This window comes from Alosa pseudoharengus, unplaced genomic scaffold (genome assembly GCF_046254945.1).
Source record: "Alosa pseudoharengus isolate Yale_2024_CS ecotype anadromous, Long Island Sound unplaced genomic scaffold, YU_APseudo_1.1 YU_APseudo_1.1_scf_6, whole genome shotgun sequence".
Lineage (NCBI taxonomy): Eukaryota > Metazoa > Chordata > Actinopteri > Clupeiformes > Clupeidae > Alosa > Alosa pseudoharengus.
The window spans coordinates 38,427,960-38,500,048 of NW_027468848.1; the positions used below are offsets into that span (position 1 = coordinate 38,427,960).

Here is a 72,089-nt window from a genome sequence, read left to right on the forward strand (position 1 = left end):
TTCCGGTAAATGTCTCAAAAGACTGTAAAAGCAACTATGTGATAATGTCTGAGAAGATTATTTTCTGTTTCTAAATTAGCTATTTGAAACTGATAAAAGAAAAAAAGAAATACAGATAATAGCCTACTCTGTTTTAATGATCACTAATTATGGCAGACAATGAAGAAATCATTGGGCGCTGCTTGGATATATCAGAAATGTAACAGCAATGGGTTTATGTAGGTAGCAGACTTTCAGAGAGATGTGTTAACATGAAATTACACATTTAAAGTTACACCCAGGGTGTTTCTTGACTCTGCCAAATATTTCATCACCTTGCTTATCACCTGGTATGGTTCCCTCCCCTTACCTCCAAACAGCCATCCAACATCCGTCTTTCAATGCACTCACCCATCAGATATGGTCATAATGCTCGCCGCTCTTTGGCTATAGGCCTACTTGTCAGACACGTCTTAATTGGCTTTAGCTTTGTGTTTCTTTGCCCTGTCAAGTCGACACAGACTCAGTGGCCAGCCAATCCATTCAGTGTTCAGCTAACCGCGGATGTGTTTGACTACTGTGGGGTGTCTCTGTCTCCCATTTGTAATGTTTCGATGGCTGAAGACAATGAGATGGGAGCAGGGTCAGCACATTTAGTGAGCGAGAAAACCAATACTGCCGACAGTGTGAACGAGAGGCTAATGGGAAACTAATGAAAAGGCACTGTAGTGCTCTGTTAATGTCCGTTTTACTGAGCCCTGAGGCTAATTGGCAAAGATTTTAAATATACATCAAAATAATGATTGAATTTTATAACGTTTTATGATCTGAAAAAACATTAAACTAGAATGCTTTTTCTACTGGCTTGGCATCAATCATAAAACAGTATAAACAAACTGAGTTGTCCACAAAGCGTGAAAATTGTCTGAGAGGAAATAGCAAACAGTGCTGGACCCTTGTTAGAGTCAACCCAAGGATCTGTCTTAGGCTTACCAAAAACTTGTAAGTGATTTCTGAAATATGACTCCCCTATGCAAAGACTGTAAGACAACTCTTGTAGGACACCAGCTGCTTTTCCATTCAATTACCCAACACCACTTTGAAGTTTCATCCCTCCCTTAATCAGTTTTACATCTTCCTGGGAGGCACTGGCACTCACATGTATCACCTAGGCCTATAGCATTAAAGCTGCAACCTGCTCAGGATTCTCAGCTGGGGGCGCAGTGGAATGGACACCCAGGAAAAAGGTCTCGCTCCATGTTTACATTGTTGTCTGTGTTTATCTCCTTGTGCCAGGCTTAGGTTTGCTGCAAACATGGCTGACCTCAGATTTTACTCAAGTGGACCATGCAGGCAGACAGACTCAGAGCTCAGAGATCGCCTGGTATTTCTGAATCACACAGTGAAATTAGTCTAGTCTTGTCTTGGTTGAAACCAGACTCTTTTCTTATACTGATCAGCAAATGAATGGTGAGGTGCTTCTTATGCCCCCTGGGCAATAGCCGCGGCCAGAAGCATTATGTTTTCAGCTTGTCCATCTGGTTGCACATCCATCCTTTGGTCCCTCTGTCCATCCTCTCTTTCCCAGTGTTGTGGACATGATATATTAAGACCACCTTGAGACCACCTTTTCTTCACATTTGGCACAAACGTTTACTTGGACTTTGTTTGATATCTTTAAATAGAGATTATAGTTCACTGTTTTAGCATTTAGTTTTTTAGCAAATGTCCAGTTTTAGCATTTCAATTTCAGTATTTGGTATGTGGAGGTATAAAACTGTTGGGAAGGCTAATAGGACTGGCTTAGAAGCAGACAAGCAGTATATGCCTTCGATGTGTTGACATCAACTCATCGACAGTAAAAAGACAGAGATGTGTGGCATGAAAAGGAAAGATCATCATCTGTCTCAACTGGATGGCTCCCCGTGTTGAAAGGGCAATTATTACCTTCAAATGCTCTCAATTTGGGCTATGAAAGGGAAGGTCAGTGAAACATATGAATAAATAACACACAACACATCTGGCTTCATCCATGGCGGAAGCGGAGACACAACAATCACGGTATGAATAATTCAATAAATGGAACCAAGCAGAGCCTGCAGGCAGCATTGCTCTCGATTGCTTGGCAGCCAGATAGGGGTGATAATGCCCTCATCTGTTTTTTTTTCTTTCTTTTTTGCATATATGTAATTGTTCAATTTCAACATGGAAATACTGACATTTAAACTGTAATTATATGACAAGAAGGTTTTCTTTTCCAAGTCGTCGGTTTTTCATAGTCTTATCGCTCTTAAGCATGCTTTTATGGTTTCATTTTTCTTAGCATAGAAATCTCAAGAACAATTTCCTCCCAGACACAAACTTGGTTTATCCACCAGAGCTGTGCATCAGTGGCAGGGGAAAAACACATCATGATGCCATCATCACATTATTCCCATCTGCATCAGCTTATTTGCTTCTCTGCATTACATCAAAATAGTCAGGGGGCCAAAACTGATATTAAAACTCTGTCGGACACTTTTTGGTACAAGCATACAACCTATCCAGTATTAATATTTAACCCCTTAACATGTGTTCTAGCCAGGTTGTCAGCTTAGAAAATGTTTTTTTGTCCATTTTAACACCATATTCTTATAAGTGGTAAAAGCGGATTTTCCCCCCCAAAGTGCTTTCATTTTCTTCCATGTTACCTACTGTAATTTTGGGCAAATGTGCAATATAATCCAATTTATGTGCAAGCATGATCATTAGGGTGGTTGTCAAGCTGATTTTTTTTTTGTGTGTGTATGACTTTAAGCAATTTCAGGCCAATTTGTTGGTTTCCTGCTCAACATGACATACCAACACTAAATGTTGAATATCTCCACAACCACAAGGACCATATACATAGAAATGGTATCACAACACTCATGGGCTGTCTGCAGAAGTGTCAGAATGAACATGTATTGTACAGTGTAAGAGAACAGAACTAGAACAATAAAAAAACAATCTTCACCTAAAGAGAACCAGTTTTCAAAGTGAATATCAGCTTGGAAACATGACATAGTATCCCAAAACCTCTATCAATCAGTACCCCTATCTATGGGAATGCCAAGTTTAAGTCAAGCCAAGTTTAAAGCTTGTAGGGAGAGACAGTGCAATGCTGCACAAGTTGTAATTCTTTAATGTCAAGGCAGCAATGTAGAACTGTAGATGGTAGTCTATGGTGCTATTTGACTTCATTAATGTACCAGGTTGTAACACAAATTATATTTAATTGACATATCACTATAGTTATTAATTCCATCCTAACATAACTGCTCTCTCACTTCTTTAGGGTAAGGGGTTAGTAACTAGTTAGTAGTAATAACTAGTCTTGCTGATCCTAGCACTTACCACCTGACTAGAACTGACTCTCGATTGTTTAAAAAACAGCACTCACTGATGCACTTATTCTTATTGTACTAGAGCTTTTTAAAATGGTCCTATAAGTGTTGAGAGAATTGCTTTATAAAGCTTAAACTGTTAACCATGTTGTTAGTTGCTTTGGTTAAAAATGCGTCAGCCAAATGTAATGTAATGTAATAACTAATAGTTGTATGGCAAAGGTATGTTTTTCCCCTTCCCAGCAGTGACACTTAGGAAGGCAGCCAACAGAAGGCACCCAGGGACCATGTCCATGTGCTCAATCTGAGTCCTAGTCAGGGACACAAAAGTAGAGTTTATCGTTTGGAGAATGAATACATTCCCGATACAAAACATGCATGCATCCAAGGGCATAATATAAATCTAATCTACAAAACAAGAAAAACAATATCATGCCAAATAATCTGAAACAATGTAGTTGCATGTAATGTGGCAAAACTCAATAATAATGATGCGAGTACCTGAGTATTCTTGCACCGAGCTGCACAGGCACATCCACATGCCCCACTACAAAATATTCCACTTTTTTGACATTGCCTGGTACTGCACTGACTTCCACTTTCCTTGCATCCACATATCGTCAGCTCCAAGCATCTGGCCTGTACAGGTTCTTTGGTTAAAAGCTGGGGGACAAGCATTCCATCCTTCATGTGCCAATCACAACTGGTTGGTAAGGGCAACTGTGGATGGGTCACTGGTGACTGTTTCCACTGAGTTGGTGGTAAAGTATCCACATTGGCTTTCACTTTCAAAAACAGGGCACAGCGAACATCATGGATTGAAGTGCTGTTTGTTTTTGGATCATACCGTTTGCAGACAAACTGTTCTGCTGAGGATAGAATAGCTGGACTTGGTACTTTATCCTCACCAAAGTTGTGGAGAAGATGAGGGCACTGCTGGAACACTTTCCACGCCATCCTTTTTCATATTCCAGTGACCTGACTGGTAGTGTCACATCCAGTGATGGCATGAAATGCCAACAGACCATCCAGAATCTCATTTGACATTTTAATATCATGCACTTTAATGTAGCGTGGTTTCTTGGCAGTTCCTGCTTTCATCCAAATTTCTGGGCTCAGCAGGTTGCAAACACAAGCTGCAACAACAGTACATCTGTGTCATTGCACTGAATGATGAGCCTCTCATACCCTTTGGTTGTGGCATCATGAGGTTGTGCCTTCATCTTCTCCACAACTTTGGCTATTCTATAAGTATAAGTATATGTACTCTTTTGATCCCGTGGGGGAAATTTGGTCTCTGCATTTATCCCAATCCGTGAATTAGTGAAACATACTCAGCACACAGTGAACACACAGTGAGGTGAAGCACACACTAATCCCGGCGCAGTGAGCTGCCTGCAACAACAGCGGTGCTCAGGGAGCAGTGAAGGTTTAGGTGCCTTGCTCAAGGGCACTTCGGCCATGCCTACTGGTCGACAAACTACAAACTATGATCCAAAAACGACCAGCACTTCAATCCATGATGTTCACTGTGCCCTGTTTTGGAAAGTGAAAGCCAATTTGGATACTTTACCACCAACTCAGGATGCCTTGTCTCTGCACCTAATGAGGGCCCACTATCAAACAAAGGTTTGGAAACAGTCACAAGTGACCCATCCACAGTTGCCCTTACCAACCAGTTGTGGTTGGCACATGAAGGATGGAATGCTTGTCCCCCAGCTTTTAACCAAAGAACCTGTACAGGCCAGGTGCTTGGAGCTGATGATATGTGGATGCAAGGAAAGTGGAAGTCAGTGCAGTACCAGGCAATGTCAAAAAAGTGGAATATTTTGTAGTGGGGCATGTGGATGTGCCTGTGCAGCTCGGTGCAAGAATACTCAGGTACTCACATCATTATTGTTGAGTTTTGCCACATTATATTCAACTATATAGCCTGACGAGCCAGACCCACATTAAAATGTAGGGTCTGGGTACTCACCATTCGCAGTGCTCAGTCCGAGGGGCGGGATAATTGGTTGTCTTTTAAATTCCCTCTGCGCTAGAACGCGTCCCATGCGTTTTCCCACCAGCGGAGCTAGTTGGCTAGTTCAAACTTTTGCCAACTTAAAAAAAGCTTAACTCGTGTCAAGCTGTTTGCCAACAGCAAGATCCATCTTCTAGCCACTAGGGTGCGTCTAGATTTCTAGGCTAGCAACTATATTGTTTCAGATTATTTGGCATGATATTGTTTTTCCTGTTTTGTAGATTAGATTTATATTATGCCCTTGGATGCATGCATGCATGTTTTCTATTGGGAAGGTATTCATTATCAAAACAGTAAACTCTTCTTTTGTGTCCCTGACCAGGACTCAGACTGAGCACATGGACATGGTCCCTGGGTGCCTTCTGTTGGCTGCCTACCTGAGAGTCACTGCTTGGATGGGGAAAAACATACCTTTGCCATACGACTATTATATAGTTATTACTACTAACTAGTTACTTACCCCTAACCCTAAAGAAGTGAGAGAGCAGTAATGTTAGGATGGAATTAATAACTATAGTGATATGTTAATTAAATATAATTTGTGTTACAACCTGGTACATTAATGAAGTAAAATAGCACCATAGACCACCATCTACAGTTCTACATTTCCGCCTTGACATTAAAGAATTATAACTTGTGCAGTATTGCACTGTCTCTCCCTACAAGCTTTAAACTTGGCTTGACTCATTCCCATAGATCTATAGGGGTACTGATTGATAGAGGTTTTGGGATACTATGTTATGTTTCCAAGCTGATATTCACTTTGAAAACTGGTTCTCTTTAGGCGGAGATTGTTTTTTCATGTTCTAGTTCTGTTATCTCTTACACTGTACAATAAATGTCATGAGTGTTAGCTTTCATTTGATACCTTTTTTATGTATATGGTCCTTGTGGTTGTGGAGATATTCAACATTTATTGCTGGCATGTCGTGTTGAGCAGGAAACCAAAAAATTGGCCTGAAATTGCTTGTACAAGTCACACAAAAAAAAATTAGCTTGACAACCACCCTAATATCTTACCTATGGGTGTCTTCTACCTAAAAAAATAGGGTGACAGCTTGTACCAAAACATGTCCGCAAAAGTCTTAACGGAAGCCCTTTTCAGAATTGGCCCCCTGACTAAAAGAAAACAGTCTTTTTCATGTGGCTGATCAGAAAAGGGGTTTAAAGTAGCCTACAAGTGCATTAATCCGACCATTTCTATAGATTTCATGTCAAACTTCTGAACAAATGGTCTTGATCCTTTGCTTTGCTTTGGGTACAGTGTCAGGGTTTAATTTAGCATTTAAAAGCATACAACCTGAGTAGCCTACCCTTGAACACATCTTTCAGTCGAATTATACAAAAAGATGAGGTGACTTTTTTAACCTCCTGGATTGATAAGCAGAGAATGCTGGAAGGACACTGAAGCCTCTGCATGTCCCTGGTGGGACAGAATATTTCCTGGAAGATTTGTCATACCCTTCTCCATGTCAGCTCATCTTTTATTTAGGTGCTGATGGAGTTCTGCTGTATTTTCCAGGGAGAAGCCGTAGGGTACAATGCCATGATATAGTCCAACGAGAACGACACAGGAGATTTTTCTTGCAGATTAAAAAAAAAAACCAGACAGGGACTGACAGCAATGCCACTATATTAAATTACCCGAAGCATAGCGAAAGTCATAATATTTCTGGTTATTGTTTTTAATACTGTCTGCAAAATGTTGGTCATTCAATAATATAGGCTAGCCTACTCTCAACCGCAGACTGAATCCAGCTTGAATAGGCCTACTTGAGTAGAACATTTTTTTTACATTGTTAATGAAATACATGAAAAACAAAGGACCCACGTGGTGAGATCTGTAGGATTGTGACAAATTCAATCTCTGCTTTCTCGTCCGAGTGATTCGCCGGCTGTTATTTGCAATCTGGTGCTGATGCCTCACCGGCGCTGCCTGCAGCCCGAGAGCAATGGAAGGAAACGTGGCTGCAGATCGATCGATACAGCGAGCGGAGCAGTCGCCGCCGCTGCCACCACCACCACCGGCACTACAGCCACCACCACTCCCTCATCTGTGAGGGCCGGAGCATTAGTGTAGTAGCGCTCGGCAGGCACGCGCCACTCTCTCTGTTTTCAGCTCCTCCGCACCGCGACAGGGCCACTGAATCAATTTGCAGCGTCCTCGTAGGCTCTTCGTGCCCTAAATCAGTTTGCGACACACACCCGTCCTTGGCTCACGAGATTGGACAGGCTCATCATTCAGATCCTGGGCAGGGGTGTGTGTGTGTGTGTCAAAAGTGATCCGGAAGGATAGACACTCTTTAAATCTGGAGTAAATACAATCAGTGAGCATATGCAAGTGCACAGCCAAACCTAATGCTTCACTGCAGATTAAGTCTACTAAATTCACTGTCCTGTTTATTAAACCTTCCACAGACTGCTGTTTTACAAATTTAAAGGTTAATACATAGTTGTTGTTAGAGTCATTCTTATTGCAGGGCAAATTTCCAGCCTTTCACAATATTTCTTCTTTAACTATTTGTACTTTAGACGTGACTTTGTTTACTGAATGCAATTTTCCTGGCCCTAAACACACATGAACAAAAAAACCATGTGAAGTTTCCCTAATCTGTTAAACATTTTCCCTGTTGTGATTCCCAGGGAATGATTGTCCTTATTGTTTTGTATTTATTGTTATCAAAAGTGATATATTGACCCTTTAACAGAGCTATGGCCTGATCAGAGAGGGATCATGATAATACACCAATCAAAGGCCTGATGTCACTGTAAGATAGGTTAACATATCCTCTTGGAAGAGAACAGAAGACAATGGGAGAGAAAGAGAGCAGAGACTAAGTCTGCCCCATCTCTTAAAGTGTAAGAAGCATCGGGGAAGGTTCAGGCGAATACACACTGAAGCCTCTGGTCGGTCTCGTGGCTCCAGGGCGATAATAGAATCCGTCTCCCTTCCTCGCATTCTCTATGGCTCGTGACAGACTGAATGTCATCAGTTTGTCTCGTTCAACCTCAGTGGACCCGGCTGTGTAACCCCACCCGCATAACATACATACACACACACACACACACACACACACACACACACACACACACACACATACACACACACACACATACACACACACACACACACCCACACACACACCCACACACACACACACACATTTTCTACTGCCTTCTGTGTTTCTATCAATGTTTCAAGTCTGTTTATTTTATGATGGCGGAAGAGGAGAGCATTTAGACTCATTTGATAATTAGACTTTAGACTCAAACAAGTAACTAAAGTTGAAGCATCATGTGATTTAATTTGAATTAATTGCATCATTGTTTTTATTACTCTAGTGAAATAAAACGTGTTTGCACTCCATCTAATGTTTAGTCACAAATGGTGTGAACTGTATGTGAACTTTGGTTTGTTTGTGCAGTGGAGTTCTACATTCAGAGAGAGTAAATGGTGGCTAAATGAAGGTATAGAGGGCAGTTCCTCACCTGTCGTTGGTTGTCTTTGCCTCAGATCTGACCAAGGACCAATGTGACCCATCGTAAACCTCCAAACTTCAATACCCACTCAATCTTTAAATCTTGGCATCCACTTCCATCTCATACTTAAAAGACCTGACACACACACACATGCACACACACACACACACACACACACACTCATGCTCCCCCACATCTCCTATATGGATCTCCTATATGATCCTATATGTGACCCATCTCAAGTCTTTGGCTTGCTGCCATGGATACATCATTTCCTCTTCCATTACCTTTACATTAAGATTGTGAACAAAATAAGGTTGCCATGACAATGACATCAATGCATAATGACGTTCCAATGAGCTCTTTCCCCCCCCTCCAATGTTTCTATAGTTTTTGTCTCACAGTCATGGTAGTCATATCCTTTCAGAAATGCAGGTCCTTGCAAATCTACCTTGAAGTCTTCCTACGCATGTACGCATGTAGCTTCTCTGTATTTTGACCATATCCATGCATGCTCAAATGCTCTCCCCCTTCTCTCTTTCCATCTACGATGAAAACAGAGCAAGTCAGAGGGGGCATGATGAGAATGAGTTAACTTTACTTGTCTATCTACCTTTTCTGTTCAATGTGTCATTTTCAGTAAAGAACTGTATTTGTTTCCATTACGTGCTATTACAACTGGCCCCCTTTTCACTTTAGCCTCCACAAGCTGATGTCTGGCAACAGATGATGCATGAAGACTGGCTCGCTTTCAAAAACAATTTCCCAAGACAAGCGGGGGTATAGCTATTAGACGTAGGAACATGTGGCATGCGTTATTAATGTGTTTTTGAAAAGTGCTAAATGTTATGGATGATGGCTGTTATTAGTTGTGTCATGATGCAGACATCTGCCACTGTCATAACAAATGATTTGACTTGTAGCAAAGTGTGTGTCCTAGCTTCCGCTGACATGTCTATTTGTGGAATATGCTTCCAACAATGTGTATTTATAGGGGGAACCGCATTGCTAAGCACTGAATTACTGAAAGATAGAAGAAGGCGGAAGTGGCAAAAGAACATTTAAATTGGATTTCAGTTTACATTCAAAACAGTTGCAATTATATTTCATGGAATGGACATACAACAGTCTTACAGCAGACACTAGTTGATGTCCATTTGATACACTTTCATCATAACATGTGAGCTGTGTCTTTCCTTTGGTTAGAGGCATTATAAGCCTTTGATGTTCAACAAATGGAGGTTGGTGGAGAGATGCAGAATACATTTAAATACAAGCTATAGCTACCGCATAGCCGTATATGGTATGACCACCGCATGGTGTTGCCACCTGCTACCAAAGAACCTAAAGCACATTTGCCATGTCCTCTCCATGCCCTACTGCTGCAACTCTTTGTAAACTGCAAGCCATGCTTCCCAAGTCCTCTTCACCCCTAATCCATGCATGTATATGCATACATGTATTGTGAAATCAAGTGGCTCTGAGCACATGAGCCTCCCGACCTCCCTACCCCCCCCCCCCCCCGAATACTGAAAACAATCCAAAGTATTATGGGATATATGTGCTAGCGCTAGCGGTGGTCATAATTAGGATCAATCAGATCTCTTTCATCTTAATTCTGCCTATTTGCAAAGCCTTTTTGAAGCCAATCATCTGTCTGTCTGACAGCCCATCTATCTATTTATCTATCTATCTATCTATCTATCTATATATCTATCTATCTATGTATCTATCTATCTAGGCTATATCTTACCTGTCAACACTCCCGTTTTTCCCGGGTTTCTCCCGTATTTTAAGGTCATCTCCCAGCACCCTACCGTTTTGTATATTTCTCCCGGAAAACTCCCGTAATTTCCATGGCCATCAAACTTCATTTTAAAATCATTGATCCATTCAGGTTGCCAGCTTGTGTATGAAATACACCATACACATACACGATCACTTAGTTTCAATTTTAACCGTTTTGTCATAGGCTAAAACCTGGCAACCCAAAACCCAAATAAGGAAGCGGGTGCCGACTGCGCAGCCTGAGTCTCGTCGTAAGCAAGCGGGCTAGTTGAATGGCCTACTCCAGAACTAGCTGTTGTGAAATTGTTGGGAATTTAATTGATTAACACATCACATAAACTGTTATTGAGTGTTGTTGATACACTTAACTTGTGCCCTCGGAACCAAATCTGACAGCAAGCAGCTTTGGAGTTTTGGAAGTAGGCTGCAGGCAGGCAGCTGGTGGATACATAACTGGCATGCGTAAGGTAATGGTAGGGTATAAGCAACGACCGAAATGCAATGTTGAAACACTTGTATGAAACGTATTAAATATGCAAACACATATCCGGTATAAATACTGACCCCCCCCCCACCCCCCCGGCCCCCGAAAAAAAATCTCCCGTTTTTGGAAAGCTAAATGTTGACAGGTATGATCTATCTATCTATCTATCTATCTATCTAGCTATCTATCTATGTATCTATCTATCTATCTATTTGTCTGTCTGTCTGTCTATTTATCGCTTCTCTTTCAGCATTACAGTATTGATATTAATATTTCAGGTAAGGATTCCAGATAGCTGGATGGTAAGAATGTAAGTGTAATGTTTCGCAACAAGCTGCTGCAGGTTTGTTTATCTTGTAATGTTAAATATGGATAGAAATTAATGTTGCATCTCATTCGGTTTCTTCATTTATCCCAACTGACTCACTGTGGGTACTGTTGAGATATTGTGCCCTTTTCTTAAGGCTCATGTTGACTGTATTTGTTTACAAGCCTTCACTCTGAGCATGATTAAAGGTAAAGAGATGACAAAACAACTCTTGTGATTTGATTTTCCATGCAGAAAGATGAAAGAGGACTTTTTGTCTCCTCAAATTTGAGAGATGCCTTTTATCTCATGTGCTGGATTTCAAAAAAAGAGGAGAGCAAAGATGAGAACCAACCAACTGACAACAGAACAAAACGACAATATAAGCAACAGTGGAGTTTTGTCTTAAAGGAACACGCCAATGTCAGTAGTAATATTATGTTCTTACCTTAACTTTCACGAGTTGAGTCATACCTCTCCTGTGTCGGTGTGTGGCGCAATAGCACTTGGGTGTACTTTGACCTAGCGTAGTAATATTAATTAACACCTAATTGTAGATCCTATCCACCACAGAGTCCAGAGCCCTGCTGGCATTAGTTTGAGCTGACTTAGCAAAGTAGCAGGTAGTGGTAAAGTAGATTGTGAACAATCATGGTTATAACATGCATTGTGAAGGGTTGTGATAACAAGCAGAAGTATTATAGTGATTTCATGTTTCATAGAATTCCGCTTTGCTGCAAACAGCGGAAAGCATGGCTGGGATCTACAGTTAGGTGTTAATTAATATTACTACGCTAGGTTGAAGTACTCCCAAGTGCTATTGCGCCACACATTCTGTTTATTCGCTTGGAAAATCGCCACGTTTCATGTTGTGTGACCTTACACATTTTTATCAACTACTCGTGCAACTGTATTTCAGTAGGGAAAACGTGGATGTTTTTGATTACTGCTATCTTCCTCCCTCTATGGCTACGTCTGAGCCCGCTAGCATAGCAACATTCTAACACATTCGCGCCACGCACCAGAGCGTTTGGGTGCACATACCGACACGGGAGAGGTATGACTCAACTTGTGAAAGTTAAGGTAAGAACATATATTACTACTGATTTTGGGTGGCGTGTTCCTTTAACTCTTTCCCGACAGGGCCAAAACAGGCCAAAAATGACTCCTTTGATATTTCATTCTGCTGTGGGTGACCTAAGCATATCTCAAAGAAACCATCCATTTTCTCTTGAAGCCAGATAGTTAGGCTACACAAATATATGTTTGACATGACAATTATGTATTATTTATATATACTAATTAGCATAAATTAGCATACCATTTGCATATTTCGGGCACATTTTTTGAGTTTGTGAAGCTCCTCAGCTTCAACACAGCATGTTATAAAAAAAGTGAAATAGCAGAAAGTTGCATTTACCTGTTGGCTAAATAAATACCAAGTTTGGTAGCAATTGGGTGAAAGGAACTCTAAATAACTAATTTTGAAATTATGTATACAGACGAGCCTAAATAACCATTATATAGTTTTATTATCAATTAGTTGCAATATCACATTTGTATCAAAAAAAATAACTTACAATTTCATCTCATACATATTATTTTGGTTAATAATCATGTTTTTTTTTTTGTCAATGTGTAATAATCATCAACAGTTTAGACTGTTAAAACAGATGAACAGTTAAAATGACCCAACAGAGTCAGTGTTGCTGAAAATGACCCAACAGATTCAGATACCTCCCACACGGAGTTACACTACAGATTTGGCCCCTACCCTCTCACACCACACAGTTTCATATCACTAGACAACATGGGCATATGTACTTTTAAAAACAGCTGAACAGTATGTCATTACTACCACTGAACCTCGGTCGATTGTCATTACTCGCCATGTTGAAATATCGCGATTGGCGCTTGACAACCAATCACAAAATATAAAATCTAACCAATAGCAAAAATACAACACATATCCAAGGAAAACCTATTTATTTGATTGGCTTAGACACTCATTGACATACAAAGACGTTTTCACGGGGTTTCAGTGAAGAAAAATGATACTTTTATTAATTTCCGTCATCAGTACGTACGTACTGATTTCTCTATGGGCTGTCGGGAAAGAGTTAAGAGCACTTTTGCTAAATGCTTACATGCTTCAAGAATGTAATTAGAACAAGAAGCATGATGTGAACCTTCATCAGGATTAGTGCATAGCTTTTGTGATTGCAATATGCAATATAAAAGGTCAAACCGTGCCATAACTACAACTTCCGGATAAAATAATGTGAGAAGAAGCAAAAGGAAGCACATAAATCCAAAACACAGAAAAATAATAAATGGACCAAGCGGAGAGCAGATTGTCCTGGCAGTGAGTGATTCTGATTCCAGTGCCGTCCAACCCTGCCCAGCCACATAGGCTGGAATGACTTTGCTATCTGTGTTCAGACGCTGAGCAGCTTCTGGATCAGCATGGCATCGAGAGACGCCTTGGCACGGGTCAGTCTGACTGAGATGTTCAAAGTCCATTTGCACATTGTGCTGCTCCTGCCACGAGGCTGCCAGGCCTGATAAAAGCGCTTATGTGTGGCATAGGGGAGGCTTATGGGCTTGCTGCTGTTTGGACAGCGCAAAAGCTACAAAACCTCATCCATGGGGAATTACTGCTAATATGATAATATAATATAATCTCTCTCTCTCTCTCTCTCTCTCTTTTGGCCACCCCTTCGCTTTCTGTAAACAGCATAAATATTGTTATTCCACACCTGCTGTTAAGTAATCCCTTACTACAACATTTGGTGAGCAAATGCCAGACTTTTTGTTTGCACTCATTATTTTATTGTGACCTGTTTTTTTTTGTTTTTTTTTATTTAATTTATGTGGCTAATAATCTATGTAGAATGACAGGGTTCCCAGCCTCGGGGAATGGAGAGAGCACAGCGTATTGATTTGAACAGATCGGATCACTCTTGAATTCTGTCTCTCTCCTGGGACTCAGAACAGAAGAAGTGAGGATGTAATAAAGTGGCATCTTCAGGAGACTATGGGTTCACATCATTAATGCAAGTGATTAATGCAAGTGATTAATGCAATTTACTCCATAGAACTGTGTTTTTGCATACTTCTGATATAGCAAGTTGAGAGTACTTTAAACATATCCTATCAGCCACCACAAAAAGCAACAGAAACAATGCCCAAATCACCCACAAAAATCAATCAACACTCACACACCAACTTATACTTTGGTATTTTTGGGTAACTATTATTAGTTTGGACGTATAGTTGGGAACGTGTCCTGCACTGAGGAGGAATGCTGAGATGCAAAGATTTGCTTTCGTATTTGCAGTGGAGACTACTGTGAGGACATAACACGGTGATAATGGACTTCTTTTGTTTTTCCTGTCTCTCTTTTCGTCACAAATTATTCGCTCCGTCCTACAGAGCAGCCGACGCTGAAGCGGATGCCGGGCCGCATATGGGCCAGACCTGGCCCTGCTCAGTTCCAGATTCTGTTGCTATGCACTGTGTGTGTCATGAACCATCCCCGCTCTTCAGTTCTTGGCTCTGTTTCTTGGCCGTTTTTAAGAAGAAACTTACAAAAATTGCAAATAGCTCTTGTGCTTGTTAGAAACGCTGTTCCATTATCTTGATGTGCATTGGTGCAGGGGGCATCAATGCTGGGATTTGAGAGTATAACGTTTGCTGTTCCTTAATGGCATGAAACACACACACACACACACATTCACACACACATCACAGACACACACACACATCACAGACACACAGACGTACACACACACACACACTAAATAAAATGTCCTCTTCTTTTCCTCCCAGCTTGGTGGAAGTTGCGTATGCGATGGTGTTGACCTTTCCTTTGCCCTCGGGGTCAGGCCTAAAGAATACATTTTTTCAAAGTCTTCTCCTTGCTCGCCCCCACATGAAAGGAAGGGTCAGGCCAGTCTTTCTCCATGTAACCTCCCCAAACAATAGCATTTCTGGCAGAGAGGATCTGTTAATGGACAGAGGTGGACATGAAATTAAAGAATAAGCGAGAGGTCAGAGCTGGGTGTATATTTATTTATTAACATCTGCATTCAGTCATTCATAGAGCTATTTATTTATTATTCTCGTTCTTGTCAAGGCGTGGTGTGAGATAGGCACTAGCTGTGCACAATTTATCCCCATCTTATCTACTTAATACTGCTGCATACATCCATATATAACTAACTTGCATCCATTAACCTAGACCGTTTCAGTCAGGAGTACAAAAGTTGCAAAAAGATGATCACTCTGAGTTGCTTTACACGCAGACCATCTCATATGACATTCAAATGTAATTTAATGTCCTGATCGTATTATCTTATTATTATTAGTGATTTATTTGTATGATGGTGATTCTGGTCCCAGATGACTGATGGTTTGCCTCTACTCATTCCCACACAGTTGAGGGTGGAGCTCATTTGGGTTTTTAAAATGCAAGATGTTTGGGGCAAATGCCTGTACTCAGCTGTACAAAAAAGGTCTGTGTGAAGTTGCCAAAGGTTATGGTTATGGTTATGGATTTAGCAGACGCCTTTGTCCAAAGCGACACATAAATACAAAGCAACATTTGTTCAAACACCAAAGGTGTTGAAAGCATAACATTACTGTAATTTATACATGTGCAATGATAATTATTATAATAATGACACAACACCATGCAGACACACACACACATAAATATAGTCTTAAATAATTTTCATTAAAGAAAAAAATATCTAGTTAGCATATCTCTTGCCTCAGGCAGGGATGTGTCATTTCAATTAGCAAGTAGTGTCTGCTGAAAAAGTCTGCAACATTTTCAGGAACAGACTGCCAGAGCATTGCTTGCAAGTACAAAACACCCACACCGTCAAAAAAACAAAACAAAATGGTGTTGTGTTACTGTAATGCGCTTTGAAGATGATAGCGGCTGGAATTAGGGGAAGAAAGAGAAATCACGCTTCAGTCACCGCTTGAAATCTTAACTGAGACCACTGAAAGGAGGCTGATCACTGTGGATGTGGCTTGGGGAGCAATCAAGCGGAACACCATGTATTCTCAATTGTTTTGGGCAACATGGAGATGATCGTAATAACAGCACTTTTATGGAAATAGAAATGGAGGGAGAATACTTTATCAATGGCTGATTTTGGGATCTGTTTGTCCTGTTGGCTTTGTAGAGGCTATCTCTGAGTCTACCTGAAATATCTGTGGGTTCCTATGTGCATTTTTAAGCTTTGCAAGCACATATTCACATTTACATTTATTAATTTAGCTGACTTGTATCCAAAGTGACCTGCAATTGAGAAAGCTACATTTAAACTACGGAAGACTAGTAAATAAACAGTAAGTGCTACATTTGATAAGATAATAATAGCAGAGGATTTGAGTTGAAACAAACTACAAGATACATTTAAGAGATGTAGTAATTGAAAGAAGAAAAAGATTGGGGTTGTAAGAGGTGTCTGGAGATGAGGTACTCTCAGAAGAGATTGGTCTTCAATAGATCCTTGAAGCTATTGGGGGGCTCTGGTAGTAATGGCTCGTTTCACCATCGGGGATCCACAAAAGACTTCTGTATTGCATTCTGTGTGTATATGGATTGCTGTGCCAGATGGCACTCCTTGGAAGAATGTGTGGTCTTTGCGGGGTAACATAAGTGTAAATACAAACAAAACATGCATCATGTAGTAACATACTCTAATTCAGTGTGCATGGCAGCAGACCACATGCAAAATATTTGACCTACCAATCAACTAGATACAGCTATGGAAAAAAAATAAAAGAACACTGGAAATGTTTATGATATCATCCTACAGTTGCTCAGTGACAGTCAAGTTGACAGTCATATTCAAATTTGCAGTGGTCTCTTCATTTTGAATATGACCATTAACTCAGCAACTGTAGGATGACATCAGAAAAAAGCTGCTGTACTTTGGCTTTAAACCATCAATAGCTTCATTGAGGCATATTTTCATTCTAATGGGCAGTTTCTGCTTGGTGCATGCTTCAGAGTAATCAGATCACTGCTACATTCTTGTGTTGTGTGTCTGTGCAGTGTGTGTGTGGAAAACATTCATGCTTTTACCCATTCATATTTAATTTTCTGTCATTCTCAGCCCTGTCTTACACTTGTGTTTCAAATATTAAGGGCAGAAAGCCTGACAAATATCCATCCCAAAATAAGTATACTTTCTCAAATGCTTTGCGTTTTGACAAACTGTGGCTTTGCTTTTTTACATGACAGGCCATTTGGAAATTAATTAGTAGACTGGAGAAATAGAGCTTAGAGATCCAAGTGATTATTTTCCTTTCCAATAAGATTCACCAGATCAAACATCAAAAGTGTTTACTTTGATGGAAATAATAATTTTTCAAGAGAAAATATGTGCAGCGTTTTGGCCGTCATGTTCCACTCGAGCTTTGCTTTAGACGAGAATTGCAGTCGGCCTCAGAAATGGGAAGTTTGAAAAGTTGATAGAGATAATGGATTTTTGAAAGGCCAAGGCGACAGCAAGGCTCAGGGAGGCTTTGATGGCTTTAAATGTCTGTACTGAGGTTAATGCCTTTCTTTTACCTGTGCTTTATTCTTCTTCTGAAGAGATGATCGTTTTTAAGTAAGACAGATGGAGTGCACAAGACACAGCTTTTTAAAAAAATCATTCCAAACACTTTTTCAGACACACTTACCGTACACATCATACAAATATCACATACAACACATATGATGTATGTTATGCACACACTACACATGTTTATTTATTCTTGTGTGTAGGTTTGCTGTTCAGTCCTGTGCTGCCATTGCCTGAGGTGAAGACATCAAAGTGTAAGAAAATTAATGCTTATTCTCCTAATGGAGGGATGCATCACATACTGTTTCACAGACAGCTAAGCATTGTTTGTTTTGTATGTTTTTCCCCCCATATATTCCGCTTACAGTTGAGTTATTCTTAACTACTTTGGTCAAAATAATCTTTTGGGGTCATAGGGCGCATAGTGAGGTACTCCAGGCTCAATGCCTGATACTTGCAGCCCAGTAGTCCACAACACATTACAAAACCACAGTTGGTAAGGAACGTGACTTTTTTTGTGACAGAGCCGAGTGAGAAGTGCCCAAGTCAGTGCTGACTGAGAGGATTCATGTGAGGGAGACATTGCCACTGGGCTTTGTCAGTGTTAGAAGGGTAATTGGGATCTTAACTTAATAAACTCACTAAGGGGGTACTTAACAGACTAGAACATTCCTAGGAGGAAGGGACACAACTATGGCTGGATAAAGCCAGTCTGGCCATGTTAAAGCTATGTAGTCCTCAGATTACTGACCAGCTTCCTGGTCCGAGGAAGCAGCAAGCTAGCAGGCAGAGACTGAGCAGCGTGGCCTATGGAGGGTTATGTGATGGATGGCTTTCAGCAGGAGGAAATGTATCAAAGATGAAATGGTCGCCACGATAAATGATTCAAGTCTGTTAATAATTCAGGAAATCTGTGGAGAACAAAACCACCACCGAAAAGTTCCAGGAAAAGTTATCTGTGTGTGGCAGTCAAGGACAAGTGGAGAGAAGTTCTTTAAATCTTTACATCTTAAGTTTCTCGCCAGGTTATGAAAGAGTTATTTGAGTTATAGTAGTTAATTTACTTATTTGGGAGTTTTTATGTCCAATTTTATGTCCATTTAAAGGCGCTTAAAAAAAAAAAAATGGCATCGCATTCAAAAATTATCATTAATAATACTCTTATTCTTATCATTTACTGTAATGCATTTTCAGCAATGTTTTCTTTTATGGTGAATTCATAAAAGCCATGGAGTGATTACCTACAACTGATAACGTGAGTTAATGGATTCCTGCAAACCAGAAGAATGTTTTCTTTTAGCTTGCTTCTTAGAAGAAGTAAGGACATTATGCAACTTCCAAATCACATACAATAGAAGGAGAACAGGGTGTTTGCAGTCAATAAAAGATTCGGAAAGAGAGAGAGAGAGAGAGAGAGAGAGAGAGTGTGTGTGTGTGTGTGTGTGTGTGTATGTGTGTGTATGTGTGTGTGCGTGTGTGTGTGTGTGTGTGTGTGCATGCGGGCGGGGGCAGAGTTTGTTTACCAGATTAATGGAAGATAAAAAATGGATGGCTCCTTGCTAACTGGATAAGTATATGTGTGCTGTATATATTACATTTATCACTGTTCCATATATACTGTGAAAGTACATCACGGAAGCAAACAATGGCAGAGCAAGAAGTTGCCTTTAGTTCAGTCCAGACACAGCCTCCTTGAAATAATTGACATTTTCATTTCATTTCATTTCAATTTCTATTATTATTCATTTATATTTTGTCACATCAAACATGATGGACCCATATTTTACATATTCTGTATGTGACATCTCTTAAATTTTAGTTTTTTCTTAATTGTCACAAGTGGTTCAACTACAGTATGCCCAAGGCCTGGACACTATGAAAGTACATAGGTAACAGTGGCAAGGGAAAACATCCTTCCAAAAGACAGAAGCCCTAAACAGAACCTATGCATCTCTAAAATGAGGAACCATCTATAGAGAGAAAGAAGAAAAGTTGAACAGAAACGACAGCTCAGAGATATGGAAGACCCAGTAAGTGACAGACACAATGATAAAGAGGGAAAGTTTATATTCAGAGGATGTGCCATACCTTTGCCCTATACCATACATGGGCAACATACGGCCCGCGGGCCACATCCCTGACCGGCCCGCGTAAGGTCTGTGAAAAAACAATAGTCAAGAGCCTAGCATAGAGATAATGCACGCAAATCAATATCGTTGCTTTTATTTTGAAAGCGACTGCTATTTGTACGCCCATAAATTTGTGCGTGGATGCATACGACGACGTAAACACCCCCACTGATGTGCTGGTGAATAGAATTTATGCTTCTGCGTCGACACAATGCAGTTGCCTTTACGTCGGCGTAAACCTTTCAACGTTTTGTGTCTCTTGTGTCTGCGTCGCTCACCACCGCAAAGGTTGTTAGAATGTCGAACTCCTACTGCTGCTCGTTGGCGATACGAAGTGTTAATTTCAAAACGTTACTGGCAGAGACAGTTTACAATCGGATAACCCCGTCATTGTAACCAAAATATGTCTGAGTTTATTTGCAAAGCTTATGTTAGCGAACTAGTATGATGCTACTACCCACAGGTTGCTTGAAGCAGCCGGCTCAACACACAGGGCGAGTTGACCAATCACAGTTTTGTACATAAAGTTAAAGCAAAAACATAGCCTACATTTTCAAAATAGTTTTCTTTGTGCATGTTGATTAACTAATGACAGCCTACTATTGTCTGCTCCACATTTTCAGTCTAATTCTGCAAAGAGTTAATTTAATGATGGCAATGATTTAATGATGAAATATTGCTGAGTGTTGATGAAATGGGAAATGGTGGCACAGGGTTATGGTTGTACTGACTCCTTCACATTTTCATAACCTAGCCTAATTATATAGATATTGTAGTACTTTTTTATATCAGTCTTTGAAAACTGAAAAAAAAAATGTCAATGTCAAAACATCATTTTCGAGAATGAGGATTAAATAGCCTACTGGACATATATTAAATATTGCTGTTTTGTCTCCCTAACATTTTCATCTGTTCTTACGAGTAGTAAACAAAACCATATGATTTACTTAATGTTATACAAGAACATAATAGAATTTAACAGAATTGAGTTCAGACTTAAGTTCGGTATTTTGGGTCCGGCCCTCCTCAACAGTCCTAGTTCGTCATGTGGCCCCTTGGGGAAATTAGTTGCCCACCCCTGCCCTATACGCTCAGCCTCTTTCTCTGCGACTCTCATCAAATCAGATAAATTACTGTAATTATCCGCTCTGACATCAGCAGATTCTCAAGGCGGCTATTATACCACTCAATAGAATACACTATTAAGTGAACAATTACATACTCTGTATCTGTATGCACATAGTGGATGGGGGATGTAACATGTTAGCCAGTGGTATGTACCGTTCAAATATCATCACCTTCCAGGTCCATTTGTTTGTCATAATGATTCTCAGTTTGGTCATTATTAGGCTGGAGTACAGTAGATGTATAAAATGCAGGCAATACGGATCTGGGGAAAAATAAGAGATCACTGCACATTTTTCTGATGTCATCCTATGGTTGCTGAGTGACATTCAAATGAGTTGACAGTCATATTGAAAATTAAGAGACCATTGCAAATTTGAATATGACCGTCAACTCATTTGAATGTCACTCAGCAACTGTAGGATGACATTAGAAAAATGTGCAGTGTTTTTTCCCAGAGCTGTATATTGATTTAATTGTCCACAATTAGCTAATATATTTAATTGATTTGTTCTTTCATTCCTTCTTTCTCTGCCCTTTCAACCTTTGAAGTGTTTGAAGTTTGTGACATTTAAACAATATTACAGGCAGTTGCTACAAAACAAAGGGTGGTGCAGGATTAAATGCAGTCGCACTGAGCCATCCACAAAAGGGACGCGCACTTTAGTGAAAACCACACAGGCTTCTGTGGCAGGCTTCTACGATGGAAAATCAATATCTTAAGGGTTAGTGTTTCCATTACATCGTCTCAGCTGACAATCCCTTGCTGATAAACCTTGGGAAACCCAGAACACAGTGTTGAGCATCATACATTCTACATTCATATAACTGAATGGATAATCCCTGTGTGTTCTGCACAGACGAGAGTTTAACTGATGCTCTGATACAGAGGTATTATGTTTTCCCCCCGACTATTTTGACTTAAAGGTGCAGTCCTTGATTCTAATCCCATACATTTTTCACCAACAAACAACAATGTTCATTCAAATAGGCTATAATGGTTCATACTCAATTATGGGAATAATTCAGAATGAATGACCCACTTTATTAAAACAAGATTTTATCTGAAAACTACATGTATATAAGGGCAGTTCCTTTAAACTGCACATGGCTGCCAAGTAGACTATGAACTCCCTGACGTGTGGATCAGAAGACAGTGATATTGTACTGCAGTGCTGTCTCTTGTCTCTGTGTTAGTAAAGTGAGCGAAGCTCTGCTGATTCACGCCACATCTTATCCGTCCATGTCAATCTGGAATCGGCGTGCTGTGAGCGCTGCTTCCTGCTTCTTCTGAGGAGACGAAATATGCTGACAGTGCCGAGGTGAAAAAAAGACAAAGGGGAAGAGGAGAAGGAGGACGAGGAGGAGAAGGAGAGGTACAGTTACTGTACATGAAAGTGAAGAGTTCTGTTGGTGCTTGCTGGACCAGAGAATGCCCTTACAATGCTCTCAGGGCAGTACATTTACCCTCACTTCTTTCTTTTCTTTGTTGCTGTCATTTCCCCCCCCCCTCTCTCTGTCTCTTTCTTTCTGTCTCTCTCTCTGTCTCTCCACGTTTACCACAGTGGTTGGTTGCTCAACAATGCTTTTGAGGAATGCAGTCCAGCATCAGCTCTCAGAGGTTGTAGCTGACGGGAGGAAGTGGTGGAACTTAAAGGTGCAAAGCTCAGGTATGGGAGTGACGAAAAAGAGAGAAAAATGTCAGGTATTCAAGAGAGAGATAATCCAAACACACAACATGTTTGGCAGATTTAAATCAATAGAGATCAATAGAAATCAATATCCCTTACTATGTAAGGGATAATGGACGACATGGGGGTCTGTTCACAGAAGTTAATGCAGGTTGTAAAACGGCCCCGGCGCGAATCGGAAATTAAACAACTAATTTCTCAACTTGCAGAACAAACTGCCGTTACTAGTTCTAAATGGATGGTTGCTACGGCCAAAGGCCAGTCGTTAGTTCTATCTCTCCCGTTGTCAAGCGGGCGTATCCCAAGATTCTGATGAACTTTAGCTTTGAAACATCGCTATTTTACTTAGCCTGCTGTCATCCATCTAGCTAAAAGCCACCTCCGTCATATGCTACACTGTTGCCATGTTCTAAACGTTCGGCGAATTAATATACAAGTGTGATACAGCCAACAAAATGGATCTACTTCATAGGTGTGCAAATAACATACGGTTAATGGTCGTTCTAAATTACGTAGGACAATGGGAAATTCAACCAAGCAGTGTAATAAACATACATAGACCAGGTAGGCAAACAAATCATAAGGAACAGGCTTAGACATGAGTTAAGGTACATGTGGGGGTTCAAAAGCACAATCAGGAACAAGAAAAGCAGGCAAAAAACCCCATAAACGCTGGAAAATGAGAGCACAGAGAAAATAGGCCAATCTGGCAGAGAACAAACAGGAGTATATGCACAGAACAGGAAGTAAATACTCAGAACAATAGACCAAAGAGACAGACAATATGGGGAAAACAAAAAGGCACTAGAGGTCATTCAGGTAATCCGTTTTCAAGAGAATGGCAGGGACATGGGGAGAAGCAGAGTCACATGACAATACAGAAACTTTGGGGCAGCCGTGGCCTGGTTAGGGCTTCGGGCTTGTAACCGAAGGGTTGCCGGTTTGATCCTCGACCAGTAGGAACGGCTGAAGTGCCCTTGAGGAAGGCACTTAACCCCTCACAGCTCCCCGCTGTAGCAGGCAGCTCACTGCGTCGGGATTAGTGTGTGCTTCACCTCACTGTGTGTTCACTGTGTGCTGAGTGTGTTTCACTAACAGGGCCGTTTCAAGGAATTTGAGGGCCCCAAGCAAAATGGACATGGAGCACCCCCCCACACACCGCACGCAGATTCGTATATCAAGGGGCACCCGTCAGGGTTGTCCCCTCTCCCCACTGCTCTTCGCCCTCTCGTTGGAACCACTGGCCCAGAAAATTAGACAGCATTCTGCTGTACTTCCCATTACAGTTTGCAATACAGAACACAGAATATCATTATATGCAGATGATATCTTACTTTATGTTAGGGATGCAGGGTCCTCCATACCACATTTACTATCCACTTTTGATGTGTTCAGCTCTTTATCTGGATATAAGATCAATTGGACTAAATCATCATTACTGCACTAAAATTCTGTTTTATTACTAACGCCTCTGCCCTCTAGCATTCCAATAGTAAGACAGTTTAAGTACCTTGGTGTTGACATATTCCCTTTCACATCTCTCATAGCATCACAGAATTTCCAAGCATCTATAATCAAATTGAGAAGGATCTTGGTCGCTGGTCTAAGCTTCCGAATTCCCTCCGAGCCCGTACATCAATAGTAAAAATGGATACAAGGATACAAGGAAGTTTATTGTCACATGCATATAGTTACTGGAAGTAAGAAATGCAGTGAAATTATGTCTGGTGTCAGCCTATTTGTGCATTTATGGGGGGGGGGGGTAAAAAGTGCAGTAGAAGAGGGGTTTAGTAGATTAAGTGGCAAGGGCTGCATAAGAAAGGTGGGGGAGGATTGGGATTGGGGGGGGGGGCACCAACAAGGAGCACCCAAGAGCAACAGGGGCAAGGAAAAACTCCCTTACCAAGGAAGAAACCTTGGGCAGATCCACGGCTCAAGGGGCTAACCCAACTGCCAGGGGTCTTGGTGTGTATGTTGGGGGGATGACAGGGGAGATGGGATAGTGTGCTGTGTATGTGGGGAGAGGGCAGTGTTGGAGAAGCTTCCTCATGAGACAATGTGCTGTGTATTAGGGGGGGGGGGGGCGGCAGTGTGCTGTAAGTATGTTGGGGATGTGTGTTGGAGAAGCTTCCTGATGAAATAATGTGCTGTGTAGGTAGGGGAGGGGGGGGGGGGCAGTGTACTGCAACTATGGTGAAGGGACTTACTATTGCAAGCAGAGTACTGTATGTATGATGTATGTGAGTGATGACAGTGAAGATGTGTGTGTGGGCGGGAGGGGAGTGGAGCAGTGACTGTGTGTAGTGTGTGTGTGGGTAGGTGGGGGCAGTGTGCTGTAAGTATGTAGAGGATGTGTGTTGGAGAAGATCCTGAAGACAATGTGCTGTGTATGTAGGGAGGGGGGGCAGTGTGCAGCAAGTATGTAGAGGAGGCTTTCTGTAGCTAGCAGTGTGCTGTATGTATGTGAGGTGATGACAGTGATGATGTAAGTGTGTGTGTTGGGGATGGGGGTGGGGGGCGGGGCAGAAAGGCTAGGCAATCAAAGACATGGGTAGATAGATGGAGGAGAAATCAAAAATAATAAATAAAAAGTTCTATGGAGATGTGCAAAAGTTGGAGAAAGTCAGATGTGTGTGTGTGTGTGTGTGTGTGTGTGTGTGTGTGTGTGTGTGTGTGTGTGTGTTTTGACGTGTGATGAAATAAGAAAATAAATAAAAGGTCTGTAGCATAGGGAGAGGAATGTAAAAGTGCTAAAAGTCATGTAGGTGTGTGTGTGTGTGGGGGGCGGGGGGGGGGGGGGTCATGAGTGCTGAGGAGTGAATGAGTGCAAAGTCAGTATAGTGTGAATTCAGAGTTGGGAAATGTTTGAGAGTGCTGAGGAGTGAATGTGTGCAAAGTCAGTATAGTGTGAGTTCAGAGTTCGGATGGCCTGGGGATAAAAACTTCTCCTGAGTCTCAGTTCTGGCTTTGTGACTACATAGGCGTCTTCTTGATTTCAGCGGTAGGAAAAATCCATTGTTAGGATGAGAAGAGTCCTTCAGAATCTTTTGGGCTCTTAGGAGTACTCTTCTGGAATAGATATCTTGTACAGCAGGGAGTTGAGTTCTTATAGTACGTTCAGCTGAGCGCACTACTCTCTGCAGAGTACTACAATCTCTAACTGTGGAGTTCCCATACCAGGTGATGATGCTACCAGTTAGAACACTCTCAACCGCTGAAGTGTAGATGGCCTTCATGATGGAGGTAGAAACTTTGAATTTCCTTAGCTGACGAAGGAAGTAGAGTCGTTGTCTGGACTTCTTCAGAACATATTGAGTGTTAACAGTCCATGTTAAGTCTTCAGTAATGTGGACACCAAGGTATTTAAAACTTGTGACTCTCTCTACAGGTTGCCCGCTGATCATTAGTGGGGTGTAACTGTAGTTCTGCTGCTTCCTTCTGTAATCCACTACCATTTCCTTGGTTTTATTGATATTCAGTGTCAAGCTGTTAGATTGACACCACTGTGCCACCTCATCAACCTGATCCAAGTAAAGCTGTTCATTGTTGTTACTAATCAGGCCCAAGATCACTGTGTCATCTGCAAACTTGATGATGGAGGTATGACTACTGTTGGCTTTGCAGTCATGTGTGTAGATGTTGTACAGCAGTGGACTCAAAACACAGCCTTGGGGAGCACCAGTGCTGATGGTTAATGAGTCAGATGTCAGACAGAAGTCAAATATCCAGTGACACAGGGTGGTGTTCAGTCCTAAGGCCTTCATCTTTGTGACCAAGGTGAGAGGTACTATTGTGTTGAATGCTGAACTAAAGTCAATGAACAGCATCCTCACATAATTCCCATTCCCCTAAGGTGGTGTGCATGAGGTTTGAGATGGCATCCTCTGTAGACCTGTCGGCTCTGTAAGCAAATTGGAGGGGGTCGAAGGAGGCAGGGAGGGATGAGCAGATAATGTTTTTCACAAGCTTCTCAAAACACTTCATCACTGTAGACGTCAGGGCTACTGGGCTGTAGTCATTCAGACATGATGGACTTTTGTTTTTCGGTACTGGAACAATTACAGACTACTTGAGGCAAGTAGGAACTGTCTCTTGAGCCAATGTTGTGTTAAAGATATAAGTGAACACAGGAGCTAACTGAGCAGCGCAGGATTTCAAAACCCTGTTAGAAATTCCATCCGGTCCAGCAGCTTTTCTACAATTAACCCTCCTAAAGGCATTGCTCACATCGACCTCAGAGACACAGAAAGGTGCATCCTCATTTGCTTCACATGCTGCAGCTAGTGCAAGATAGTCTGTGTTTTTCATGTCAAAGCGAGCATAAAAAGCATTACGTTTATCAGGGAGGGCTTTACTCACATTCATCATAGGAGGGGACTTTCTTTCAAAGCCAGTGATGGTTCGGAGTCCTTTCCACACTCGTGCTGGATCACCGTCCAAGAAATCAGCTTCAACTTTGTCTCTATAGCGCCGCTTAGCATCTTTAATAGCTCTACGTAAACTATAAGATGCTGCTTTGTAATCCGTCATATCCCCTGAAATAAGCCCGGCATTATAAGTCATGGTGTGTGTCTTTAATGCCGTTCTCACTTCTCTATCCACCCATGGCTTCTGGTTAGGGAAGCTTCGGATCTTTACAGTTGGGATGATGGAATCCGTTAGCATATTGATGTAACTCAATGATACTTCCGTAAACTCATTTATGTCAGCAGAGTTCGTCTTGAACATCTCCCAGTCAACGTTGCTAAGGGCGTCCTGTAGCCTGGCTTCCGATTGGTCAGTCCAGCGCTTGACCTCCTTCGTCACTGGGGGGTCCGTCCATAGAACTGGACAGTGTGGCTGCATTCTGCAGTGTTCTATGGAATTGAAGCCGCCGAGGCGACGCCATCTTGGAAAATTTGGAGCCAATTTGAAGTGCGGCTGCGCAGCAAAAGTTGAAGCATGCGCAGTGAAGAGGAGTCGCGGTCAGGCACGCCCACTCAGTTGTCACTCAGCGAGTTAAACACGCCCCTTGTCAAGTGAAACCCGCCCCCTTCTCCTTTCCACAACGCAGGTCGACTCGGCGCCGAAGGCTAGCTGGCTGGATGAATTTTGCGGCTGTGAGTTAGCTAAACAGTACAAACAACAATCGGTTTGTTCTTGTCTGGTAAGTGTCCGTATCAACTGAAAAGTTTTTTTTTGTCTATTGGTGTTCTTAAATACGTCTAAGAGAGCTTATTATGTTGATTATAGACTGTGACAATTTAGTATGGTGAATACTAATGAGCTAACAACAGAAATACGGACAGCGAATTACATGCTAACGTTAGCAGCTACATTAACGTTACCGTTAACGGGAGGCTAAGTTAGTCGTTGAAGTGAAGATTAGCACACAGCTCCCGTAACAGTCGATGCATGATATACTTGGTTTTATTAGTTGTTGCTGTTTTCAAATATCTCAATGTATGGCATCTCAACATGGAGTAACCATTGACTGTACATGGGGATTAATAACACTAGACAGTCAGTACAGTGTGTGATAAAGCAACGGTATGATGTGATAAAGCAACGCAAGTTAACGTTAACGTAATGTGAAGCATGGACCTCATCAACCCGTCATGTTAATGTAACTAATGTACTAGCCAGTTTGCCAGCGTTGCATTTTTTCTAACGTTAACGACAGACACCTCTGTTAGAGCTACTTCTGTGATGGTAGGTCGGTAGCATAGACTGTAAAAAATAGATCGGTAGGTCGGTAGTTGTAGACCGCATAAGTGAATGATCGATAAATGAAACGCCTGCATTAAACACTACGCCAACAACCAGTCACTTCCCAGGGATATCGGTGAACATTTGAGAAAGACCTTAGTTTGTCATCTAACGTCCATGATCAGTCATACTGATAACGTTATTTTTCAAGCTGACACAAGTTAATAACATTCACACCGCATATTTAAATGTGTAGTTAACATTAGGTAGGCTGTGAAGTTTATTGCACACATATATTTAATTAATTGGTATTACTAGTGGTGTTGAGTGCCTGATTAGATGCTTTGTAATGTTGTAAAATTGTCTGACTAACTTTATTGTAACTTTCCTTTTTGCAGGTAAGATATGGGTGATGGCTGAATGTACTGGAGGTGGCGGCAAGGTGGTCTCCATGGTCTACATTACTCTGCAAGCAAGGGAATGCCTACGTGAAGTGGTTTGGCTGGGGTGGTCTGAGGTGGCATGTCCTCCCCCTTTCTCCAAGTCCCCTGACATCCATCTCCCTGACATCATCACCCACCATCACTGGATCAACCTGAAGCCCCTTATACATGGGACATGGCACAGCACCACTACGTTCTGAAAACACATGACTTTCAATAACTTGCGTGGCACCAAGAAAGGTCTGCCGCTGCTCTGAACCTTCTGTTAATGTGACATCATTCATACTTGAGGCTGTACACATCCCTTTGTTTCTATTTTCTTTATTGATGTCACCCAAACTTCAACTTTCTGTATGCCCCTGAACTCACACAAATTGTAAATTGCAATGCGCCATTTAACCAGTGGTGTAGTCTAGTTAGTTAGTTGTAGTGGTGGGTATACTGTGAGCAACCCCAAATGTTATTAAATACGTATCCTTGCCTATTTTAAATGGGTATACTGAGATGATGATTCTTTTTAAATGGGTTTACTGTGTAGTCCTGTGTATCACGTAGACTATACCATGCCTTGGTATTTAAGTCAGAGGCCATTGCTTAGTATTTAACTGTAGCCTACACAAAGATGTAGACATTACAATAATATTAATATCAAAATAATTATTAGTTGATACTAAATCAATATTGAATGTTTTTTTTATTTCTTTTGTGTGATCTATCATTCAGAATGCTGCAACATGACTGGTCTTCAATCAGCCAAAGAGGACACATCGTAACTCCTCTCCTAGTTACTCTCCATTGGCTCCCTACAGTAGCCAGAATTAAATTTAAATCTCTCACTTTGGCCTATAGGACACTGACTGGATCTGCTCCTTGTTATTTTAATTCAATGATCAAGATATACATCCCCAACCGCCCACTGTGGTCTTCTGATGAGCGTCTGTTGTGTCGACCAGTCTTAAACGCTAGGTCAAATTCAAGACTCTTTTCCTCAGTGGTTCCATGTTGGTGGAATGAGTTGCCCAGTGCTCTTCGTTCTTGTGATAGTTTTTGGTCTTTTAAGCACTTATACATTATGGTTTGTATGCAGTAGTACTGTTTTATTTTCATTATAGGCTGTTGATTAATTTGACATTGTTTATTATTGATATTCTCCTTAATGTAGTCTTACCATGTTTTTGTTATTATATTATTGATTGAATGGGCATTATCATTTATTATTGCTTTCCCCCCTCATTTTCATTGTTTATTTCATTAGGCTATTGATTGATCCCTGTTTTAAGTATTATATTGTTTTGTATTTGTTAAGGGTAACCATAACCACCATCACCATAATGTGGTATTTTCTTATGCACTTGAAACAAAGAATAAAAATGTTTCTTTAAACGTAGTACCACTTTAAACACATCACACACTGAACAGCAAAGTAGCTTCCTGATTATGTGTAAAATGTTTACAGAGTATCCTGATGTAGTAGGTCCATGTTCTCATATTTTTACAGCTGACATGAAGGCTGCAGTATTACATTTTTGATTTATAATGGAGCACCCTCTCTGGTGAAAGACTAGCAAGCATGTGGTAGAGGCATACGATTACAGACATATTGAGAGAGCCTATCAATGAGTTGTCACAGTTTTCAATGTAGACGTATTATTTTGAAATGATGTACGTCTACGGGAGGATTTACACATCACTGGCAAGACCTGATCAAATCATACCAATGCAAAATGCTTCTCCAGCAGTGCAATCGCAGGTAACAACGATACCTTAACGCATTTTCAGATACCGCTGTTCTGAGCATACTAAGCAAATTGGCCATTTGTAACTTTGAATCCCTCCTCACGTTAAGCTATGGTCCAATAATGTGTTCACTAAAACACAAGTAACGTTATTTGTCGGGCTGATTCATAAATGGGCATACCGAGGTTGTCGACCTAGCAGGCTAGGTGGTGTTTATTGCCATTCGCAAAACTAAGCAAGAGTTAACGTTAATGAAACTTAACATCGCGTTCTCCAGTGACAAAGTGTATTCAAATGAAGTTGCAACGATGATGGCGGCAATCACTGGTTACGTTATACCATTTGAAACAAGTAGGACTGTAAATGATGGTGACTATGGCTAACGTCACTTCGGATCAATATAGCAAGCAGAGCCCTTTTACTTTACCTATCAACTGGCTAATGCTAGTGTGGGTACCTGATCTGCATGGGTTACCAGATCTGCATGATTACGTCACAAAATACATAAAATACATTCTGATTGGTCTATTAGCCGTTGCACTTCCAGAATTTCATTGGTCAGAATGTTGATTGCTGTTCGATAATTCTCCTGAGTTTATTGTTTTCTGTTGAAGGACCCTGTCACTCCCCGATGTGAGTCGCTACCGGATGTGAGTCGCGCATGCGTCACTTTGCTACTTTGCGACTACCTGTGCTGTTAGCCACAGAATAATGACATTAGCCTACACAGCAGTAATGTATTATTTAGCGTAAGGCATCACATTTTCACGGCATGATCTCTAATGTCAGTTCTAGATTAGAGGCTGAAGTAGCCTGCTAGCGAGAGACTTCTGTAATATCAATAAAAATTGACCTACATAACGAAGTTTGTTAACTGCTGGCAAGTAAGTAAGCAATCAAGCACAACAAAGGCTGTCACTTGAATGGCGTTTGCTAACGTTAGCAATCAAACAATCTTAGATAGCTAAAACGTTTTTGAAACAGAAAAGTGAATTATTTTATGGATTTCAGTCGGATCCCTTGGCGTTATGCCGTAAAACCTATCAATCTGAGCATGCGTGACTCACATCGGGTAGCGACTCACATCGGGGAGTGACAGACCCAACGTACAGGAAGGAACGCTAGCCGCCCATCATCTATTGTGACGTAATCATGCAGATAAGGTACCCTGACCCGTGCAGATCAGGTACCCTCAAATATTGAACTAGCCGGCAAGCCGCCCAATCACCCAAACACCGATAGGCCTACCTACCGTTTTTGTAATATAAACAAATAAAACATTAGTTGCAGTATTAAATTGCAAACGTCTAGCCTGTCAATCCTTGAAATACAGAACTACCAGCTAGCCACCAAACATCGATGTACTCTGTCTTACTTATAGGAACGTATTTCCAACCTCTTAGTGTAGTAGACTGTCACTTATTAGCTAGCCATCAAACATCGATGTATGTATGTATTTCCAACCTCTTACGTGTGTCACTTAATATTCATTTCTATACAAACCAAGACGGCGGATTCCTAAAGAAACACAAGCACCCACACATGTATCTAAATTAGCTATGTACCAAAAATACATGTTACCGTGACTCAAAGAGCTGTAAACAGTGTTGAAGGCTGCGTGTAGAAATCCGCTTGGAGCTCCAGTGGAAATTTGAATTGCGAACTAGCCTGTCAAACCTTGAAATACCGAACTACCCAGCTAGCCACCAAAACATGCAGTCTTACCTACTGTTTGTAATTTAAAGAAAACATTTGTTGCAGTAGGCTCCTAAATTGCAAACTTCTAGCCTGTTAATATATACGGCTCTTCTATTTCTTATCCTGCACTGCCACCTAGTTATATATATATATATATATATATATATATATATATATATATATATATATATATATATATATATATATATTTATCGCTTACAGCCCGACAACATTCGTCAGTGAATCTTTATGGGCACAACCCTCCTACCTGACATGAGGTTAAAACGGAACCCTCGATATATCCTCGATATATCGGACATTACAATTTATGTAATATGATTTACATGCAAACTACCGGAAACATTGACGTCGTTAACCCAACCCTTGACAAAACCAAATCAGACTAAAGAAATTGACGAGCTATACATGTGTGAATAAAATGGGCAGCAAATTAAATTCATTTCTGTGAATCTTACTTTAAGTACCTTTAGTTTAAATCAATGTTTTCTTAAGTTTAAACAGGCCACTCTTGTAATATGATGTCTAGGCTACCTTTGCTTCTAATTAAATATACATTTCTAAAATACATAATTTCTAATATCAGCTGATTACACACATAAACAGTAAAATTAAGCTTGTCCATACATTTGGAAATCCATTACCACAAATGACAAACAAAACAATTCCAGAGAAAACAGTGGACATGTTTATTAGTGTCTAAAGTGTTCTACAATGGGTGTTGCATCTTGTAAAGATATTCATGAGAAGTCAAGTTTCAGTGTCCATGTCTGGTCGGTGCCAGTCCAAAGGTAGATCAATGTCTCACTGTCCATTGAGGCCTGTCAACCTGTGAAAATAAAACCAACAAACAATCAGTGTTTTAAAAACTGTGGAAGAACTTTAGCTTAAAGGTCTATAAATAAAGAGAGTCTGAAATAAGTCTGAAATAAGGTTTTTGTCTCTTTAGTAGTTTATTAATCTCTGTGCAAAGAGGTCTCATAACAGTGTTTCCTCTACGTCTATTTCAGCATGGCGGACCACCACGGGTTAATTAATACCGCCATGGTATCAGAATCAGGGTAGACGCACAATGTAGCTGCAGTTGCTTTTTAAACTAGATGTACCGCATAGCGGTACAAAATATGACCGCCGCTCAGTCCTGTACATCCGTTCCGCGAAAATAAATCACACTAATCAATTTGTATCCATCTTTTACTCCATCCCCCACTCTTGAAACTTTTGTGTATGGTTGTTTGGCGTGCCTGTGTGTGTGTGTGCGGCTGCACAGAAAGTAGCCTACTGGCCCTGCAAAGGTGAATAGATTGTAGAAAAGCCAAAAAAGTTGTAGTATTTTTATAAAACCTTTAAAATCTCTAAACAATCACAAGAAGGGCAGTTCATCACAGTTCATCCATTGCAACTGGATTGATGAAAGGTCACTTACACCTGTAGGCTACATTGTATTTGGGAAAAGCAGAAGGTATCAGCATAATGTTATATTTTTATTTATTTATTTATTAATAAACAAAAACATCTCTGTCAGTTCCATGCAGTTTTCAACAGCTATCAAAAACAAAGGTCATTTTTGGATGGATGGATTTTTTGTGAATGTTTCTTCTTCTATATAAGATTTTAGTCATCTTTAGTTCATGTGATACTTTATTGTCAATGCACAAATTAAGTAAGCTTACCAGTAGTCTGAAACGAAATGCAGTTTTACATCTAACCAGTGGTGCAAATAACTGACATGTCCAAATGGGCCTTCATGAAATGCGTCGCTAGACTCTTCATACACATTTTAACGGGCCAAGTTGAAGAGCTGTTGTCCGTTATTGTTCGTGCAAATATAGGCTGATTCATGTTCCCTTGCATTGTGTAACTGAGGTCCATGGTTAGTCTGGCTTTCACCATACCAAGCTCAATCTTTTAAGAAATCAAAAAATAAATCACCGGCAGATCAGGCTGGATTCACCCAGCCTAGTCCATGGTAGGCGCCCGATATTGCTTAATTTTTCGATTGAGATATCCACGCTCTGGCTATTCTAAATGCAAAAATGCATCAGGGAGTTATGACAAAACCGTAACTGTTAACAAACTAGATCCTAATAGAAAGCTGTTAGCTTCCCTAAGCTACAGGTATAAGGTAGGCCTATTTACAACATAAATTGTCAATAGGCTATGCTGGCGACACAAATAAAATCTCCTTTGGAAACCAATGGCTTACGCCTTACAGTATCAAGCGGACTTAAGCTGGCACATCGTGGCGAAAAGTTTTAATAAAATTCACGCAGCTCCGTGAATCACGGAAAGCGCGAATTAATTAGTCACTTCTAAATGGGACCCACTACACAGTAGCTTAATGTTTGTTGCTAAAGCAGCCATAATGAAAGCCATAATGAAGGTGTCATTGTTTGGATACTTCACACACACATGCTTTTTAATCTCACAGACTACAACTACCAAGCTGGAATCAAAGCACATCGATTCCCCTCTCACACCCTGCACGCACTTCAAACAAATAAACAGGCGTCTCAGTCTCACACATGTATAGCCATAGGCAAAACTGTATCAGACCGGTGTACCGTTGGTAAATCTTCCATTGCACAGAATGATTTTTGTAGCACGTGCAACAAATAATATTACGATTATGTGTACAGCCCTGCCTTGGATACATCTCTCAAAGTGCGCTCTAAAATATTTGGTTTAGATGTAGATCATCACGGGTGCGTTAATTTTGAAAATAGAGTATTGAAGTAGCCTAGTGGGTGTTTGGGAATGAACAGAGCCGGACAGTAACGGAGTACATTTACTTGAGTACAGTACTTAAGTACAATTCTGAGGGATCTGTACTTTACTCGAGTATCATTTTTGGGGAGTACTCATGGCTTTACTCAAGTACATTTGAGAGGCAAATATTGTACTCTTTACTCCACTACAGTTAGCAAGGAGCTCTCTCCAGATGTATAAGTTTGCCATGGTTTCGTAGTAGATTTGCGTAAGCGCAAAGTGGTTCACTGTGTGTGTGTGTCTGCGTGAGGCTATGTTCAATTAAACTCGGTAGCTTATCCGTCTGGTCAATAGCCTCGCATTCAGGCCACTTCAATCGGAGCATCACTACTTTTTACATCAAATTATGGTGCCAGTTAACCTCCATACTCCATGGGAACATGAAAGTAAGACTTGTATAGTTGAAAGCCCACTCACCACATCAAGGTGCAGGCCACGAGTGGGGTGTTAGTAGGACAAGACACCTGTCTCTGCCGGGAGTAATGCGGAGTGAATGCTGAAGGTGGTCTTTTTCGTTGAGGCCTGACGGACAACAAAGAACAAACAAAGAACAACAAAGGACAAACTAATTTAGGACAATCATTGACCCTTGTGCAAACTTCACAAGGACATACATAGAAAAGCATGACCACTGCTGTGTATAACATACATCGAACTAGAACAAGAAGTTTTCATGTGTTATCATGTTTATGATTAAAATGTATTCGCTGACGCTTTTAGTCCTTGGTTTAAACATAATTCTCATAAATCTGTTTCAGTTGGTTTCACCTAGCTCGAGTTACCAGGCAGCCACAGCGCTACAGTCTTGGGGCATGAACATGGGCAGTAAGTGTAACGGCTGTAGCTGCCTGGTAAAGAGGTCTATGCGAAAATCGCAGGAATTCCCCTTTACTATTTCGGAAAATCATAGTTTTAATAATAGGAAAAAATAAAAACAATATGCAGGTTACAAGGCAGCCACAGCACTACAGTCTTGGGGGCATGAACATGGGGGCTCATGAGCATGCCCCCAAGAGTGTGGTGCTGTGGCTGCCTGGTACAGAGGTCTATGCGAAAATCGAGTGTACAATGGAGAAAACGCTTAGCTTACTCCGTTTATGACAGAAATTAACTTGGTGCCAACATGTTGTAGAAACACAACCCACAGCACTGCCTTTGGTGCAAATCTCCTTTACTTTTGTTGGTTAGGCTATAGTCCGCTATTCACTAGGCTCACCGCAAGTGCATACACAATGTTTTTGGCCAAGTTTTGCTTTAATCCAGTTTACCTTCGTTTCTACCAGTCGTTGCTTTTTTTTCCCTGCGTCGAATTGCGATTGAGTGCGCATCTAATGTAACAGTGGTGTCTCTGCGGAGACATCCACTCTCCATGTTTCATTTTTGCTGTTGTTGCGAGCGAACTAGTAGGCTACGATATGGGAAATGCTTTCAATACGATCTGTATTTCCTCTCCCGATACACGTAAAAAAAAACAACGATTTCATAGGTCTAACGTTACAACTGTAAGATTGACTCGATCGAGTGATGGCCACAGGAAAACCCACTCATAAGTCCTAATAGCTCGTCGCTTTACGCGCAAATGGTTGACCACAAACCAGAGGCTGAACCGTGGCGCTTAGCTATAAACTGAGGAAAAGGTTAATAAACACACATGTATTTACTCTACCGATACACGTAAAAAAACAAGGTTCCATAGGTCTACAACTGTAAGATTGACTCTGACCGAGAGTTGGAAAACCCATTCACAAATTAGACTGTTAGCCACTGTTAGACTTACATTTCTTCTCCCGAAATAACTATGCTAGGGTAACATTACTTATAAGACCAAAGGACTGATTAACGTTGTTTTCATGAGAGAAAGTGATAGCTGTGTAACTTCAAAAATGTTATCAAGCAATTTTTATGGTAAATTCAAGTAATTCATGTACTTACCTTGATCGGTGGAGAGTTGTTGTTAGCTGGAGGGTGGTGATCTGCTGTTTCCCACGACAAGGTGATATCCAAGAGTCGTTTTTCAGAAAATATAGCTTTTGGCTGAGGATTGCTTTTGACAATGGAAGTGCTACACTGAGAGCGGCAGGAAGAATAAACTTCTGCTGCAGTTATACTTATATGATGTTTCCACTAGCATATGAGCTAGTTTACGGTTGATTTCACTACTGTCAAACAGCAATACAATAGCATTACCTAAATAACTCGCAAATATGAGCTAGTTTACAGTTGATTTCACTACCGTCAAACAGCAATACAATAGCATTAGCTAAATAACTCGCAAATATGAGCTAGTTTACGGTTGATTTCACTACTGTCAAACAGCAATGCAATAGCGTTACACTTAAGAAACATAAAAATAGATCAAAAAATACCTAAAGTTAGCTTATTTTCCCGCGATTACAGCAGGGTTAATCAGACAGCGTTGTTTGCAGTCGTAGGTGACGTCACACAAACCAGCCAATCACACCACTGTTGCTGTGAAAGGGTCCACTTTAAATATTAAAACTTTTACCTCAGGCATCGCTTGAGCAACTACGCTTCAAACCCAGCCGAATTCCCAGTAGGAGTTAAGTCTTATAGAGACGAATGACCCATTAGACCAGCCTCAGACGAGTCCAGGAAGTGACGTCAATTCCAGAAATAAGTACATAATTTACTTTACTCTTTATGGAGAATACAGTGGGGAAAAACGTGTTTTCTTTTACAGTTCATGGAAAAAATAGTCACATTAGGTAGAATCTTTTTATTATTATTCGTAATTCACATGTATTTATTAAATAATCGATCGCGACTGACTGTCCACGTGATCTGCCAGTCAGCTGGGAGGAGCTCGTGACTCACGCATAGGGACTCACGGCAGATATTGCGCGAAATGTTGGTTTATTTAAATGTTTGTATCGTTTAGATGTCCTTCCTATTCATTAACATGAACATGATGACTGACTAAATAAATGACTACGATGTTTAATAAACCATTGTAGGCATACAAGTTATCATTATCTTACATCAATTAGTTTTCTGTAGGCTAGTCTAGTGTGACATGCTTTACACTAGGCTACAGCATAAAAATAGGCTCAACAATAGGCTATCAACACGTTTGCAGTATCACTGTTGCAGAAATCACATACAAGAAAGCATCCTCTTGATTGTTTGTACATTTTTGCATATTCCAACATAAGGAAGCAGCATGAGGAAACTTGTCATTTTTCTGCCTTATTTTCTAACTACTTTTACGAGTCTGCAGTATCACCGAGTAGCTGTTACAAGAGGGTCTGGCGTCCCTTTGTTATGACGCAACTTCCTGCGACGGTCATTCGTCGGAAAATGACTTAACTCCCTCTCCGAATTCTACTCTCGACTTTGGACGAATGAGGTGGCGACACATCATCTATTATGACGTAATCATGCAGATCTGGTAACCCGTGCAGATCAGGTACCCACACTAGCATGATGTAGCATGCTGAGCTAATATACTTAGCATCTACGAAAGAACAGCACATATCTTTTTTCACAAAGAATCGGTCACAACTAACAACGATGTCTCTTACAAACAACTACACAATGTATGACTATCAATATGTATTTAGTCAGACTGTGATAAGATATAGCCTAATGATAATAACAGCAACACTTCTTTAGGTTAGATTATGTGTCGAAATCAGGTGTCGTTAAAATAAGTGAGCGATGACGTGGTAGTGTCTGCAGCCTAGACGGTAAAACATAATGGATAAAGCGTTGTGTCTGCAGCCAGCCAGCTGTCAATCATAGGTGTAAACACGCCCTTTTTAGATTTGTTAATATAACATTAAAAAAAAAAATTCAGCGAGAAAATAAAAATTGTGTGTATTGAAGCATCTTGAAAACTATTTTTTCGAATAAAAAGTTGTTGATATAAAAATTGTTTTAGGTGAGAAAAGTGACACGGAAAGTTGGCTACTTGGCCATTGAAATACATGGGGGTGGAGTTACACATTGTACTGCAGCCGGCCACCAGGGGGCTCTGGACTAGCGCTCGCATCACTCTTAACAGACGGCACACTGTCCAGTTCTATATATACAGTCTATGGGTCCGTCTGACTTCTCTGTTTGTACATAGGCAGTAGGAAAACAGCGGCATGATCTGAATCCCGAAACAAAAAAGGCCATTCATTTCCGATGTCTAACGCCATCATACGTAATCAGTGCAGTGGAAAAGTGCAAAAAATTAGGGGTTAATAAAAGGTAAAAAAGGATGTACTTCCTCGTATAAACTTTTACTCCTCTATGGTTCTCCTTGCACCCCCAAAGGGGTATTGGGAAAAATTGCATTCCTTATATCTAAATTTATATGGAATGGGAAGAGACCGCGTTTGAAATTAAAAAGTCTTAGATAGGACACAGGGAGGATTGGCTCTACCTAATTTTAAGATTAATTTTTGGTCTTTTGTTCTTTGCCCCTTGTCTGTATGATTTGATCTCAATGCCTTAGTGTCCTGGAGACCAATTGAAGAGAACCTTTCACAACCTCATAGACTAGGGTGACCAGATTTGGGTTTGTGAAAAAGAGGACACTTCAGTGGGGGGGGGGGGGCATGTGTCAACAGACATGGTGACTATGTATGATAATGAGCTTGATTGGCCGGCCCAACGCTAACAGAAAAACACTGCCTCAAAAGACTATTTTGAACACTTGAAAGTTTTCAATGTGCAAAAACAATAATTACAATAAATGCGAGCTCTATACGCGCAAGATATATTTGGATGGCAACCCATCTTTAATGTTGCATATCTCTAAATTTGATCCAAGGTGTTTCTGAAAATACAAACTGAATCTTTTACAGTAGCCTAGCTCCATAATTTTGAACAATCTGTTTTAGAGCTTAATAATCCTGACCTGTGAAAACAGTTGTGTTGTCTTATATCTATTTAATCATGTCTGGTCTATTATTAGGCCTATACCTCTTTTCAATCCATTATTATTAGATTTTTTTTTTTGTAAAGAAATAGGCCTACATCTATCCCTTATGTTATGCCAACATATTTAATTCACCTGCATATAGGCTACAGTAGCCTAGATAGAGGATTATTGACATCTGCTGTTGTCAGTGTGCAGGCTATCCCTTAAAGGCAGTTTAAAGGGATAACCAAAGTGCAGTTTCCTACCCAAAGCTAGAAAGTTGCTAGGTCGGCAATCGTCCAGAGAAGGCCGCTCAGACAATGGCAGAAGTGTTCGTCATGTTATGTTTTTTACAGTCTATGGTTATGAGTTGATGTGCCATCAAAATGTTTTTGGAGACGTAATGTTAAGGTCATGTAAAAACTCTGTCACTTTAGCTGATGAGCTCTCACCCCTCGCTGCCGTTCGATGCTTTGCTGAATATTGTGTAGCCTACCTGTAGGTCGGTCGTTGCCACCTTTATTTGCGACCGACATGTAAGTGCCTGCTTTGCAGGTCAGGCACTCAGCTTCATGTTGATATCGACCGAGACAAAAACATGGAAATTACGTTTTAATTCGTCAGTGAACTTACACTAAACAAGGAAGTTTGCGCTATTGAGGTGCTGACTGACCAATTAAATGTTTGAGATTACTATCGACCAATGACGGTAGGCTCAACACCCTACACTTTCCACTCAATGCAAAGCGAACTGTAGGGGGAGGGCGTGACTAGTATGTGAATGAAAGACATATAGGCTATCCATGAATGAAACATGAATGAAAGAGAGAGCAATGCAAATTCGCTGTAAACACGTTTGAGGCTATAAACAAAATCCCGGACGACTTTGAAATTCCGCCCGGACACATTTTTAGGTTTCAAAAAGAGGACATGTCCGGGCAAAAGAGGACGTCTGGTCACCCTATCATAGACTAAAGGACCTGGTATTCTCTAATATACCGCCTAAAGAGGCTAAAAAACGCCTTGGTCCTCTGATTTCTTTTTTGCTCATAACGTGTGGCTCTGTAATGAAACATGTTGGGGTAGATCTTAAATGGCATACACATTCTCCTGTATTCAATCATTTTTCTCTTATTATTGGCAAAACACCATTTTCTTTTCCACAATGGATGGATAAGGGAGTTTATGTTCTCCAAGACTTGTATGATGACACCATGTGCATCTGTCTAATTCTCAAACATTCTTTTTTTTTTGATACATTTTTTATTACATGGAGCTAGTCAGAAAACTCTATGTGCATGGAATGAAGTTTACACCTTGGTTAAAGAAAGGGTGCAGCATTATTGTACTTGACTATCACTATGTCTGTATTATATTTGTGTTTCTCTATTGTATCTTTTTATTTCTTGGGGAGTCGCCATGGGTTGGGGGAGGGTGGGGATGTTTGTTCTGTTTCCGTGATGTATAAGATTGTGTGATATCTTAAAACCTGTACTGTCATTGTATTTCTATATGTATATTGTCAATAATAAAAAATTGATCCAAAAAAAAAGAAGGGATGCAGCTGCTTTCACAACTACTAATGTTATACATTGACCTAGGCCTACTTGTAGCTTAACATAGCATTTAAGCATTCTGCTGTTTGAGAATTAAACAGATGCACCTGGTGCTTTAAAGACAGTAAACAGCTGGCGTGCATGAATACTACTAGACATGAATGTTCCAGTCTGCTTTGATGCACGGAATTTATTGTGTGGTTTTCCTAACCCCCATTTGGTAAATAGATTATCACGGTCGAATAGTTAGTATAGCAGAGAAGCTATGCCACTTTCATCAAAACCTATTACAAAGCTATAGCAATGTTATGTCATTAAATACGATAAACAGTGATTCTGGAACAGATCTGCGTCTTCCTTATCCCGTTAATAAACATATTACAGTATGTAACCATATTCCGTCCGTTCGGAAAAAAAAAAGGTTGCGCTAACTGTTCTAGTTTGTTACAAGCAGCATGGGCTGTCAGGCAGGTAGTTAACATAAACATTTTTTGCTAGGCTAACCTTCCTGCTGCGACATTACACAATTTGTACAAGACAAGTAGAGCTATTTTATCCAGTGTAATTTAGCACTTACCACTATCTTGTTTTTTCTTGTCATCCTCTTCCTTTCTCTTCTGGCTTCCGGACGCATAACTCCACTTCATTATGACTTACGAGGTTTTATATTTTGCCGGCAGCAGAGATCACAAACCTGGCTGGCTGGCTGCTGTCAGCGACTACTGAGAGGGGCCCCCTTGAGGGGGATCCCGGTAATGCCTGTAACAGTGTCGTTGCACTTTACTGCATTGACTATCAAAGGGGCGCTCACAGTTTGTCGTTGCATTTCATTCTTAACTTGGGGCCCCTGGCCAGCTCGGGGCCCCAAGCAGTTGCTTGGTTTGCTTGCCTTCTAGCGACGGGCCTGTTCACTAATTCACGGATTGGGATGAATGCAGAGACCAAATTTCCCTCACGGGATCAAAAGAGTATATATACTTATACTTACTAGAAACACAAGCAAATGACCAACCACAGGATGTCCAGCAGGGCACCAAAAGTCCAGTAAAGAGCATGCACTGACTTAAAAATGCTGCATTATCAGACACTCTGTGGCTCCCCAAGAGAACGATCCACACCACGCGGCTGCTATTTCATACAATAAGAATATGACAGCATCATTCTTACTGGGCTCTTTCAGCCAAAGGGCAGCTGTCTGGCAAATAGCAATTCCACAATATTGTTTTATGGAAGAAAAAAAAACTATTAATACATGTTAGTTTAAAATCCTGTGTGTGTGCCATCAGAATGCTAGTTGGAACTCAGTTTTACACATCTGTGGTGATATCAGTTTCCTTACGCAGCAGTGCCAGGTGTCTGGTGTTTGCCTCTGCTATTTTTGCTTTCCAAGTGTTGATGGTGTGATAACACACAATGTTGTGTGTGTGTGTTTGATGCTAGACACTGATGACAGGCTTGGTGTGTGTGTGTTTCTTTCTGTATGTGTGTGTGTTGCCATCAGGAATTGAATCTGCGGATGCGAAACAAGTAGGATTCTGGTGTTACAGCAGCAGAGTTCACCACCACTCTCAAGGCTTATTATACTCCCCCCACCACATGCTATTCGATAAAGTCTCTGTGGGAATTAAATCAATAAGAACTGGTATTGATACCCCTTCTCATCACTTTTCAATGCAATGGGTTGGGTACCCATTTAGCTCTAAGGTGAAAAGTGCCGTGTTCTTGCATGGTACAACAAAGTGAGTAATGTCTCCTGGGCACCCATCGACAATGTCAGAGACACCATTCTCCGTATGTATCCCAAACTCTAAGTAATAAACCTGTTATTTTATTGTAAAACAACATAGAGTGTTACTTTAAACCATTGTGCTTAGAAAAACTGTTAAAGGCGGGGAGTCTTCGGGGAAAAGAATGAACAAGCTGCTGACTTTGGATCTAGCAGATCCTGTCCTGATTTATGAGGGTTGCACAGGCCTCCCTGCCTGCCTACCAGAAGATCGGGACCAGATCAAGGTCAGATAGGTGCTTGAAGTGTCAGCAACTTCGCAGGTGTATGGCTCTACACAGATAGGGAAACATTTGGTACGACTAACTCTCACAATCACAGCGTGCCATCAGGTGGTGAAGAAAAAGAGCTGATGTGCATTTTGGGTGGAACTTCAAACCGTTCTAGACCTCCCACAGAGGCACAGTGCTGACAGTGCCAAAGCTCTGTTTGTCAGTCCAGATAGCAGTTGACTGTGGATCAGATCTGTTTCAGTATCAGTAGCTGTTAGCCACAGTCGATACGTTATGCAACGTTTCTTGACAACTTCTATGGCATTGCAGACATTCTATTTTTCCCACACTCAGAAAATGACTCAGTCCATCCATCCATTTGAAAGTTGTTTAATTTAGGCCATTGAAAGTCACGTCTTGGCTGTTTCCATGGCGCTATGGCCTTTGTATTTTCCAGTGCTATTTTTTTCTATCTGCAATTGGAGGCTTGGAGGCACAATTGGACATCTACATCTACTGAATAATATGGGTAAAGTGCTGAACAACCAAAGCCCTTTGTTAAAATGGAGAAGCTCTTCTCTTTCAATACTCTGATCTGCAGTTTACCACAGTTATCACTCTTGATATGCTGTGTGTTTTCAGAATCTTCTCTTTCACAACAATGACAACACAGTAAGATTTTTTTGCATGTTATGAACCAACCACTACAGCAAAATGACAACACACTGACAGCAGATTACTCTGACAATGAGCTGGCCTTCATCTGGCCCAGATCTGTCTTGAGGCTGGTCGCCATTGAAGAAGCCATTACAGCTATCAAAATGGATACTCTCGGCTGCTAATGGTCATATCCACATTGATTTCTGCTCATCCCATTACCCTGCACACTGCCACTGCATCCACTGCCACAAAAGCCTCATTATTTCACATACAGCATTCAGAAAAAGTTTTGGGGACAAATCTCTATGTGTAAAGTAATACATTTTAAATCCATCACCTGTCTGAGCTATGCATGAATTGCACCATAGGGCTTGAGACCTTATGTAAGAACTATTCAAGGCCACATATGAGCGAATATATATACCATTAAAAGGAGGGAGAGGCAGAGTGGATGGCACTTATTCAGCTATATAACAACTAGAATAATATGAGGATGGCTTGGCCTTCATTCTTCAAGAAACAACTCTTAAGGGCCATAGATCAGTAGGTCACTATCTTTGACACATCTTATGCAACCACTTATATCAGGGCACTTACCAGTTTAATTCTCATCAGTGCAATTGCATTCAATTGTACCCAGTATAAAAAGGAGACAACAGACAGCAACATTAATATGGGTTTAGAATGATCAGTTTATAGTTTACAAGGCAATCATATTACTTGGTATGTATGGCTCCTTGCTAAGTATAATGTCAAAGTGGGCTTGATTAGTTCATGAAGTGTGTGCAACTGTGGGCTATGGTGTAGCCTACTTATTCGCATGATCCAATTCTCCTTAGCTTATATGCAGCACTTACTCATTATTTAGGCTGCTGGACAGATTCCCAAAAAATAGTCCCTCGACAGCACCTTTTTCATTAGTAGGTTACTTGTTGTTACAGAAATGTGGGGTTATGGTTTGGATTTAGACACCATAACATGTAATAAATAGTTACATAAGATTAACATAGAACTATTAACTATTTAATAAAGTCCTACTTACTCAAAGCCATTCCCCATACTTACTTAATTACATTGTAATAATGACTAGTGTGACTCATATGTCCTTATGGACACAATGCCCTCTGATGTCTTCATGTTCCCAGAAATACCATCTTTGTGTGGCCTCATTTCCACGCCACCTCCACTCTCTTGTGACTTGTGACATTCTCTCTCTGCGCTCTCGGTCCAACATTTCCAATGAAAGTCAAAGTCAAATATCTTTGAAATTCTGAAAAGGGCAATTATTAGTGGCTCAGTCAGTTGACTGAATAGAAAAGAGAGGACTTACTGGAGTAATCGTCTTTACTGTATTATCTTAATCCCTTGTAGTTTATAGATTCGTCTCATGTTGGTCGTGATAAAGCTGTCTATCCTTTTTTATTGAACATTAAATGGAACTTTGCAAAAATCCACTTTAAGGGAATGTGTCTTTTGTTTCAGTGGTTGCTCTAACTGGAATTTGAACAACCTTTAAAAAGTAGACTTTTTAGATGAAATCTGAAAGCCTATGCAGGCACTCTCTACAAGGTCATATTGTCCTCATTGTATATTTTCTCCATCATGTTTTACTGTGACTGCACACTAAGTGCTTAAAAGAGGCCTAATAGCGAGAATAGTGTTTCTTAACATTTGATCCTAAATGGCCCAAAACATAATGTGAAAACAGCACAACATATAATTTACAGAATGAGGCAGTTCCATTCCAAATGGCATTTCACCAGCAAGATTAGCTTTAGCCATGATTAGCTATGATGCACTGACATCAGAATTGATTCCATCTCTAAGGGAAAAAAACGAGCCGATATAACGAGCCGAAATAACAGCGAGACAAGGATCAGCATTTGTGCAGGGAGGAACGCATCGCCGTGTATTTGCATTTAGAGTGGAAATGAACCAACATTATCACACAAAATTAGACAGATCTAATGAGGAGGGACTATCCATCGCACAGCTGCTCACCTTTAGGTACCAAGGCCTTGAATCAAACTTTTTTTTCACTTTTTGGACTTGACAGTTTAAGAGTCCATAAAAGAGAGTTGTTTCAAACGTTTTGGAAGAAGTTATACCTGAGATTTCATCTTTTTCTCAAGAGGATGTTAAATTCTGTGGTTTGTTGGACTCAAAAGAGTATGCATGGTGCCTCCATAAAGACACCATGCTTTTGATTTCTTTTAGAATGGCTTATTCTTCTTTTATTTCATGCCCCTCCGTTTGCCTTGTATTATGGTAAAGACATGGAAGTGGTTTTGGTACTGGTGCAGGGACACTACGACGGAAAAAGACTCATTTTCCATGCTGTTTTCTTTCAGTTGTTGTTCTTTATAACTTCAAAGGCGTTCACTTACCCAGTCGATATTACAGTATAGACCTTGAAGGTGCTCCTTGAAGTCTGATTTCCTTCTGTGGAAGTCCCAGGGTACCTCTGGGCCTCTGTGCTTTACTCTTCACCAAGAGAGGATGACCCTCTCTGGGGGTCACCTCTGATCTTTCAGTCTTCTCAAAAGTTATACTTCTTGGCTAAATATCATGGGAAAAGGTGCAGAATGGCATTGGCATCAGAGCTTAAGTTGATTCATGGACATACTGTAGGAGTTCATGACATAAGAAATTGTCTGATTCATTGCCCTGGCATTTGTTGTTTAATACTGTAGCGTCGGCGCAAAAAGACTGTGCTACCGTTCTCCGGCGAAAAGCATGCTGGGACACGAGAGCGAACAATCGGGGGGTTTATGTCGTTATTCTCCTAAGTTATAAGTGTAAAGTTGGTGTCTTTATTGTAACATGTTTCCCTTTTAGTTCTCCCTCGTGTGTGATCCTTTTTGTGTGGGAGGCTGCGTCCTCCCCTGTATGTGTAGTGTGTGTGTCTACTTGACCTGCCCTGTGTGCATTGTGTTCTGTGTCTTTGTCTTAGTGTTGGCTGATTCCTGCTTCCGCTATTAAACCTTTTGATTGGACAACTGTGTGTGTCGCTATCAAATCGTTACAATACTATATTTGAAATGGGCCTGTCTTCATAAGCCAAATAAGGGAAAATGGACAGGTCCAAATAGTCATTGATAATGACACATCGCCACCATCTTCCATTCCCATGTTTTATATCTGACATTCTCTGACATTTTTTCTCTGACTTTTGTCTGTTTTATGACGTTAACATAATTTTACAGTGTTAATAGCCAGTTGCAGTAAATATGTACAATCATGATATCAATAAAACAATAAAATGAATTGCGACCTACATAACTACATGCCTTTGGATTTGTAGTGCTATGAGGCAAATATGTAGCTTACTTGTGCATGTGAAATATATGTGTTGGTCGATTTCAAGGTAGGCTGCTCAGCTAAACTAAGAGGGTGTAATTCATTCTTTACTCTGTAAGTGGAATGCACAAGAGACGCCCATTCTTCTTTCCAGACGCTGATGTTGTCCTTCAAGGTCTTTACGCATGACTTTGAAACCCTTTGTTGGCCATTATTTCCTCAGAATGCAAAGTACAACTCACCACCATGAGTCAAGACTCTCTGTGCTGACATCACTTGGAAAAACTACATCTAATAAAGTACTATTATCTTCTTATGATTAAGATGATTCATTTAGCAGACACTTTTATCCAAAAATGACTGACTCAATAAATATAAAATATAATATAAGCTTTATACTATATCATTAACAAACGTACAGTAAACCTTTTACACTGACTGAAACTTTTAAATGTACAGTAACGCTTTTACTGACTATTTAAGATCAGAAAAATAGTCAATGAAACCATTGAGACTCTAACTGGACTGAGAGTTGTGGTCATGCTACCGTTCTCTTCCACAGGAACAAGTTGTTCAGAGCAGAAGTGTGAATGAGGACAGGTGGGGAGTATTCATCAGTGTCCTTTTCAATCAAAGTAGTCTATCTGTCATGAGGCGGACAGGAAACAGTGAGGGCAATCTGCTGCTCTCATTGGGAAAGCTTGGAGTGACAGTGAGACAAGTTCCCCAATAGTGACAGAATAATGCAACAATAATATATTAAGACAATGTATTAGAAGGCTATACATTTTTTTATTTTGATCCATACTACGTATTAATAACCTTAGATTGAGACCAACTAGTTGCTTATTGAGGATTTACCAAGAATAATTCACCTACTGAGTAACAATAAGAAATTGTTGAGTATACCTAATAAATGTGTAATGACGCTTAATACACACCTTATTGAGCACTAATACATACACATAGTTATGTATTAATGGCTAACATGTGTTCGCTAAGATAAAGTGTTACCTACAAGGGTAATATTACAAACTACTTATTGATCCCTGCCAAGGACAAACACCTCATATCGTTATGTTTGGGAATATGAAGAACAATTTGCGGATACTTAAGCGTTCTTCCCATGTTACACCTTTCCACTGAGTTTTATGGAAATTGGACTTACCAAAAACTTAACCCTCTTAGTGAAAGTAATAGTTTGTGCAGTTTGAAATGTACTGTATGCATAGAATCAAATCAAATTACACATGTTCTCTTCTATACAGTTTTTTTTATTAAAACATTGTGATTACATGATGAAGAAATATTTAATATTGATTTTTTGAACAATCAGTTCAAATGACCACCCTGACAATTGTACTTTGATTTGTCCTTCATCACTTTGAACCAATTCAGCTCATAATGACTAATGTGTTTTGAAGTGATGTATTGTAGACTGCATGAATTATTATGAAAATGAGGTCAAAACCTGGTTTACTGAACCATTAGCTCATCTCAAGACCTTTCTGTTACATTAGCAATTCTCCACTTCACCTCTTTTTTATTGTTATTGTTTTGACTCCTGTAAAGTGACCTTGAGTGTTGAGAAAGGCGTTTTTAGTAAGATTGCAGATAAACAAGTACAAATCGCTAATATTGGGATTTGGGAGTACATTACGCAGATTATTGGGAAACTAAATGAAGTTGACTTCTCTGTTCAGGGATGATCATTTGTGTTTGCACACATGTGTGTTTGACCAGTAAAGTATTTAGTAGGCCTCTCCCGACTGCCCCCCCCCCCCCCTCTGTCTGAGGTGGCTTGTTTGAGTGATGCGGTATTGCGTTTTAATAGTCACTGTCATCAGTGATTATCGTACTGACCATTATGACCATTAAATCTCTGAGTAACACGCGTCCCCAGAGGCAGCCGAGTCTTCACTGGGGTTAGGCCACATCTGCTGTTGGGTAGCCATGGACCTTATGCACAGCTCTTTAGGCAGCTCATTTATTTCCGGTGGAGCCAGGTGTGTTGTAGCCGCCGCTGTTGTTAATCTAATTAGTGTCTACACGGACCCGGTTGGGTGTTGCACCTAGTGAATCAGCATGTTACAATGCAGAAGGATTTATGCAATGTTGCAAAGTTGTGGAAAGAGTTGCCTTATTGGACAAACAAGACATTCACTGTAAGAGTGAACATGTAAGGAGCAGAATATAACAGAAGATGTCATTACAACACCGGAAATAAATACATAAGCTGGCTAAAGAGCATTCTGTGCATAAGGTCCATTCCTTTGTTAAACAGAACTGCTGTTTATCTTGCTATCTCAGTGCATTTGGAGTGTACAGATAACACATTTGTGCCTTGCTCAAGGGCACAACGGTGGAAGCCGGGAATTGAACCCACAACTTTTCTGGCTACTGCATGCTAGCCCAGCCCCTAAACCACTACGCTACCAGCGTACAGTAATATAGTACAGCAATTTACTAAAAAAACTGCAGTAATATGGCTACTACTATAGGATACAATTATAACACATTACTTACAACTACAACTTTAATGTTACCATGTTATTACTCATAACTTATACAAGTTAACTCATTACAATCAAAAATTCAAAACAAAAGTTTTCATTCTTACTTTTCCTCAGTAAGTGTTTGTCTTTGGGCTTGTGATTATAAGTGTTTTAAAACTTTTCAATATGTAAAGTATGATATATGGATATTTAGAAAGCATTAATGATGACATATTAATATGCGGTTGCCTTTTTTAGGACTCGAAAATAAATAAGGACTTGGACTTGGACTTGACTTGGAAGACTTGGACTTGCTTGGGACATCTCTGTCTTGACTTGGGACTTGACTCGGACTTTAAGACTTGAGACTTACTTGTGACTTGCCAAACAGTGACTTTGTCCCACCTCTGCTTATAAACACATAGGATTACCAAATTGAAAACAGCGTAGCAGATTAGGTGAACATTCTAGATTGCCCATATCTTGTGTTGATCCTTTTCCATTATCAACAAAGATCTGTTCCATGTTCTATGCAGTGCATGTAAACCTACTGTCTGCTATGTGAACTATGTTTTCTTTTTTTTGCCTTTCAGATGGTCTATATCTAATTATGCACTTGATTTATGTGATGATTTCTGTTGTATCCGGGGAGGGATCATGGAGAATAGAAAATCAATAATTCTCATTTGCTGGCCAGAAATTAATATCAACTGCCCGATATTTTTTCCCTTTTTTCCCCACTCAAAATGAATTTGTTGGACCCTTGAGGGTAACGAGTTTCACAGGGTTGATTACAGTCTGTATTTTAAGCGCATTGGAAATAGAGCAATTATGGGAATTATACAGCATTCATTCACATAAAATTGCCTCGAATGACCAGGTCTTTCCAGGTTTCCATCGGAGGCATGAGGTATTGTCATCTCTCTGTATTTTCAAAACCAAGTAATATACTGTAAAGCTGAGGGAAAAAAATGATAGGTTAAGAGATGAGACAAGCATTGCAGAACATTGACAGAAACAATCCAAAGGTTTTACTTTTGCTGTTATGTTTATGTTGTGGTTCCTTTTGCTAGATGTTCAGACTGAGATGAGGAATATTGTTGAGACACTCTTTAAATGACATGTAGGCCTACATCATAACAATGTAAATATGAGTGGCACCGTTTTGGCACGTGCCCACCCACACTTTAGTTAAGTTTTCATAGTAATCCCCCAAATTGACATATATTTTGTATACTGTTACACTGTACTTTACTGACAAGAGAACACAAGACCAGTGGACATAGGTGTTAGAGGCTTTGTAGCATGTTATACCGTGAAGGAGGGCCTTTAAGTATAAGTATATATATATATATATATATATATATATATATATATGCTCTTTTGATCCCGTGAGGGAAATTTGGTCTCTGCATTTATCCCAGTCCGTGAATTAGTGAAACACACCCAGCACACAGTGAACACACAGTGAGGTGAAGCACACACTAATCCTGACGCATCGAGCTGCCTGCTACAGCGGCGCTCGGGAAGCAGTGAGGGGTTAAGGGCACTTCAGCCGTGGATGTGGATGTGGGCATGGGAGAGCAGTGCTCAACCACTTCCCCCGTCCACATTTTTCCTACTAGTCGGGGATCGAACCGGCAACCCTTCGGTTACAAGCCCAAAGCCCTAACCAGTAGGCCACGGCTTTATGGGTCACATCACGGGTTTAACATGCGGCGACTGCCACCAACTAGTTGTGAGTTGCTGTTATATCTTGTGATGTTGGGTAAAGTTAAATAGGCTCGGTTGTTTATCAACCACTATGGGAAATATCCAGGGAATTCAGCTCCGTTCCTGTGTGTGTCTAAATCTAGATAAACACTTTGCAGCCCTCTATTATTTGTCTCATGGTTCATAGATGATCTAGGCACAATGACCAATGGAGACCTGTAACACTCTGGCCAACTGGATGGTATTGAGTTTGTCATTATCCAATGACAAACTCAAGATCAGAGACCATGGCAGCTGAGTTATGGACATGATTTGTGACACCATCCATGAAGTGCTGACACCCATGATCATATATTATTTATTATTATTTACAGGGGCCATATAAATGAATAAATGTCAGTGTAAATGTATCAGATTTAGTCCCTGAGCAAGTTGATATCAGTGTATTAATTCACAACAGGAAGGTTTTGTCTGGACCACAAGGAACTTTAACTCGTGGTCAATAATTCCAAAACCTACAGTAATATGAATATCCCTGTAATATAATGTGATTAGTATTGCAGGGCCGGCTGCAGACCAAGGCACAGAGGTATATTTTAGAAGAAAGTTAAGACCAAGGCATATGTATTTTGATTATGTTTTAGATTAGAGTTTTTTGGAGTAATTTACAACAAATATGAGCACCGATCTACAGATGAGCTCTTATCAAGATTGATATTTCTGGCTTAAACCTGAGGGAAAATACTTTTGAAAAACATGTGATGTTCTGAATACAATCAGTTGATTTCAGGCACCACAAAGGTGACATTTCATTGAATACAGTAAACTCATACATGCTAAACACATTTGTTTAATCATCAGTACATTATTCACCTCATCAAATCACTTTGTCATGTTTCAACCAATTTAGGTGTAGCAAGGGAAAATTATCAGCTCATATTTTATATCATTTTTTTGTTGTTTTTGTGAGTCAGGAACCATTTGATGTCTACCAACTTCTTCATTAATCCTGATTCGTTCCACCGTGTCTTTCCTACTTGCCCCCCCCCCCCCCCTCCTTTGAAGAGGCCTGCTACAGCCCTACTGATCCAATTCAAGCCCTGGCTGTCTTGTTCGCTATGTAACACATCACAAGCACTGTTTCCACACCTTCACCAATTGAAAGCAGCTCTATAAATATGTACAGTATTGGATTAGTCTTTGACTTCCCTGTGTTATTTGACTTACTAGATCTTATAGTACAGACTTCTAGATCCTGCAGTGTTAGTCCAACCTATTGCATATGTCTTGTCTTTGAGGATTGGCAAGATATCTCTCCACACTAGATGATTTTGATTTATTATTTAACTTTTTTTTCCTGTGAAGATACATAGTGGGATTTCAGGGCAAATTGGCAATAATTAATTCACATTGCAGATGAACTAGAAGTTTAAACATTGTGTTAGGCAGGACACATTAATTGTGTAAGATTATAGGCCCTCAGCATGCCAGTAAGAATTACCATAATATGCATGCCCTCTCTCATTTACCTTTAACTGCTTTATTTGAATATGAATGAGGGGACTTCATGTCATCAACACTTCAGTGTCTGAAAATGCAATGAGCATGCCTTGTTTCATGACCGTCAAACCTTATCCAAATTGAATCATGAGCATCCTACTAAAATGCAATTAGTGTGATATTAGTAGATACATATTGTTATGTTCAAAGTTAAGCATGTCTTATAATTGATGTCTAATGCATATGCTTTCTATAAGTCCATGATGCAAGAGACAGAAATAATAAAATTCTTTACATTATTTATATTTCTCTAGTAAATTTTGCAGACGTTCTCACTATTTCATACTGTACATTAACAGTGTATGTAAGGTATACTTGCCACAGTGTCTTCTGCAGTGAATTTTGTAAAGAAGCGCTCATTGCTTCATACATCAAAAGTATACCTGGGTGTATACCTGCTGCACAGTGTTGGGAAGAAACGAAAAGTGTTCCAGATTACGTATTTAAAATACAAATGGGTAACTGTATTTGAAAACATTTACAATTTAAATGGGTGGTATTCAGAATACAGTTCAATAATTTTAAGGGATTACATTCTCAAGTGTCTCCTTGGTCTTTCCCTCTCTGTTTGTATTTATGGCCTAAATGGAACACCTCTCAGGGAATGCAGATTGTCAAATTTGTTTTGTTGTAGGCCAATAGGGCATATTTCCAGCCAGCATGTTTTAGGCTGGTGCAGGTTTCTCATTTCTTGACAGAATGTTCTGTTCTTGTGCCGTTGAAATTCATAAAAAAAATTCTATATACTTGTTTGGGATTTGGTAGCCTTTTAACCTATGTCCAGACAACATCTTTGTTGTAGGTTCTTGGCGTCTTGACAATGACGTTAATAGTGTTTAGAACATAGGCAATGGTTAAAGTGGGATTTGGCAGGTGGGGGAGCCTTAAAATCGGTGCAACTGGGAAAAATGACTCACCGTATTAAATATTGTGGCGTAGCAATACTTTTTGCACAAGAATTGCTAGCTTCTTGGTCACCTCTGTACAGGCGAAAAATTAACTCACAATTTATTTTAACAATATCATTGCGCTATATCGTTGGTATGAAAGAATATATTTATTATTAATTTGTCTGAGGTGGCGGAACTGCGTTCCTCCCCGTTCCTGAACATACGCTTATACTTTATATCAAACCATCCTCACTGTAAAGCAGGTTGTGAGTTATTGTTGGCACTATAGTAATGTCCTGTGTATTAGCTGCATTGTAACTGCAGGACAGTGTTTTATGCAAGTTAAAAAAACAAAACCATATTAATACCATATTAACCGCCGCCGTGTAATAACCTCATAGCAGAAGACATTTTGCAAAATCAATCTATAAACCTCGGCTAATAGTTGGGAAATTATGGTATGGGTCTTACAACTTGCATAACCTCACACAACTGTTTCATCCACTGCTAAGTAAGGGATAATGTATAGAACGCCGGTCATTATTGGGAAAATAAGTCCCGACAGGGCGAACCGGTCTTGTTCTGCCCTGAAAGGACTTATTTTCCCAATAATGACCGGCGTTCTATACATTATCCCGCTTATTACACGGTTACTTGCCAAAACGAAATAATAAACTCCCCACGATATGACTTTAGCCTACATAGCCTAGCCTATTTGTTACCGTTCATCTTGGCATTTGTTAAGAAAGAAATAGTTTGCAACAACACAACAAACTTGAATCAAACATTATTTAGAACACAGTTGATCAACTGTCTGCTTTCACTTTTGAATGAAGTAGAGGTGGATTTGATCGTTCGTTCTCATGACACAGTTTGCATCGTTCAGTTCGCCAAGATGATTCGTTCTGAATCGTTCGTTCGTTTGTTCAGTCACATTTCCGGTACAACGTAGTTCAGCGGTGAATCATGGAATGCAGGTTCTCAGCTCCTCGTTTGTGCAAACGGTCAACACAACACTGCAATTGTAGCGGCAAATATATAGCTGCAACTTCATGATTATGTGTACTTTTAGACAAAACAGCAGTAGCTAATGTGTTCATTCACCTTGACATTAAATTGACATATTGAAGGTAAATAGACTACGGCTAGGGAAATCCCATTCAAGCCAATGGAGCGTTCTACTTGCCTTGTGAAGAGCCTTGTAATAACAAAATATAATACAATGCTGATGTAATCCAAAGTATTCAAAATACAGTGTTACTCATAATAGCAGCTATTTCAGGCCCATTTCTGACCCTATTCCGTCGTCTGATATTTTGCTTGGCTTGACTGGTTATAATAATAATAACTAGATGTACCGCATAGCGGTACAAAATATGACCGCCGCTCAGTCCTGTACATCCATTCCACGAAAATAAATCATATTAATGAATTTGTCTCCATCTTCTACTCCATCCCCCACTCTTGAAACTTTTGTGTATGCTTGTTTGGAATGTGTGTTTGCACACATTCCGCACACAAAGTAGCCTACTGGCGCTGCAAAGGTGAATAGATTTGTTTCTGGGCCAAAAAATGTGTAGCATTGTTATAAAACCTTTAAAATCTCTAAATAATCACAAGTAGGGCAGTTCATCACAGTCCATCCATTGCAACTTGATGGTAATTTTGATACCACAGATTTAATAGAGACCCAGTCAGACCAATAGTATGAAAAATCAGGAACAGAGTTTATTTACAATGATGCGCATCAAGGGAGAGACAGCATGACTTCACCTAAAGATCCATCAGCTGCTCTAACTAGACAAGGAAATAGTTAGAGTTTAAGTATCCTTCCAGGCTGACGGGAGATGGCGTTGGTCATCCCATCTCACGTGGACTACACTGAATCAGACCCTGATTAGTGGCAGCCTGGCAATCTGGAGCAGATAGCTACTGACGCAGCCATGCAGAACAGTGAAACACTGCAAAGTCATAATATTCCTGCTTATCTCTAAACACAGTCACTCACAGATATACACAGGAACAGTACAGATATCATACAGTCATTACATAGAATCATACTTTTAGTATCAAAGTGACCCACTAATGAGAAATGCAGAACATTAAACCACATATTGGAATATTGGACATAATGTTCTATTCCACTTTCTCTCAAACTGGACTGATGAAAGGTACACCTGTAGGCTACATTGTATTTGGGAAAAGCAGAAGGTAGCAGCATAATGTATTTATTTATTTATTATTAAACAAAACAATCCCTGTCAGTTCCATGCAGTTTTCAACAGCTATCAAGAAGAGAGGTCATGTCATGGATTTTTGTGAATGTTTCTTCTTCTACATATGCATAAGTTTAGTCATGTAGTTCAAATGATATTCAGCTTTATTGTCAATGCACAAATTAAATACCAGTAGTCTAAAACAAAATGCCGTTTTACCCAGTGGTGCAAATAACTGACATGTCCAAAAGGGCCTTAATGAAATACGTTGCGAGACAGTTCATACACATTTTAACGGGCAAAGTTGAAGAGCTACTGTCCGTTATTGTTTGTGCAAATAATATGCTGATTCATGTTCCCCTTGCATTTTGCAACTATGAGGTCCATGGTTAAGCTCAATCTTTTGACGCAATCTTTTAATTTTCACCCAGCCTAGTCCATGGTAGGCGCCCGATAGAAATATTGTTTAATTTTGCGATTGTGATATCCACTCACTGGCGCCCCCCTGCGACGTGTTCGCCCCCCGGTTTCAGAGCTATTCTAAATGCAAAAATGCATAGAGGGAGTTATGACAAAACCGTGACTGTTAACAAACTATAAGCTATATAAGGTAGGCCCTATGCTAGGCCTATTACACAACACTTGTCACTAGGCTATGCTGGCGACACAAATAAAATCTCCTTTGGAACCAATGGCTTACACCTTACAGTATCAAGCTGCCACCTCTTGGCGAAAAGTTAATAGAGCATCACAGTCCCGCCCCTCCTCCAAGAGAGCTTAGTTTCCGGAAGTAAATTTCCCATTCATTTCTCCCATTGACGTTTTGGAAAAATCCGTATCTAAAGAGTTTTAGAGCATGTCTTATAGGCTAATCAGCTACGGCGTAACTCATAAGCATACAACATATCATTTCGAGTGAAAAAACAAAGAGAAAGTCCAAAAAAAGTCAAAGGTACAAGACTGTGTACATATTTTCATTTACGAGCGAAGGAACTACTCATCCCATAAACCACTGCGCCTCACTGAAAAATATATAAGCAGCACGAACCAGCGCAAAATCATTTCCAACCGGCGACAGCACGCGAACCCTTTCCTCCAAACAATGATTTTTATTATGATTTTAATAGCAGTTATTTCAGGAGTAATCGTGTAAATAATTAGCCATTTAAATGTAGGGTCTGGGCACTCACCGTTCGCAGTGCTCAGTCCGAGGGGCGGGATAATCAGTTGTCTTTCAAATTCCCTCTGCACGCAATAGGACGCAATAGGATATTTGTTTTCAAGTAGCAGGGAATTCAAGCCAAACCGTTGCAACTCTGCCATCAATCATTATGTTAAGCCCACCAAATGACTCTATACACGATTTCAATGTCCTGATTAAGTTTCGATTTCTGGAGCTCACAAGCCAACGGAGAGTTGCTAGACTAGCCCTGGCGCTAGGGGCGCGTCTAGATTTCTAGGCTAGTAAATAATAGTATTTTGGTATTGAATGTTATATTTACCATCGTGTATTTTATATCGTGTGTGTGAAAGCGGTTAACGTTAGCAACATTGTGCAGTGCTTCGTATCTGACTGCCATCCTGATTCATAGACCGGTGCATGGTCTGGACCACCATATTCAGTTTATTAACTTGCTGTGAATTACACAAAATGTTCATTAAATGTACGAAGAAGTATTTCTAGGTTAATGATTGATGATATGGCTCGTACAGTATGAAGGCTACAGTAGCCTAGCTAATGTTAATTAGCATTACCAACCTCCCTGCAAAACTCACCACACAACTTCGTAGGTTTGATAGGTCTTGTCCCTCATGCTGGCCCATACAAAACCCACAAGCTGACCATCGACACACAACAATTAATAATGTGACCCGATTTAAACTGGTTTTCACCCCTTTGGACACTCTTGATTTCGTCCTTGAAACTGAAATATTCACGGGGGCATGGACGGTTTGCTAACCATTTTACTGCAGTGTCAACCGGTGGTAGCATCCAGCTTTGCTATCAGCTAGCTAGCTAGTTCAAAGGTTTAAGTTCTTAATGGGGATATACAGGGCTTTTTATGCCTCGACTAAGTTGATGTTTCATATAAACAACAATTCATGTTCATAGAAACAACAAGGTCACTAAAACATAATATATTTCATACCTGTATTGCAGCATGTAGGCTAATGTTAGCAGCATTATAATGACATTCTAATGTCTGAAAGGCTAATGATTAGCCTATCGGCTACCTGAAAAGTTAAGTGTTCAAACTAGCATTTGCAGTGTTCTATTTGATGGTGGCCCTGACTAAGTTCGTGTGATATATAAACCACAATCCTTGTTGATACAAGTACCAATGTTCGTCTAGAAAGTTTTTATTCACAGACTCCGCCATCTTTGTCAATAATTTTCGCTGATAAAGTTTCAAACTATGACCTTAACAGCCTTTCAACCAATCAGAGGCCTCATTGTGGGATTGTTCAGGATTGTGGGTAATGAAGTACTTATCCAAGACATCGCGAATAAAATACATTTATCTCAAAACGAGGTTAGTGCCCCGTGAACTTTTGGCGTCTATATGAGCATACACAATCGCTTAGTACAGCCGTAGCTGGTTTTGAGTCTACCATGTGCAGTTAAGTTTTTATGGCTTATACCCGAATTGTCAATGGAGAAATTGCATTTAAAGGGAAACTATGCAGTATTGAGTATTGGCAATTTCCTTACTGTTTTCTCGGTTTTTGCTTCTTTTTCGCTGGCTCTGTCATGACAAATGTCTGAAAAACTCCATCGCTACCTTTTTCTAGCTGGTGCCTGGTGTGTATGTGTATTTGAATGCAGTAAAGCAATTTGTTACACTCGAAATACTTCCAGACACTGAGGCTATCGGCCCGCCGGCCCACAGTTGCAAGGGTGGTTTTTCCGCTCACAGGCGCTAGGGGGAAGCGAAGACGGCCACCATTCAACCCGAAAAAAGTCATATAACCATTCCAATGACTCTGAAGCTGTTAAATGAAGGTATATTAAGCTATAAAACTTGTATATTAAGGTAAAAAAACCTGCATAGTGTGCCTTTAATTCTTACTTCCGGAAACTCCTGTGGGCGGGACTGTGATGCTCTATAGTTTTGCATATCAGTAATACATTTCACTTAGCTGTGTGAATCACGGAAAGGGCGAATGAAGTGGACACTTCTAAATGGAACCCAACCCACTGTACAGTAGCTCAAGGTCTGTGGCTAAAGCAGCCATAATGAAAGCGTTATCATTGTTTGGATACTTCACACACACGTGCTTTTTAATCGCATAGACTACAACTACCAAACTGGAATCAAAGCACATCGACTCCCCTCTCACACCCTAACACGCACTTCAAACAAACAAAAAACGCCTCAGTCTCACGGAATAGCCATAGGCAAAACTGTATCTGACCGGTGTAACGTTGGTACTAAATCATCCACCGCAAAGAATGATTTTTGTAGCACGTGCAACAAATATGTGTAGGTACAGCCCTGCCCTGAATACATCTCAACGTGCGCTCTAAAACATCTGGTTTAAATGGAGATGTAGATCATCACGGGTGCGTTAATAAATCTACATTGCGGCAAATTATTCACTTTGACGAATTTATGTAGTTTCAGTCCTAGTTACTTTACTTTGAGCCATGCTCTTCCTTACTTTAATCACCTTTGAAAAAAGAGGATTGAAGTAGCCTATGGGTGTTTGGGAATGAACATTGACTCAGATGCTTTTTGAGACTTTAAGCAGAAATGTCCCAGCCCGGTGTTTAGGATGCATCATAGAGAGGTTATCTTTCAGGTAGCCTATATATTTTCCATTAAAAAAACATCACGTAGCGAACGTGTTGTGGCTAACTCACTTAGCTCCTGTTAGTAGCCTAGGTTATGGTCATAAGCAAATTAGACGACAGTCGAAAGATACAATTAGTGCTGTTATCAATTTGCTTGGTAGCCTATAAACGCATTTATGGTTTTCTACAAATACATCAATAATCAAATTGGCCTCCATCACTCAACCATGCTAACGGTAACATTATTTTACCTACGTTCTGCTATTGATAGGATTAACGTAGCCTACCTGCAGTAAAAAACAAGCATGTCCGATAAACATTCTCAGATTTATTTCGGCTTCAAGGGAAATGGGAATTACATGTCATGCAGAAATCATCCTACCCTTAGACGTTCTCTGCGGCAAACTACTGTACAGTCTTGTCCTTGTAGGAAGCGTAGTGTCTTTCCAACCCACTTTAGATTAACTTCCAACAAAATTACGTCTCACTGCAATGATGCGCCATCTAGTGGACAAACGACTACGTGACACCAATACTGGAAATGCAGCCAAATTATTATTATGATGAATATTTGGTTTTCCTTTAATCCTACTGAATTTGTAATTATGTATCGGCCGTTCTAATTGCCGATACTGATGGTATACATGCCTGTGTGTGTGTGTGCGTGTGTATATGTGTGCACCACCATCTACAGGCAAATGAGTGTACAGTCATACACATACATTTTGGTGCAGTTCTGAACGTCTTTACTGAAGAGAGGGGCGATTAAAGCAGAATGATATTGCATTTTCATTTTTTACCGGGGGGGGGGGTGCAAATCACAAATGAGTGATTATGGGCTAGGTTGATGTGGGCCCTTGAGACCAACATACCATAAAAATGTCTTCATCCTCGGTGCCACGGTTCAGGTAGTTTTTCAGGTAAAAACTGCATTTTTTGGGTTTCGGGGGGCCCAGCGCGGAGGGGGAGTGGCCCCCGGGGACCAAACGAATTTTTTCTGGAAAAGTCTAGTGGGGCTATACCCACCATATTTCATGTGCCCCGGTGTTTCGGTGCCCCAGGTATCGTTGACCAAAATTTCAGGAAGTAGATGACGGGGGAAAAAAAAAACTTTGACAATCCCTATATGATATCATAATAATATATATATAAACTCAGACCAGACCTGACAAACTCAGACCAGACCTCAGCCTGGGTTCTCATGATCATGCTGCCACTTGCTCCACTGCTCACCCTTTCATTGGATCATATAATGGCTTTTGTTGTAAAAGTATGTATAGGATTTAACAAGGCTGGGTAAGAAGCAAGGCCTCCCTCTACTTTTTAATTATCAAAAAATGCAGTACTGTTTCAACACACATTCCATTTGGCAGCAGGATGACAAATGCTCCTTTTTAAATCGCCCCAATTCAGCCCATCTTCTTAATATGAAACCTGTCAAGGATAATTTGTTTCCTTGTGGATTAAAACATAAAACTGCAGGGGAGGACAATGATTCTGCTCCGCGACCATCTGGGCGCCGTGCATACAGTGAATCTGCCACAGGACCTCATGAAATATTGAACACGCAAGAAGGCTCAGGCAACTGTTAGCACCCTGATATGCAGCACGTATGCGTTGCTTGTGCGTTGACCCCTGTGGGTTTTTCCTAGTCATGTTGGCACACATCCTGTGGCTGCCTCACCTGATTAAATAAACAAATGGCCATTGCGGAGCCTGGTGTGTGTGTGTGTGTGTCTGTCTGTGTGTCTGTGTGTGTGTTTGTGTGTGTGTGTTTAGCTATCAGCCTTGGGACAGATGCACACCCTGCGGCCCAGGCTTGGAAAAACGCCTACAACTCACTTGTAAGCACCATCCGAGCTCTGCTGTCCAATTATGCAGATTTTTTGTTTTGCACACTCACTCAAGTGGAGAGGAAGCAGGTCCAGGGTCCAAACGCCCCCAAACCACAAATAACTCAGAGACCCTCATCCACACCTCCTAGGAGGAATCACAATGCACTGAGCGTTGATCAAAAATCAGAGTGTCGGAAAAAAAGACTTACGTTAAAGTGCAACATTTTATTCCATTATAAGACCAAAGAATAAAAATAAAAGCAAAGCTGTCAATCAGAGAGGTGACCATGAAATGTCGACAGACACAGCAAAAGGCCTCGAGATTAAGTGTGGAAAAAAATAATCATGTTGCACATGGGTGACTGAATCTCCCGTACTTGTAACAGTTTCAGACACTAAACAACAACAAAAATTCCCAGAATTACCCACTTCATATGCTTAGAAATGCATCTCTTGTCTGCCGCACATTAACTTGCCAACATCTCATGATTTCCAAAGTGCCAGACATTATGCAGTCTTCAGTGTGACTTAGAAGAATGAATTTGAACTGGTATTATAGGAGCAGACAGACGGACACCCATGGCGAGTGGAGTGCGGCATCATCTCCTAGTATGAGCGGGTGCTCTGTGCCAGGCTAGCAGGCACGCCAAGCCATGCTCAGGCAGATGGAGATCTTAGAAGACAGGCTCTGATACCGAACAGCGGGGTCAGTTGGCCAGAGTTCCCCGCTCACTGGTGGAGGCTGGAGGACCTTGGGGAGGGTGGAGGTAGAGGGTGGGTGGGTTGGACGGGAAAGGGGGTGGATGGAGATCAGTGCTGCCCAGCTTCACAGCTCTGGTCTGAGGGGACAAGAGGGTGCAAGCCACCCCTTGTCCACTCAGGCTGCTGAGAGAGAACAGACACACACATGCGAGTGCACACACACACACACACACACACAAACACACACACACACATATACAGGATATATAGAAATACACAGACACTGGCAACAATCAAGGGATCAGAGGAATAGATAGGCTTGCAATGTAACCCCCCCCCCCCCTACACACACACACACAGCCTGAGGATGTATATAACAAGATAATGCCACACAAATCTAGAGTATACATCAGCGGGCGTCCTGCCACCTGCCATGTTGAATCTGGGGTTGTCAGTGTGCAGCCTCCCTCCGCTGTGCCAGTCTTCCTCACGGGTCCCCAGAGCACTCATGGCACCACAGAGTGGGATGGGGGGGAAAGAGAGGACCATAATATAATGACAACCAAACTTTATTTTAACGGGAAATATCACAGATTTTAAGAATGTGTCAGTTTTTGGAAGGGTTTACTTTGGGTAATACTATTTTTTTTTGGAAGTGTGAACTTCTGGTACAGCTACATTTTCTTTTGGGAAGTACTACATCATCTTTAATGAGGATCAGGCTTGGAATTTCACCATTCTGGGGGCAAGGCCACTTGGCCTTCAGTTGGGCATATTTGGTGGGGGGCACAAAGGCCACATGTCAAGGCACCAAGGCCAAAGTTAACTATACAGTAGTAGGCTATAAAAATGATCAAAGTTGTATTTAGCCTATTCACTGCAGTAGACCTGCATCACTGTATGAAACATTACAAAAACATGAAACATGACATATTACATGTAACTGTAAATCATCTGATCATCTAATAAAAACAGATATCTAGGCTATATATAAAATGTATTTTATATTTGGCCTGCTATGAAATCATGTATTGAACAATTTAAATGTAGCACAGCTCAGCTTTAAGAAACTCAAATAGCCTAGATGCATGCTTAGCATTTTGTGATCATTAAGGCTACTTTCACAAACTCTTAGTCAGCTGTCCTCTGATTTAACAATATCTAGGCGATATTTGTAACATTTATTTTGTATTTGGCCCGTTATGAAATCATGTGGAACAATTTAAACACATTGTAAAACTTAAAGCCCAAATTTGGAGACATCCATGCATGTCGAAATTTACTGCAAATTCAAAACTGGATTACTCTGGAACGGCTAACTGTACAGGGGACTGCTTTACACCTTTGTGTTCGGTAAGGTCTGCTGTTTATTCTGATATGTGGTTTGTCATGTGTTAAAAGAAGGGTTCGTGAAGTATTCCACCGAGATGAATGGGTAGGGAGATCATGGACGCAAAACCTTCAGTAGAATGTATGATTAAATTGAATTATATTATTTACTTTTCTCGCGAACCGTTTAACATCGTTTAAAAGCTGAGAAAAAGCTCTTTCATGTGATACTTGTGATGTCTGTGTGATGAATAGGCTACTTCGCGAGTAGTTCAACTGAGAAGAATGGGTGAATTTGGACGCACTTTCTTGCGCTGTCACTTTCTCCACTGCGTAAAAGACTAAATTAATTTGCGCTGTGAATGCTAAGATTATTTTGACAGGCCACAGGCTAAATAAAAATCGCTATTAGTAGGACAAAGCAGAATATTGAAAGAAGGGGGCACCAAGGCCACCGTGGCCTGTAAACCTATGATTTTCAAAGGGGCTTCACGGCCAACGCAAGGGGCTACGACGGCCATGGCCGTCGTGGCCGCCGTGAAATTCCTACCCTGATGAGGATCATATTTTGTACCTGACACATTGTTAGAGGCACAGATAATAACAAATATCACCACCACAGTGTTACTGTTTGATTATAATGACACATGATGACATTTGGGGACTATAAAAAATACTTGTATTTTTATAATTCACTGTTATGACATCTGGGAAAAGCCAAAAGATAATGAATCTATTTTTGTTGGTCAACACCACTCTGCTGTTGCTTGCATATATCAGACAATCACAATGACAAAGAAGCACAAGAAGAATCATGTGACGCACAGTGCTACTGATCGAGTGTTTCCCTGAGTGTTTTGCAGCATATGTTCCCCAAACTTCTCACCTGAGACAGGACGCTGGGTACCTAGCATTCACTTCAAGCTGACAGGGATGGCTCATGGTCGGGGTCTGATTTCTAAATGACTTGCATGGTAGATTCAAGGCCATTAGCATCCATCACCCTATGGGTGTTGGACTAGACTGTGTGTGTGTCTGTGTGTGTGTGTATGTGTGTGTGTGTGTGTGTGTGTGTGTGTGTGTGTGTGTGTGTGTGTGTGTGTGTGCGAAATAGAGAGGATAAGACAGACAGTGAGAGAAGAAAGGATGGTGGTGAGAAAGAAAATAGAGAGAAATAGAGTGATAGAGTGAAAGAAAGAGAGGGTGAGAAAAAAGACAGGGTGAGAGACAAAAGATGAAAAAGAAAGAAGCAGTGAGAGATAGTTAGCGGGCGGGTGCAGGCTGGTGGGGGTGGGGGGGGTTGATGGAATAAAATTGATTTTCCACCTTGGTACATGTCATAACGCCTCGGCCGAGAGACAACATCAAATGTCATCATTTGGTGGTGAGTGGCGAACTATCTGCCAGTGTTCTCACAGAGAGCCACTCAGGCTGTCAGTGGCGATTCCCCCTCACATTTATCAACGCATTGCACAGGCCGCTTTTCATTTAAACCAAACAGATGTAAAAGGATCAATACTCGCTCACTGGCATATATTATGAGCTCGGGTGGCCAGTTAAACTGGGATGCAGTATTCTGTTTTTTTGTTGTCATCCACCAGGCATAACCATCATAATAGTCCACCCCCTGCCCTTCAGTGTCTTGTGTCTGCGGATAGGCAGGAATGTCACTCCCTGTTTTCTTCCTCAATGCTTCTTCATTGAGCAAATAGATTTTGTCTCAACTTCAATCATGTCATTTAAAAGCAATACAGGCTAATAATTTCTATGTAGGCCTAACAATAATGGCTGACATAATATTTTCCTTTTATTGAAAGTTTGATTCATGAAACGTCAAACTATGTCAGGCCATGTAGGGTTTGGTTTAATTAGGCGCCTGGTCGTTTCCTTTTCACTCTCGTCCATAGCGTGTTGAGGTTGATAATACTTCGTCCTGGTTCAGAAGCTAAGTAGTGTCAACTGCGGTCGTTAAGTGGATGGGAGACCGATTGGATCGATCATTGACTGGGATAACATGATTTCACGCCTCCACGGAAACACCAATCTTCACGTGATAACGAGTGACGGGATTATGTTGCCTAATCGTATTTTATTGTATTGAATTGACACAAACAGAAATGCACATTTCTTGCAACACTTTTAATGTAATGAATGAGAACATTTCGAAGCTTTGGCATTGTGTTGAACGTTGTAGGCATTCTTTTCACTAGTCCGTGACTGCGGGGATTTATGCAACCAGATGTCGCTGTGTTTTCCTTATCTTCCATGTTTCGAAGCTTCGACACATTACTCGGCACATTAGGGAAATGTGCCGAGTAGCGCTCGAGGCTTCATTTACCCATCACTAGTAGGAGAGAAAAGATCAACTGATTGTTGGAGGAGGCGACGTAGGCCTGCTTTCCTTGCGAAACGAGGGCAATCGATCCTACATCCAACTCTGCTCTAATCAAAAATATGGTCCGCGGAGTAGCTCTCCTTGCAAGCGGAGTGACGCCGATGCTGCAACTTCGGCAGGTAGAGGCAGACTGCGAATAAGTAACCTGTCTGATTGAAGGAGGCGTGGCAAATTCCGTCATGCTCCTCCCGAACTTCCGTTTGTTACAAACGCCATTTATACATTTGTGACACAACGCAGTGCTTGGGCAGTATGGCCTGCGATTTGAATACTGTCATCAAATGTTGCCTCTTGTTTTACTGATCTATTTTTTCTCTGCCCCAAGATACTGGGCACACTCTTTATGTCATGCATTAGCAAAATGTCACCCTCCCTGACATTTCATCCCACTAATTTCAGTGGAGAAGGTTGCACATTTAAATGGCCTTTTGTCCACCAAAGTCTGAAGCTGTGAATTCAATTGTAACTATCAACCGTTCTCACTCGGTTGGACAGAGCCCTCTACCCTTTCATCCACATAGACACACACAGACACACATAGACTTACAGATACTGCAGACACACATACACACACACACACACACATGCACGCAGACACATTGACACACACAGGCTTACAGACACACACACACACACACACACACACATTCCCAGCTGCTTCTACTCTGAGCCAAGCCTCCTTTGTCTCCAAATTAATGACTTTTCTCTCAATGTGACACACTGGGGTGAGAAGATAAGCCGGGCACCAAACAGCCTGCACTTCCTGCCATTCTAATTTCATTTTTATTTCACAGATGCGGCCATTCAAAAAGCAGTATCCCAGATCACAGCCATTTTCTTTGTAGAAAAGCTTTTTCTAATAGATTCACGTGTGTTTTTGTGTTATGTGCAGTGACACCTGGGCCCCAATCAGTGACAAATAATAAACTAGTTGTAATCTAAGACACTACTGATTCACTTAGCTGTTTATGAAATAGAACACATTCGTGTAATAGCAGGTTGATTTTGTTGACTTATTATTCTACTATTAACTAATGTGTGGGCATTTTATGGGTACATTCCTGTGCACTATCCTGATTAAATTAGATTTTTGACATGATAATTATGACATTTGAATTCATCTGAACTCCATGGGAATTATTCCCGAATTACGTTGTTGTTGTTAGCTTCACGCTCTACTACCTCTTGACCACAGGAAAAATGTTATCCACCCACTTTGTGCTGTGCTTTGTGTCAAAAGAATGTTTTGCATATTATTATGCATGTCATACTTCTTTCTCTGCTCTCCTTTGTCCGTGTGGACAGCAAAGACAGAGAGGGAGGGTCAAACCTTAGCGATGACAGCTCTGACGGACACCTGCTGCTGCGTGATGTAACCTGCAGGCTTTGGGGGAGGGGGGTTTATGAAGGTTACCTCGAGCTGGTTGACCCATCCCCATCACCACCCCACCTCCCAACCCACACACCCACGCACACAAACACACACATACTCTGTCCATCCTTCCTTGCCAGTCATATCTCCTGTGCAAGTAACCTGCGATCCAGCCAGACCACCGGGCCCCTTGGGCCACAGAGAAGGGGGGGGGGGGGGATCAGTCAGTCCGGAGAGAATTCACTGGAAAGATCATCCACTCCCTCGGGGTTGTTGAGGCATGCTCTGAGCCGGGATTGATAAGGATGGTGAGTGACGAGCACCATATGGCACTTACAGATTAAAAAAAAGGAGAAATCCGCACAGAAAAGAGCAGAAAACTGTGATTCTTCAGCGAGGTGTCTCTGTGTCTCTGTCTCAGCAAAATCAAGGTTGCGACATGGCAGGCCAGCTGAGCTTTCCGGCCACTAAACAGGATTAGACTTGGTCCAGCACTCTGGAAGTTCCTCTCTCTGTCTTACACACCCACAAACTCTCTCTACCCATCTCTCTCTCTTCCACTAACACACAGTACCTACCCCCTCTCTCTTTTTTCCCTCAAACTCCCTCTTTGACCAACACCTACAAACTCACTCTTCCCATCTCTCCCTCCCTCTCTCTCACTCTCTTGACAACTGCCACCTTGGTGTTACAAACTGCCCCCGAACATTTCTATGGAGGATTCTGTAAAGTGTCTCCTCATTAATGAAGTCTTTGCTTGGACTCCTTTTAAACAGACAATTATTCAGAATTGTATTGTTCACCATAATAGACAAAGTTCACATTTGTGTGAATTAGTGAATTCACATTGACATGACATTTAGTTATACATAAGACAATGTATTTTTTTGTAGGCTATTTGTTTCCCTTTCTGAATGAGAAACTGAATGGGCAAGGATCAGTCCTGCGTCTTTGCGTCTTTTAACCGTTGTGTTTTTGTTGAGCACGCATACAAAACAATGAAAAACGCTGAGGCCAAAAACAGCTAGACCTTAACATTTATTATTACCAGTGTGAATTACATATCAGCTTCTCATCAGAAGTGTTGGCGTTAAGAACGTGGGCCAGGGCAGGAGCTCTGCCTTTTTATATCCCCATAACCTCAGGGCTTATAGCATCTGTAGTCTAACTACATTTCCCTATACTCAGGGCCTGTACCACAGGAATTTCATTTGTATAACACTCTCCTGATAAAGATGTTTAAGCGAGTCTGCTACAAAACATTAACAAAACAGCATACAGACAAAGCTGTACGAATATTTTGTGTGTACGAATGTGTGGATGAGCCTAAATAACTACTGTGTGATCTCTATCCAGACAGTGGCTGAAAAGTCAGGGACGGAAAACAGCACTATAACCACAAGATGGTCAAGCTGAAGACAGAAGATTAAGGTGTGAGACAATGCACCCAAACAACTTCATGACATTATTTCCACATGTATTCGATCTAAGACACTATTTATCTCACACTTACAAAATATGTCAGTACAATATTTAAAATGTGCATATAAATACACACACACACACATTCTGTTACAGTATTGTTACAAACTGTTCACTCAGGGATTCTGTAAATAATAGATAACGCTGTACAGAGTGTATTTAACTGGGCACTAATGTTTGTGAGAGCAAACACAGTGTTCACTCTCTATGGACCGGACGTCATCCCCGAGTGCCACTGCTAGAGGCGTGACCGCGGTTGCTCAGCTGATAAGATGGTACCCACAGGAAAGCTCCTCAGCAGACCAAAGGATCAGATTCCATATTTATCCATGTGAAGGGGACCTTATATCTCCTTTGAAAGCCTTGTGAAGATAAAATTCTGCCTTGGACAAGGGCCACAAGAGGGTGTGGGGACTGTCGGCCATTATTTATATGGGATTCCCACAGCAGACTTGAAAGCATCAGAGAGGATGTTGGTGTTCACACTTTACATTTGTGAAGCTTGATCTCTACTATTTTTGATTTGTTCAGTCCACTGTTGAACTCTGTGCAAGTTGTAGGGAAACAGGTTTAGGTTTTATGTATCAAATCCCTTTACTCTTTGAGGATATTTGAAATTCACACTCATGAGCTTCACAGACTTAAGAGGAAATTTGTTGCCTTGCAATGAAAACGATTCACATCAGTACTCTGAAGGTATTTTTGTAAGATTATACTATATACTTCCTGTAATCCCCTCATAATTTGTTATGGTTTCTGATTCACAAAGACTGCTGTTCTACTATGTATTGCATCTATGACCTTATTACAAATATGAGGGTTTTTTTTACATTTGATGTAAAGAATACAGAATATGTAACATTTAAATATTTTTTTTTAAGGAAGTAATCCAGTCAGCCATCAGATTTTGTTGCCAGAGGTCCCTCATATAACTTCTGTTTTTTTGTTTGAGTTAGGGGGAAAAAGGGGTTTGTTTCACATAGTTGCTAACCTGTTAGCAACTTAGTTGGTTGGCTATAGAAAATTGTATTTATTTTTTTCATGCATTATTCAGAAATAATTACACATTAAAATACCTGGCATCTCAAGCATAAGGCTGACATTTAACCCCTAAGAGACATGATGATACAATATATTGATCATTACTTTCCATCTGCCAAGAACAACATAATTACATTTGACAGATAAAAGGACAAGTAATTGGAAAGAAAAGACCGGGACAAGGGGCCTAAGGGTTCTAATGAGTTTAAAATGACATTTTAAATGCCTCATCCAGCATATTTCTCTGCACTGAGAGAGAAAAATATCTCCCATCTTAATTAATATGACCAATGCGAACAACACGCTTTTTCTTTTTTTTTTTGCACGTAGGGCGGGGGATTGATGGAAGATGGTCGCTTGAAAGAGCACCCTTCTCTGAAGAGGCAGATGTTGGCTAATTATCTCCAGAAGTGGCCTGTTTGAATAACCTCACACCGTAAAAGCTGCAGAAGAGGGACTAAAATATATTTTTAGCTGTCCATGTGTTCGAGTTGGAAAATAAGATATGGCTCTTCCATCAAGGATATAAAAAAATCAACTTTATCTCGTCTGGAATGATTGCAGAATTAATAGCATGGCAGTGGAGGTCGCTAAGTCCGATTGCTTGGTGATTAGGTTGGGTTTATTTTCACCATCTTTGACTAAATGACGTGACTTTCATGGAAATGAAGTCATCTCACCAGTGTTCACACACCCATCTTCTGTCATTTGTCACATTATGTTCTTGAGGTCTATTAGGTCTGTAATAGTCCCACACATTATTAAACTCATTGTCATATGGAATCGTATGACACAAAGAGCCCAGAAAGCAAATTGTACAGCTGTTTTATGTTAGTTTCCAAGATTTCTTTTGTCAAAAGTTACTTGCACTTCAGGACTTTGTTTAAAATGAATCACACTATAAAAAGCTCTCTTGAATATACAGTATATGCTTGGTGTGTCATTGCTCTTGGGTGCTCCTTGTTGGTGCCCCCCCCCCCCCCAATCCCAATCCTCCCCCACCTTTCTTATGCAGCCCTTGCCACTTAATCTACTAAACCCCTCTTCTACTGCACTCTTTACCCCCCCCCCCCCATAAATGCACAAATAGGCTGACACCAGACATAATTTCACTGCATTTCTTACTTCCAGTAACTATATGCATGTGACAATAAACGTCCTTGTATCCTTGTATCCTTGTACAGGTCATGTCTAGAAAATACAGTACCATACTGTATGCATGACCAGTGACATTTTGAGCCTTGTGAAAAGGGATCTTTGGAGGAGGTATATAGGAGGAGAGTCGTGGGTCAATTTACAAGTGAAGGAAGAGCATACAAGCTGATAAACTGGGAGAGAACTGTGATGAACTCAGACTGTACCACTAAAGATAATTCATGTTTTTTGTGCCCAAGAGACTTGACACCTCTACAACAGAATGCATCCCTGCATGTTTCTCTTAAAGCAACAAGATGGAAATGTGACGGCATTAGTTGGCGTCAGTGATTTGTCGTGATTTCAGTGCATGGTTCCATTAGACTTCCCTGTATATAAGGATGCAGTGTGTTGAAAATTGATGAAAAAGG

The 72,089-nt window shown here is 40.7% G+C and overlaps 1 long non-coding RNA gene across 1 annotated transcript; it reads right to left on the reverse strand.

Annotated features, from left to right (window-relative positions):
- Positions 1-33,294: 33,294 nt before the first annotated feature.
- Positions 33,295-37,389, reverse strand: LOC143106421 (uncharacterized). Its single transcript, XR_012983682.1, has 3 exons — positions 37,247-37,389; positions 35,732-35,836; positions 33,295-33,374 (listed from the first exon to the last, which is right to left on the reverse strand). It is a non-coding gene; the product is annotated as an uncharacterized LOC143106421 (long non-coding RNA).
- Positions 37,390-72,089: the final 34,700 nt, after the last annotated feature.